Genomic DNA, 65742 nt, shown 5'->3' with positions numbered 1-65742 from the left:
CTTCTTTTTTCTTTACATATTTTCTGGGGAAAATGTGACCACAACTAGGAAATGATGAATATCAAATTCCAGGAAATATTCATTTGTAAATAATCATGAACTAACAAACTACGGCAGTTCATAATGTACATTATGTAACATTATTTAGAAGAAAACAATTACATTCCAACAGCGGATGTGGTTGACGGTACAACATGTGGAGTTTTCGAAAAAAGTGGATAGAGGAAGAAGTGAAATTGATAGGAGGAAGTAGACAATTGATAGTCGAGTAATTTTTTGTTCAAACGAGCGTAGTCTTGATAAAGACAGTAAACCAGAAAAGGTTGAAGAAGAGGCTTGATTAGTTGATAGAGGTACTCCTGCTCTGCACTCCATTCGCCGACTCAAGCTAGCATCTTCTCATTTATCCAATAAGCAACTACTCAATCCTCTATAACTCTTTAAACTATTCGGTTTTACAGCTATTTCCAGATTCCATATGTTGCTCGAGTAACTAGCGTTCACGCGCGTTGGTGATATCGGGTCCGGGAGCGTTTCGTGACTTGTAGGAAGTTTTATCCGACAAGTCATGTTTTATCCGACAGTTACTATGGTAACAATGCTTCTCAACCAATCAGAATACAGGAAACTTGTCAGATCTTACAACTTGTCGGACGAAAATATTGATGAAACACCACCCCGGTCTGAGCGTTTCTGGGCGACCGCGCGTTTGTTAGCCGACACAGCCAGCTTGCAAATTTATTATTATTATTATTGCAAATTTAGGCCCCCATTCCACAGAACAGAGACCATTGAAAGACCACTGAAAGACTTAAAATTGGTGAGGTCTTACAGCGGTTTTCAAGATCAATGAAATTTGTCATCTCTGTGGAATGGCTCAGAAAGACCCCTCAAAGAACTCTGAAAGACTGATGGATATTTCTTGTCGTACTGGTCTTAGACTTGTCCTCTCGAGATCTTTCAATGGTCTTTCAGAGATCTTTTATGCAATAAGTGATCTTTCTGAATTCTTTCCATGGACTTTGCCTGGTCTTTCAATGGTCTTTCAACGATCTTTCAATAATCTCTCATGAGTCTTACAGTGATATCCGCAAAAAATCTTGAGAGACTGCCAAAAGATCAATGAAAGACTATGAAGACCTTTGAAAGTTCATCGAAAGACCGCTGAAAGACTGCTGAAAGACCACTGAAAGACAATTTTCCTGTAAGACCGATGTAAGAGTGTTTTGAACCGTTTCAAAAAGTTTTGGAGCCCATGAAGACCACGAAGACCACTGAAAGATTGGTCAGGACTCGTGTAAGACCTCAAAGACCATTGTAGGTTCATTTAGAGACCTCTGAAAGATCAACCGAAATTCATGGTCTTTCAAAGGTCTTCCAGCGGCCTTGTTCTCTGTGGTATGGTTGTTTAAAAGGTTAAACGTTATCACACTGTAATAAGATGGAAAAGGGGTTTAACAAAGGTATGTTTCACAGAGGGACATGTTCGTCAAAAGACGCAAGACTTACTAAGATGTGTAATTGCCCCGTCAGGGGCGAAATTTTTTCATTTTTGACAAAAGAAATGACAATTCTTAGGCAGAAAAGTGCCTTCATCGTTTACATTTGTCCTTAAATAATATAATTTTTCTTCTTTTAGGGGGGGCACATTGGGGGGGGGGGCAAAATCTCGTTTTGCCCCCCAAAAATTTTCTTTGGGGGGGCAAGTGCCCCCCCTGCCCCCCCGCTTCCGGCGCCCTTGCTATGAAAAACGTAATGATTTATTTTTTGTCTTACGTCAGATTGTTCAACCAACAAATAATCAAATGTGACACTGTACGATCGATATATCATAATCCTCCGAGGGGGCACTGATTAAAGATATTGGTTAACATTTTCATTTTTTAATTGAACCCTCATTCTATAGCCTACCAGAAAATGATATAAGCATGTGGGTTGCATTGTGTGAACAAAATACTAAAATGAAAGCCTCACATAATCCACATTGGCAAATATTTTATATTTTGGTCCAGAAAAGGTCTTTCCAATATTCCTTGTTAGATAAGTAGAAAATCAGAAAATGTGTGTCCTTACAAACAGGGAGTCTCGAGAAATGATGTAATTTTACAGCACAAATCTTAATACAATTTCGGTTCATCTGCATTAATATGTATGTGATAGCTTTTTTCTTAAAGAAGAGAGAATGGTCTTAAAACGAGGCATTTCGAGTAAAATAAAAGAACAAATTTATGTTTAAAAACCAAGCATTTCGGTCTAGGATCTTTCGTAAAATAAAAAAACTAACAAAGATGGTCTGCGGCTAGAAGACTCTCAAGTAAGATTAACAGATTTGTCTGTAAAGAAAATCCGTTTTTTAGAGATTTATGGATTACTGTACGGAAATTGCACAAAAATTGTATAGGTCTGAAAGCATTGCGCTTTTTTCAGACACACCTCTTAAATTACATTTACAAAAAAATCCTGCATTTTTTAAACATTGAATATAGTGCAAGTAATTACAATTGTTTACAATGACCAGATTCAAATGCCGAAAGATTAACATATTCTTCGATTATAGTGAATCTGAACATATTGTTAAAAACGATATTTCACGTTCGATCCTTCCAAAGACAATTTTTTTAATTTCTCTCATATTGACATTTTCGGCATTTCTGTCTCCCATGCATCATTCATTTTAGTTGGTTATAATATGGTTTCTAAGTTAGTGTAAATTACACATTTCTCACATGATATTTTTCATTTTCACCATGTTCCCTTATTATGTCATGTATATTTTAAATAACATCATTGTCAAGATGTATCAGTATCCACTCCTTCACACACACACATACACACCCTAAACGTAAAGAAAAAAAAAACCCAATAAATTATGTGTTGCCAAAATGCCACTCTGTTGTTTCTAAAGGGTTCAAAATCCATTCTTTATCAAAAAATGTAATTTCGTCATCAGATAAAGGGGACTGTTGCACCATATACAACAGTGCTTTAGTAATGATCTTTGGTTTCAAAGTCCACGTTTTCCCTCTCGTTCAGGGGAGCACTCAACGAAGAATAGAGAAAAATAATTCACGTATTAACATGAACCCACCAGTCACGGGGATTGTTATATGTGTCATGAAGGCTGTAAGGAAAATTATTTTCCGAGTGGTTTGGGCGGCAAATAATTTTCGAAAATATAAGTAAGCAGAGGAGCTAGCCTACCAAACTTATCTCGAGGATTCTTTTTTTTTTCATTAGTTTTGAAAAAAAAGGATCTGCTGTACACTTGATATACAAATATTTGTGAAATTGTGCAATAAAGTAATGCCGCCCACTCCACCCCCGCTGATAGGTTTTGTTTGTTACTGGCCTATCAAACTTGCCGCTTCTCCTCTTCGAAAAAACAACAACAGGAGGTTGTAGATAATAATATTGTTATCGTATGTTTATTTTTGGAAATAAACTTAATCACTTGCCAATATTGTAATCTTATTTTGCATGATATTAAAATCATACCCTATTGTATTACTTTAATTTGTTTGTTGAAATTTCTAAACGGAAATTATGTATCCGCAATATAACGCTCTGCAATTACATAACTTGCCCCAATGCATTGTTTATTTCTGAGTTAGATTGTTTTTGTTTTGTTACTTCCATAGCTTGTTTATTTCTGATATCTGATATTAAAAAAATATTCTTAAAAGAAAATTGCACAATATACCATGTGTCGAAATAACTTTGGCAAAATAAAAGGTTTCACCAAGTTCCTCTCTTTATATTTTTTTGGAAAACCAAATGTAAAAAAATTGACTCGGGGGAAAAATAATGTCATTGTTTAATTTGAGTAAAAAAGGAAATCAGTATAAGAAAAAAAAAATGGAGTAGAGACGCGTGTCCTGTGGTAATTCAGTGAGGGCGGTCAACCAACATGACCCCGACATTTTTCATTTATTGTTAAAAGGATGGACGATGGTACAGTAAAAGTTAAACGTGATAGAACGGAGGACAGATGGAAAAGGCTATGTTAGATCGCGGTCCTGTACTACGATAATGTTACAGAAAGTGTCATGAATCTATAAAGTATAACCCAAAAAAAATATTCACGAGATTTCACCAATAGGAAATTATGGTAGACCTATACATTAGGGGATTTAACTGAAATTATTCTGCTCAATGATGAGACTATACAAATACAAAGCAATTGATATTGTATATTATATTTAAGGTGAAATCAGTATATGGGCTTATCCAAAATAACCAAATCGGCACACTTTTGTTATAAGCGAGAACTGTTGTCTTGCATTATTAGTTACATATTATATATACTGCCTAAAAATAATTTCTGTATTTTAGTGAACTTATTTACACTACTTACAGAAAAAATATCTTCATTATTCACAAAAATCTTTATAATAAAGATTTTTGTGAATAATGAAGATATTTTTTCTGTAAGTAGTGTAAATAAGTTCACTAAAATTTGCCGCAATTGTCTTTATCAGTATAGAATTAATACTGAATTTGATGTACAATATTGTGATTTAGTTAAAGTTATTGCTTAAACTATATGATAATGACATTATTTGGGGTTAAACTCGATTAGCATCCTGCCATTATGTTAGCTCCAATTACCAAAATGTTTTTGTTCATAAGTGATGTTATGTAATTGAACATGACAGTGATATTTGGTATTAAAAATTCAACTTAATTCAATTAAATAATTATTACTTCTGACTTATAGTCTAAATTATGTTAGATTGCATGTTATGCTGATGATGAGTGGTCAATGAGGAATAGAATAATCATTAAAGAAGTCTACATATCCGAAGTACAAAGTATGATAACCGATGTAGAATGTTATTTTGCCAAGTCGACTTGTAAACTAGTCTTGACGACGAGATTATTTTTCCAAATCGACTTATAATTCGCCATTGTGGTTGACATGCCTATTCATTTTGTATACAAGTAATCTCAGATGGGTTTAAACTAATTTGATACTATAACTTGGTCTAATTACCGTTTGATCTACAATACTAATGATTAGACTAAATTCTACTTCATCTATATTTTTTTACAAGAAAAGTGAAAATTTACTTCACAAACACTTTATCATAATCTACCCATGTACAATAGACTGATAAGTGATGTCATCCCTAGAAGGTATGTGACTAAATGCTTTAGCCTAAATGAAACTTAGACGAAATGGTAAATAGACTGTGAGACGATTAAAACAATGAGGCGATTACAACGAACTGGTTGTAGAGAAAATTCGATTAGACCACACTGGATAAGACCAAACTGGTAGTATAGAGGCAAAGTGGTTGTAGACCTACAATTTACCATCATGAGGCGAGTTACGTTGTCGTTATAGATAGGGGGGGGGGGGTGGAAGTTTGGGTTGATAGTCCATTCAGACAAGGGTTTTGTTTTGCTCCCTTCAGACGATTTGTGAGTGGACCAAGTTTTTTTTTCACTCTGATGGTGAGTCAAGTTTTTTTTTTGCTGTTGATTTTTGCTCATATAGCAGTCATTTTTGTTTAACTTCCAGCCCCCTAGATATCTACTGTTGCGTCCCTTAAAGGGGAATGAAACCTTTGGAACAATATAGCTTGTGTGAAAAGACAAAAATCAAAGAAATGAGATCAAAGAAAGTTTTAGAAATATTGGACAAATAATGAGAAAGTTATGAGCATTTGAATATTACAATCACTAATGCTATGGAGATCTTTCCTTTGGCAATGCGACAAGGATGTGTGATGTCACATGTGAACAACTTTCCCTTTGATAGACTATGAAATACCCTCAAAATGTCTCTGTTTGTTTTTTCTTATGGTGATAAAAACTCTATCCATACTGTATTCTTTAAAAAAATCAAGAACACTTGATCTACTGATAGATGTGATAAAAAGGCAATTTAAGTGAAATATATACTAAAGTAATGGGGAGAGTTGTTCACAAGTGACATCGCAAATCTTTGTCGCATTGCCAATTTGAGGATCTCCATAGCATTAGTGATCGCAATATTCGAATGCTGATAAGTTTCCCATTATTTGTCCGATTTTTCTAAGACTTTCGTTGATCTGTTTCTTTGATTTTTCTGTTTTCACATGCAAGCTATCTTGTTCCAAAGGTTTTATTCTCCTTTAAATAATTATGTATCCCGCCATGACGACATGTAATTTTCCATACGCCGACTTGGCGAGATAATGAATCTCGCCATGTTGACATTAATAATCAAGTCGACATGGCAAGATAATGATTATCTTTTTAATCTCGATGACACTTTAAAGCTTCCGTGAGATGTATCATCAGGTATCCGAGGAGTGAAGATATTAAACTTATACTTTTATATTTTGTTAATATCTGAGTCAGTCATGCTCGCCTTCAAAATAACAACAATACAATTCAAATCAATACAGACATGGACGCTGAAAAATTCATCAAAATCGTATGTAAAATAAGAAAATTGTGACATTTAAAAAGTTTTGCTTATTTTTCACAAAAAAGTGATAGGCAAAACTCAGTGACATGCAAATGAGACAGTCGATGTCCCTCTCTCTCTATTTCTTTTGTTTTTTATAGTTTGAATTAAACAATATTTCATTTTTTACAGATTTGACAATAAGTACCGACTTGACTGAACCATAATAGTATTAAACAATGCTAATATTCCACATGTTCAGGAAGGAATCAATCATTGTTTCACTTCACAATGAGGAGAAAACGAGAAATTTTATATTCAATACAAAGGAAATAGTGAGTAGATGACGTCATCAGTCTCCTCATTTGCATATACCGACCAAGATGTGCATAATGATTATTTTTTTTTTAATGAAGAGAAACTTTAAAATGTCATAACTTACTCATTTGACATCCGATTTCGATGAAATTTTCAGTGTTATGCTTTTTGGATTTTCTCTTTTTATTCAAATCAACTTCTTGTTGGGATGGATTTTTTCCTTTTAATTAGTGAAAAATCCAAATGTTTGAGCTCATGATTCGCGCTCGCAACATCTCGCAAGTATGCCCCTTTAAATAGTGCCATTTTTAAAAACAGAAATCGAGTTTCCACTGAACCGAAATCACAAGTTCAAAAAGGCTTTGTAATAAACTTACTACAAAAAGCCCCTACTACTTCACGCAGATGATGGTCGTTCCTCTTGTGTTATACTTCAATTAAAATATAAATATGAAAAAGGTCTCCCTGTATTATATACAAATTTCAGTCAACTTCTACATTTTTCACTTGAAAGGAGTATATCATGACCATCAGCTATGGAGTTAAATCGGACCCCCTATAGGCCTACATACGTAATGTTGGAGAAAAAAAATATACCATTATTAAAATATAAGCCTGTTTAGCATTTATACACTCTAAAATCAGACCCTATCACATAAGAATTTGCCACACGAAAAGTATACTTTTTTACCGTTTTTAAAAAGCATTTGTTAAACCTGACTTCACCATTCACCTTGTCTCATTTCACCCAGGCTGCCATTTTTTCTGATTTAAAAAATCATACGAAATAACATAATGTTGGGGTACCACGTAAATTTGAATATGGAACAGGGTTACAAAGATCGAATTTTCTAATGCGAACATATCCCATTTCATCCCGCTCTTTAGGCCTTTGAGCTTTAGGACCTTACAATAATGACAATTACAAGGGCCGGATGTGCCCCCCCTGAATCCTTTAGTGAATACATGTACATGCCTGCATAAACAGGGGTGGATCCAGCCTTTGCCAACATGGGGGGGGGGGGGGTTCAGCCACATTTCCCCGATCGGCCGCTCGAAGTTGACTCTTTGTTTAAAGGGGTAGTCCTATAATAATCACTTCTAAGCTTTATTCTTATAGATAAAAATAGATATAAAGTAATCTCTTAAGCCTTTATTAAATAGTACGAGTGCAAGGCGCGAGCCCTTTTATTCTTTGTCCTATAATCAAATTTAAAAATTTTGGGCAATGTTTGAGATCCTAAACGAGATGTGTATCTAACTGAATAATTACAGAACTAATTACTGCGAAGCGCGAGCAGAAATTTCACGGTTTTGATCTGATTAAAAAAGAAGGATCGAGTGCTTGCAGTTAGCCATGAAGACGATACATATTTGTACAATGCGAGCGAGAAGCGCGAGCAGAAAATTATGAAATTTTTACTTGAAGAATGGAAATTTTATGCACTTTTTGTAATCGTGAAAAAGTATAAACAATTGATGCGAGCTCGAAGCGCAAGCTGAAAAATTTGAGATAATTATATACACCTAAAAATTGGACACTTGATAAACTGTCATGAAGTGAGGATTTTAAGTAGTTTGTTATATCATTAGTATTGAGATATAAATTGGGTGATTTCAAGTACAGTGTTGTGGCTGGTGTTGGTGTTGTCACAACACCAGATTTCAACACCGTACTTGAAATCACCCATTACGCACCAATAAAAATGCGAGCGTTCAGCGCTAGCTGGTATGTTGTGACAATCTGACCTGAATAGGGATATTTTGAGAACTTTATGGAATACAGGAAAATAATAAGTACCTGACAAATCAAATTTTGCAAGCGCGCAGAGCGAGCAGAAAATTTTAATATTTAGACCATACGAAAACAGAAATTTTTACAGAGCACTTTGAACTTGAAAATCAATTTCTAAATCAAACAAAATAATGAAAGTTTGATTTCCGAGCTGAAATGTATTTTATATATTGCCTTCAAAATTTGATATAAAGCTCCATATATTGAGCAAGACATGTAAATATTACCTAATGCGAGCGCGAACGAAAAATTTAAGATTTTTGAAATTATCATTTCCAGATCTCCTCGCATCTATTTTCGTCTTCCTCTTAATTTGTTTCCCCTTCTTTTTCTCCTCTCTTCCTTTCTTTTTTTTTTCTTTTCAAATTTTCCCCTTTTTTTGCTCCGCCAATATGAGGGGGGGGGCTCGGCCCCCTGGATCCGCCCGGGGATCCGCATATGCTTCAACGTTAGAGGTGTATTGAACTATTCAAAGCCATAATGATCATGGAATTCCCAATCGAGAGCAAACAATACTATTTCTGTTTGATTGTGAAATGGCCCTGGCATTGTCACATAATATAACCGCCGCAGAGTAAAGCGCGGTGCATACAGTACAGTACACGTACGTACGCAGGAGATACATGTAGACGGAGGAAGACGTGAATGCTGAAAATCTAGCGTAATTCCTCGCTTGTCAAGTTAATAATGAGTTGCAAGTAAAAGAGAACGTCTGATCGAATTTCAAAGATGAAAAAGGACAAACACAAGGCCAAAAGAAGTGCAAATTACAAGAAGCAACATGGCATTTCTTCTGCAAAGAATGCGAACAGAACTGCAAAATCAACGATTGCTGCTGAAGCGGATGCGACACTGCGACATGTAAAGCCAAAGGGACATGGCCTCATCAAGTCACAGGCAGAATTGATTATCGAAAAACAGGAGGGACTGAAACAGGTAGATAGTATAATGTACATGTTGAGTCTAGTATGGGATACACTGGGCCTTACTATGTTATGCATATTATGGAATAAAATCAAAGAAAAAAGAGATTGTAAATTTGTAATTGTCCCGACGTTTTTTCCCCGACATCGCCCTCGCCGTACTGGTACGGTATACCGTAGGATGGGGGGTCGGGTGTCCGGACACTTTATCTTTTTGAAGCCTTCTTTTTTGTCTGTGGATTACACTAAAAATATGAATTCATGACTTGTAATAATTTTCTATTTTGTTCTTTATAATATTTCCTAACATTTCGTACTAATAATTGATGAAACTTCGCTTGTAAATTTTTCCAAATGACATTCTAAAATTGATCGTCCGGACACACAACCCGTCCGGATACACAACAACTGGGTATACATGATATCTTGAGTCTGGACGTGGGGGTTGGATGCCATTACCATACCGACGCACGCAATTCTGATTGCACACAAATCCAATGGATATATCACAGTTCTCTTTTCCAGTAATCAGAATTACACTGAAATGTTACTAAGACTGAGCTATTGATTGTATGATGCCAAAACTGGTGCTAGATTAAGTGCTTGTAGCTCGTGTCCCTAATGTTAAATCCCAGGGTGACTAGATTTCACAAAATGAAATAGGGCCTACAATACATGTACAGGACAATCGTCAAAAAGGATCAACAAAGTCAAAGAATTTTACAGTGTTAGACTCGTGAAAAAATACACTTGTTCACTGCAACCATCCACTTGTTTACTGCTACCATCCTGCCTGTGGTGAATCTACAGGTAGGACTATGGTATGCCAATGCTGTACATAGCATACACTTTAAGAAATCATTAAAATATCACTTATGTGACCAAAATTACTAAATTCCATACAGTTGCAATTTATTTTTTATTAATAACTTGGGAATAATTTTTGTATTCACCAGAGCGCTCAAAAACTTGAATTTGGGGATTTTTTTGTACGCCCTCTATTGGTGGAAAGTTATATGGCAAGAAAATTTTCATTTTTCAATCTCTTTTTTTAATTAATAAAGAATAATTCAAAGAATCAAATTAACATAAGAGTCAAGTTATATCATGAATAGCTATATTGGAAACTGACAGTGTAAGAAAATCAAGCATTTGTCCCATAGAAAAAGAGAAAATAATCCAAACATTGCCACCCTTATTTTGCCACACATGGTGATGTAACTGAGAACAAGGTTATATCATAACCTTGTTCATTGAATGAGTGCAACCATCCTGCCTGTGGGGAATCTACAGGTAGGACTATGGTATGCCAATGCTGTACATAGCACACACTTAAAAAAATCATTAAAATATCACTTTTGTGACCAAAATTACTGATTTCCATACAGTTGCAATTTATTTTTCATAAGTAACTTAAGAATAATTTTTGTTTTCACCAGAGCGCTCAAAAACTTGAATTTTGGGCATATTTTTGTGTATGCCCTCTATTGGTGGAAAGTAATATGGCAAGAAAATTTTCATTTTTCAATCTCTATATTTAATTAAGAAAAAAATAATTTCAAGAATTGAATTTACATAAGAGCCAAGTTACATGATGAATGCCTGTAATGAAAACTGACAGTGTAAGAAAATCAAGCATTTGTCCCATATAAAAAGAGAAATTAAGCCAAACATTGCCACCATTATTTTGCCACACATGGAGATATAACTGAGAACAAGGTTATATTATAACCTTGTTCATTGAATGAGTGACAAAATATAAAGATTTGGAAGGGATGGTGAATGAAAGAATGTAGGAGAGAAAGTTTTGAAAAGAGATGAATTGAGAAGAAAGAAAGAAAAATGAAGGAAAAGATAAGAGGAAGTTAGAATAAAAGAAAGATGAAATAAAGAAAGCGAGAAGAAAGCCCGGGAAAAAAGGTTTTCGTCATTCTTTGCAAAGGCAGATGATGAATACCTGTACCTGTAATATGAACTTAGTGCAAAATAAATTTTAAACATTCCATTGAATCATGAGATAAAATAAGCAAACTATTGTCCAAATTTTCAAATATTGCCAAACTTACATGGTGTGATTCAGTATATGTCTCACGTATGTTCATATGCGCTCATTTAACGCGTGCGTCCATTTTCCATAGTGATGTCATCGAAAATGGAGCAAACCGTCCGTTCTCAGAATAAATATTCAGATAGAATTTACCTCTTTTTCCCTTCCAACCAATCACATCAAAAGAAAGCAATCGCGAGAAAAATACCTACGCAAACCTTATGAATATTCATATATTATCCGATAAACCTATTTAGGCCGGCTTTTTCAGGAGAAAATATCTCAAATCATAGGGCAAATTTGAGACGTGTTTTTGCAATAAAATAGCGTATTTTGAGAAAAAAATACAGGGTTTGGGAAAATTATCACAACTTTCTAACCATAGATTTTGGTTGAAAACTGTATTTTGTAATACGAACAAGGATCCTCATTACCATACCATAACAAAAAAACCTCCACTACTTTTTCTCTGATAGCCAGTGATATTCTGATTTGGAGGAATTTAGGGCAAAATTCTCATTTCATCTCCAGAAAACGACGATAGAGTGAGAATGTGAAATTTACGTGACACATGCTGATCGACGGTAATCATAAGTTCACATTAAAATCAATATTTATTTGATTTGATACGTGTCTTCACTGTATTTTAACTTCAAAATTAATTTTGGAATTTATGCTCGTATCCAGTGTTCCCGAGCAGCGAAATTCAAATTCCAGCGGTACGCCATCCAATGCACTGTCGGTGTCGTCGGCAATGCGAACCCAGTCCCGCATCGAAGTACGTGGAATGGTGTTCGCTGCTTTTGCTGCATTTGACATTATCTTTAATGTGATTGCAATGTTTCATGGCTCTTTAAAACGTTTAGTAGTATTTGTTCCAAATGACTTTCATATGACTGGAGTTACTGAAGTCCACTTAATAGCCAGATCGATTTTTTATTTGGTGGTATGGTAATTCTGATTTCTATTTGTTATTTCGAGGGGGGGGTCCGGGGTGTCATTAATTTTTTGTCTCGCCCACCAGAGGTGAAGGCGAGACTTACGGATCCAAATGTCGTCCGTCCGTCACAAACCTTATGACACATAACTCCACAACCGTAAGTCGCTTTTCAACCAAACTTGGATGGTAGATGGACTTGGGGAACCTGCGTGTTATGCTGCAGTTGGAGGTCACAGGGTAAGGTCAAAGGCCATTTTCAGGTCAACGTTAAAGTTTACATGCAAGACTCTCTTATGACTCCTAACTCCGCAACCGTATGTCACTTTTCAATCAAACTTGCTTAGTAGATGGACTTGGGGGACCTGCATGTTAGGCTGCAGTCAGAGGTCACATGGTAAGGTCAAAGGTCATTTTCAGGTCAACGTTAAAGTTTACATGCAAGACTCTCTTATGACACACAACTCCACAACCATAAGTCACTTTTCAACCAAACTTGGATGGTAGATGGACTTGGGGGACCTGCGTGTTATGCTGCAGTCGGAGGTCACATGGTAAGGTCAAAGGTCATTTTCAGGTCAACGTTAAAGTTTACATGCAAGACTCTCTTATGACTCCTATTTCTGCAACCGTAAGTCACTTTTCACCCAAACTTGGATGGTAGATGGACTTGGGGGACCTGCGTGTTATGCTACAGTCGGAGGTCACATGGTAAGGTCAAAGGTCATTTTCAAGTCAACGTTAAAGTTTACATGCAAGACTCTCTTATGACTCCTAACTGCAACTGTAAGTCGCTTTTCAATCAAACATGGATGGTAGATGGACTTGGGTGACCTGCATGTTATGCTGCAGTCAAAGGTCACATGGTAAGGTCAAAGGTGATTTTTCAAGTCAACGTTTAAAGTTTACATGCAAGACTCTCTTATGACTCATAACTCTGCAACCGTAAGTCACTTTTCAACCAAACTTGGATGGTAGATGGACTTAGGGGACCTGCATGTTATGCTGTAGTCGGAGGTCACACAATAAGGTCAAAGGTCATTTTCAGGTCAACCTTACCTAACTCCGCAACCGTAAGGTGCTTTTCAACCAAACTTGGATGGTAGATGGACTTGGGGGACCTGCATGTTATGCTGCAGTCGGAGGTCACATGGTAAGGTCAAAGGTCATTTTCAAGTCAACGTTAAAGTTTACATGCAAGACTCTTATGACTCCTAACTCTGCAACCGTAAGTCACTTTTCACCCAAACTTGGATGGTAGATGGACTTGGGGGACTTGCGTGTTATGCTACAGTCGGAGGTCACATGGTAAGGTCAAAGGTCATTTTCAAGTCAACGTTAAAGTTTACATGCAAGACTCTTATGACTCCTAACTGCAACCGTAAGTCGCTTTTCAACCAAACATGGATGGTAGATGGACTTGGGGGACCTGCATGTTATGCTGCAGTCAAAGGTCACATGGTAAGGTCAAAGGTGATTTTCAAGTCAACGTTTAAAGTTTACATGCAAGACTCTCTTATGACTCATAACTCTGCAACCGTAAGTCACTTTTCACCCAAACTTGGATGGTAGATGGACTTGGGGGACTTGCGTGTTATGCTACAGTTGGAGGTCACATGGTAAGGTCAAAGGTCATTTTCAAGTCAACGTTAAAGTTTACATGCAAGACTCTTATGACTCCTAACTGCAACTGTAAGTCGCTTTTCAATCAAACATGGATGGTAGATGGACTTGGGTGACCTGCATGTTATGCTGCAGTCAAAGGTCACATGGTAAGGTCAAAGGTGATTTTTCAAGTCAACGTTTAAAGTTTACATGCAAGACTCTCTTATGACTCATAACTCTGCAACCGTAAGTCACTTTTCAACCAAACTTGGATGGTAGATGGACTTAGGGGACCTGCATGTTATGCTGTAGTCGGAGGTCACACAATAAGGTCAAAGGTAATTTTCAGGTCAACCTTACCTAACTCCGCAACTGTAAAGTGCTTTTCAACCAAACTTGGATGGTAGATTGACTTGGGGGACCTGCATGTTATGCTGCAGTCGGAGGTCACATGGTAAGGTCAAAGGTCATTTTCAGGTCAACGTTAAAGTTTACATGCAAGACTCTTATGACTCCTAACTCTGCAACCGTAAGTCACTTTTCACCCAAACTTGGATGGTAGATGGACTTGGGGGACCTGCGTGTTATGCTACAGTCGGAGGTCACATGGTAAGGTCAAAGGTCATTTTCAAGTCAACGTTAAAGTTTACATGCAAGACTCTTATGACTCCTAACTCTGCAACCGTAAGTCACTTTTCAACCAAACTTGGATGGTAGATGGACTTAGGGGACCTGCATGTTATGCTGTAGTCGGAGGTCACACAATAAGGTCAAAGGTCATTTTCAGGTCAACCTTACCTAACTCCGCAACCGTAAGGTGCTTTTCAACCAAACTTGGATGGTAGATTGACTTGGGGGACCTGCATGTTATGCTGCAGTCGGAGGTCACATGGTAAGGTCAAAGGTCATTTTCAAGTCAACGTTAAAGTTTACATGCAAGACTCTTATGACTCCTATTTCTGCAACCGTAAGTCACTTTTCACCCAAACTTGGATGGTAGATGGACTTGGGGGACTTGCGTGTTATGCTACAGTCGGAGGTCACATGGTAAGGTCAAAGGTCATTTTCAAGTCAACGTTAAAGTTTACATGCAAGACTCTTATGACTCCTAACTGCAACCGTAAGTCGCTTTTCAACCAAACATGGATGGTAGATGGACTTGGGGGACCTGCATGTTATGCTGCAGTCAAAGGTCACATGGTAAGGTCAAAGGTGATTTTCAAGTCAACGTTTAAAGTTTACATGCAAGACTCTCTTATGACTCATAACTCTGCAACCGTAAGTCACTTTTCACCCAAACTTGGATGGTAGATGGACTTGGGGGACTTGCATGTTATGCTGTAGTCGGAGGTCACACAATAAGGTCAAAGGTAATTTTCAGGTCAACGTTAAAGTTTACATGCAAGACTCTTATGACTCCTAACTGCAACTGTAAGTCGCTTTTCAACCAAACATGGATGGTAGATGGACTTGGGTGACCTGCATGTTATGCTGCAGTCAAAGGTCACATGGTAAGGTCAAAGGTGATTTTCAAGTCAACGTTAAAGTTTACATGCAAGACTCTCTTATGACTCCTAACTCTGCAACCGTAAGTCACTTTTCAACCAAACTTGGATGGTAGATGGACTTAGGGGACCTGCATGTTATGCTGTAGTCGGAGGTCACACAATAAGGTCAAAGGTCATTTTCAGGTCAACCTTACCTAACTCCGCAACTGTAAAGTGCTTTTCAACCAAACTTGGATGGTAGATTGACTTGGGGGACCTGCATGTTATGCTGCAGTCGGAGGTCACATGATAAGGTCAAAGGTCATTATTAAAATTTACGTGCAAGGCTCTTAAAGGGAAAGTTCACCCTGAAGAAAACTTTGTTGTAAAAATAGCAGAAAAAATAGTAAAAAATATTGGTGAAGGTTTGAAGAAAATCCGTTAAAGAGTAAGAAAGTTATTAGAGTTCAAAATTTTGGATTTGTGACGTCATAAGCCAGCAGCCGCCCCGTGTGTTATGTAATATAAAATGTATGAATTTCAAATTTTGTATGGTTCCTGATGACTTCATTTTGTTTTCTTTTCATGATCGGGTGTGAAATGATTTGTCTATTGATATACATAAGTTGCAGTGAAAACCATTTTCAATTATCTTAGCAAATGACATTTCATTAATTTTTTACCATTCACTATGTAGGAATGCTGCTCGCACATGACGTCACAAATCAAATCATTGAAATTCTAATAACTTTTTAATTATTTGATGAATTTTTCTCAAACCTTCGGCAATATTTTTTATTTTTTCTGCTATTTTTACAATAAACTTTTTGTCAGGGTGAACTTCCCCTTTAAGGCAAGTGTTATTCCATCCCAGTCATATTACAATGAAGTTTCGATACAATTCTGTTGCATGCCCTCGCGAATCACAATATTTCTGGTTATTTTCATACGTGGGGGAGACACAAGCTCGGTTTTGCCTTGTTTTAAAATCGTTCCTTGTAAAAATACAGACAAGTAGGCCCCTAATGTTTATTCGACTTGATTTAGGGTTCTTTTTAAACATGTATTTTAAAATCCTTGGCTTTAAAAATTAAGAGAATATTTTATTTATTTTTTTTAGTTCTATATCAGTAGGCCCAGGGGCATTCATTATTATGAAAAATTGAAAATAGGAACATTATCCTGATATAAGTCACCTTTCTTCTCTTGTGTGTGCTCGTTGTGTACAAAGTCAATGGGAGAGGAAAGAAGTCACTGCCGCTGACGAAATGCCCAGTGAATGGAGTGGTGAAACCAGGATAGTGCCCCTTATTTATTAATTTTCAAAAATATAATTATTTTACATTTTACTTCATTGATGTAGAAAGACTCTGTTTATCTATTCACATAGTGGTACAGAATTTTTACAATAATTAAAGATAAAAATAAATTGTTTTATCATGGCTGTACGCAACAGGGGTGCGGGGGGGGGGGGGTATTACCACAAAATTCACGAAACGTTCACAAAATCTTCAATGAAACAAAATGCAAAACTACCCTGGCAGTATCATCTCCCCTTAAGAGTTTCTTTGACAATTGCGTGTGTCCTGTATCCCCCGGCTCCAGAAAAATATTACTTCTGCTTAGAGTCATGGGTTTTAATCTTAAGATTTTTGCAATTCAAGAACTGGGTGAACAGTTCATTGAGACCATGTTGTGTAACTACTTACAGCTTTTTGCTCAAGATGATGATCTTGTCTTCTTTTTTAAATTTTTATGTGGGTGTAGCCTCTAGATTGAGCCAACGAAGCTTATGATACTGATATTTTATGAGGATCAGTTTGGTAAGAGTGTGTTGACAGTTCTATGAAGTTGGATTAAAATACGTTGGAAATATTTTTACGTGTGGCCCTTCACAGATGCAGACAATGAAATCTTGAGGATTTTTTTTTCATCAGCAAAATTTCAACCCTTGGCCTTGAGAGGGTATATCATGTACACCTTTATTTCTGACCATGAGCAAGATGATTTAAATTTCAAATTTTTATCAAATAAATATAAATTATTAACCTTAATCAATTACCTTAGTTATATATTTACATGTACATTACCCAAATATCTATTTTTATCCCCTTCATCCTATTATTTCCCCCCGTTCTTCTCCATCCCCCCGCCCCACTATTGGAAAGTCATAGCATGCGTTTGCCGCCTGCCTACTCCCTCGTAACGCCTCAGTTATTTCAATGTATAAGCCAAAAGATGATTTAATTAAGATCAGGTTAATTAATTGAATATTCAATGAATGAACAGAATAAAACTAACACATTTGTCATCAAATCATTAAGGGAAAGGTACGTAATAAATGAATGAATAAATTATTTGGTACAGATGAAGATAAAATTTATTCATTGTAATGAGACAAATTAAAGTGAATAAATAAATAGATTAGTAAGTAAAAAAATGACAAAGACATTGGTTCACATGTTATGAGGTGAGTGCAGTCAATGCGGTACGGTGGTACGTGGAGTAGACATTGACTGTTTTGGCTGGATTGAGAGGGATGAATGGTGGATATCTGATTAAATGTACAATATTACATCTTAATAAACCTTAAATCTAATGAAATTATTGATTCATGCAACGCTCTAAATATATCTTTTTATAGCTATTTTAATTCCATAACCATGCATACAGACTCAGATTCATTCTTCAACTTGAGCTCAGCCGCACAGCCCATTTACGCCCTTAAAACCATACACAGAAAATAACGTATTGGACGCCCTGAGCAGATGACGTGCTTCCATAGAGCCGTGTGTATTACGCCTTGCAACTGTGTGCAGCAAGGCCTTACAGGGTCACGCAAGAACACAAATTCCTTTTAAGAAAAAAGTGATGGATGGGATTTAAGATCTGATTTGTATCAGCTAATAATCTCTTATTTTGTTGATCTAATTTTTTAATGTGGAAAAACTATGGTTTTAAAAAGATAAACCATAACTTTCCGGGTAAATTTCGCTTACTTAAAAAAAGTCGCACGAAACCGGAAGTTTGGACGGCTGAGGTAAAATGCTTCCCAAGAGATAGTTTTGTGGAATTGAATTTGTTACTTCTAACGGTGGTAAAATATGTCTGTAATGAAAATATTATATTGCTATACGGTGTTGAAATCCATTTCAGGATTTTATATATGAATTAATCTTTGGGCAATCTCGGAAGTCTTGGTCGTAAAAATGAGCGTGAGTAATTTTTGATCTTCACTAGGATGCGCGCCCTCTTGTGCCCCATTGTAGATACATTACCCGAGCGCTTCTCCCATCTCGTGCACATGGTCTAACAAGTGTCATACACACACACACACAAACATTACCTTCATACCTACCCTACATGTGTATCTTGCCAAATACTGTCCTTTTATTTTCAAATAAGATAGCTTAGTTTGGTCTTTGTCTTTTGTATAAACATTCATTACAATCACTGTGATTTGGACTCTCCACTATACACCTCCAGATAGCAGTGTTATGCATTCCAATATTTGAATCATTGCCATTTGTCATATAACAATTTTTTTTTTTCCGTTTCAGTATTCAAGAAGAAAGGTCGAAAGCAACTGGGAAAAATATGAAGATTTTGTTGTTGATCCTGACACAGAGACAGAGAAAGTCCGTTCAGAACCAAGGGGGGAAGACTTTCAAAAGCTTTTATCCAAATCAGGTGAGATGAATTGTTATTGACCATTTGTTTATAAACCATACTGATAGATCTTTTTTGAGACTGTGAAATCAAGGTGGCATTAAATGAGAAAACGAATTTGTTCCTAAGGGGGAATGAATTTCCTGTGTCCCTGATCAAAATTTGACAAAATTTTATCAGGTTTGTATTTTATTTAGATGCTGTCAACAACAAGAATGTTAATGTATGAAAATTGGATGTCATATTGTCAACTTACTCAGACAAATAAAAATGATTGAGAGAACCTGTCGCCCAAGTATAGGTCATCATTCATCTGTGAAGTCCTGCTCGTGTTTTAATGAACATTTACCTACAAACGGCTTTGTGATACACCTTCAATGTCATTCTACAATCTACAATGTACATTTAAGCACCTTTTTCAGAAGTTGAATCGCTGTGTGTGTGTGTGCATGCCAATAGTCAGAATGATTTAGCTGTATATAAATAATGATTGATAAGAATGAATCAAAGAACACGATAGATTTATTTTGTTTACAACTTTACATAAGTTTGTAAGGTACATTTGAGGAAGACAAAAACAGTCTTTGGATACAAAGACAAGAATGGCATTTTTTTAGTTTTTGTCTCACCTGCATAGCAGAGTGAGACTATAGGCGCCGCTTTTCTGACGTTGGGGGCGGCTTCAACATCAAATCTTAAACTGAGGTTAAGTTTTTGAAATGACATCATAACTTAGAAAGTATATGGACCTAGTTCATGAAACTTGGCCATAAGGTTAATCAAGTATTACTGAACATCCTATTAGAGTTTCATGTCACATGACCAAGGTCAAAGGTCATTTAGGGTCAATGAACTTAGACCATGTTGGAGGAATCAACATCAAAATCTTAACCTGAGGTTAAGTTTTTGAAATGTCATCATAACTTAGAAAATATATGGACCTAGTTCATTAAACTTGGACATAAGGTTAATCAAGTATCACCAAACATCCTGCATGAGTTTCACGTCACATGACCAAGGTCAAAGGTCATTTAGGGTCAATGAACTTTGGCCGATTTGGGGGTATATGTTGAATTACAATCAAAACTTTAAAAGTTTTTGGATCTGATTCATGAAACTTGGACATAATAGTAATCAAGTATCACTGAACATCCTGTGCAAGTTTCAGGTCACATGATCAAGGTCAAAGGTCATTTAGGGTCAATGAACTTTGGCCAAATTGGGGGTATTTGTTGAATTACCATCATAACTTTAAAAGTATGTTGGTCTAGTTCATAAAACTTGGACATAAGAGTAATCAAGTATCACTGAACATCCTGTGCGCATTTTTGGTCACATGACCAAGGTCAAAGGTCAATGAACTTTGGCCATAATGGGGGTATCTGTTGAATTACCATCATAACTTTGCAAGTTTATTGATCTGACTTTTGAAACTTGGACATACATGTAAGCGTAATCAAGTATCACTGAATATCCTGTGCAAGTTTCAGGTCACATGATCAAGGTCATGTGAGGTCAATGAACTTTGGCCACATTGGGGGTATTTGTTGAATTACCATCCTATCTCTGTAAATTGTATTGGTCTAGTTCATAAAACGTGGAAATAAGAGTAACCAAGTATCACTGAACATCTTGTGCGAGTTATACATGTAGTAGTTTTCAAAGTCAGCACTGCTGCTATGTTGAATCGCGTGATGCAGGTGAGACGGCCAGAGGCATTCCACTTGTTTTTTTTTTGCTCCTTTTCTCCTGCAACTCTTACTCATAGAGTCATAGTACCAAAGAAACATTATCTCATATTCTGATACATGTAGTTTGCAATTTTGCTTTACTGTAAACAAATACTTCCACCACAACCCTAATCCTACTATAAATCCCTGTTCTGAAAAAATAAATAAACATGACCAGTCTAATTGTCATAGTGGTAATGTGTCATCCTAAATATTACAATACCATATACCTTTCACTCACATACTGGTAGATTTGTATCTAGATAGAACTGCATAGATGCTTTTAATTATGCATAGTTTGTTTTTAGACAAATGTTCTTGCTAATTCCAGAGGTTTGTTACGTGTAGGTATAAAGATAAATAATGTATGTGCAAACGGGATAACAATTATTGAAATTTATTAATTACTATTTACTAACATTTTATGAGTACCTTGTTATACGGGTCCCAGACTCCCAGGGAAGAAAAATAATTACAATTTAAAAAATAACCACTTTTTAATTGTTGACTCAATAATTCTAAAATATTCCATAACTATTTAAAGCCATACAGTACAAGTACCAACTCCTTCTTCAAATGGAAAATACTAAGGTTCCATCTGGGCACCTACAAATGTACATAATACTCCATATAATCAGTGGGAGTTTTGGACATATATCTTGCTTCATTAGTTTAGGTGCTGCTGAAAGTTGATGGCAACAATCCTGTCAGGTCCAGAGATGCAAGTTGATCAGGAATTCTTCAAGGAGCCACTTAATACCCCAGAAGTAAAACACCAAACCTGAAATTACTAGAAATTGAGCTGACAGCTGGACCATCCCCCAAACAAGTCGACGAAAGAACAAAAGGCTCGTTTTTGAAAATGATGTCATCTGAAGGCTTGTTTCCAAGAGAAGTCAGATACCCACGGAAAAAAAGGCCAGAAGATGGCACAAACGATAAATGACGATAACTCAGATCACATGTCAGAATGCTGGAGCTTCTTTACTCTGATTATTTGCCTAGATTATTCAACACAGGATCAGAATATTTTGCAATGTTTGCTGTAACTGATCAACTCCCAATGTGTGGAAACCATGATGTATTTTGCGGGTTGCCAGCAGCAATGCAAGCACTATGTCACCTCGCCTTTCCCACATTGTCTAAACACATGGCAGAGCTCTATCCAATTAGCCTTGGGAGGATACCTTGGTGACATCTGAAGCCAAATAGCCATGGTAATCAAGCATTAAATATCAAAAGAAGTACTCCTCGTGAAAGAGTTGAGTATGCACCTGCTAAAGGTCACAAGAATGATGGCAAGAAGTACCATGGGCGTCTCAATCACAACAAAAAATACAGATCATCTACTGGATATGATGGCCCGTTGGTGAGATCTGTGAGCTACATGTAATCAATAGACTTCCTGATGCCACACACTGCTTTGCAGTTTTGATGGCATCTATTGCTGAGAGCATGTTCAACAATTCATTCAGAAGAAACGGGATAGGTGTACTTCTCAACAACGAAGGTCGTGGAAGACATCGGAAGCTGATCATCAGGGTATGAAATAATAGTCTAAGCTGCATTTTCAAGGGATTATCACTTGATGGAAGGAAAAGTAACCACATGATAAAGGCAGCATACCTGTACCTGTTCTACTCATACTGTTCATTGGATAACTGATTTGTCTATAAGTTTATCAATTGAGATATTGAAGACAAGTAATTCAGCATCCCATGTTTCTTTTTTCTTTTGTCTTTGTGGTAAAAAAAAGCTCTTAAGCAAGGTTTCCACTTTGGCGAGTTGGAGTTGCGAGTCATACGCGAGCTGCGCGAGCTCTAACTCGCCTTAGCTCGCACAAGCTCGCGTAAAATTTACATTTTTTCCTGGAATTTGCTTCAGTGACAAAAGACTCAACATCGAGTTCACTACGCTCGCTGTACGAGTGAACCGAGCGCGAAACGAGTCAGGCCGAGCTTAGTATGAGTTGCGGTGACCTTTATACGACTTAAAGCGAGCTATGAACGAGTTATCAAGATTTTGTTACGAGTGATAAGAGTTTCATACGACCAAGGGACGAGATATGCACATTTTTGGCACTCAAAGATGGATGCCGGCGGCGGTGGCGTCAACACCAAATCTTAACCGAAGGCATCATATGGCATCATAACTTAGGAAGTATATGGACCTAGTTCATAAAACTTGACCATAAGGTTTATCAAGCATTACTGAACATCCTTCTTGAGTTTCAGGTCACAAGACCAAGGTCAGAGGTCATTTGTGGTCAATAAACTTAGACCATGTTTAGGGAATCAACATCAAAATCTTAACCTACGGTTCAGTTTTTGAAATGTCATCATAACTTAGAAAATATATGAACCTAGTTCATGAAACGTGGACATAAGGTTATCAAAGAATATAAACATCCTGCTTGAGTTTCAAGTCACATGACTAAGGTCAAAGGTCAATCAGGGTCAATGGACTTTGGCTAATTGGGGTATTTGTTAAATTAACATTATAAATTTGAAAGTTTATGAATCTGATTCATGAAACTTGAACATAAGAGTAATCAGGTATCACTAAACATCCTGTGCGAATTTCAGGTCACATGTCCAAGGTTAAAGGTCAATGAACTTTAGTGATGTTCGGGTGATCTGTTGAATTACCATCATAACTTAGAAAGATTATAGATCTGATTAATAAAACTTGGATATAAGAGTAATTAAGTATTACTGAACATCCTTTGAGAGTTTCAGGTCACACCACGAAGGTCAAAGGTCCTTTGAACTTTGGCCATGTTGGGGGTATTTGTGGAATTACCATCATAACTTTGAAAGCTTATGGATATGATTCATCAACTTGGATATTAGAGAAGTCAAGTATCACCGAACATCTCATGCCAGTTACAGGTCACATGACCAAAGTCAAAGGTCATTTAAGGTTATTGAACTTTGGCCATTTTGGAGATTAATACTATATTGCTGTCATAACTTTAAAAGTTTAGATACAGTTTATAAAATGTGGATATAGGGTAATCAAGTATCACTGACAACTGAAGTCTTAGGTCACATGATAAAGGTCAAATGTCATTTATTGTCAATGAACGTAGTATTGTATCATTGTATGAATGGTGTTTTTGTGAATAATTATTTTATAGTAGTTTTCAAAGTCAGCACTGCTACTATTTTGGATAGCGTGATGCAGGTTAGACTGCCAGAGGCGCTCCACTTGGACCTTGTCTTGTTTGATGTCTTGTTCTTTTACCTTGGCTCTGCTCGTCAATGAACTTTTCTTCCGTTTCAATTGTCTCTTCCTGCACTTCTTCTACCCTTGTTTGAATGTCATCTTCTTTCGCTCTTTCCCTACCTGAATGGCCACAACTCATGGATCTTTTTGATCGAGGCATTTTCTCTCCTTATTTGTTTAAAGTTGTAATAATGCAGTGGCAACAGCCTTTTTAAAAGTGTACATTGCGTGGGTCAGTTAAAATGTTCACTTTGAAATAAACTCCCTCCTCGGTTTTAATAACTATCAATTGTTATTAAAATCAATGATTAGATCATCTAATTTTCTTTAAAATGATACCCTACATGATATGTTTATGGTTCAAATGGAGGTGCAGTGCCTTGAAAGGTGGGACAAGGTCAAAATTCAAAATTAAGTTGCAAAGTGACACAATAATGAAAGTCACTGTTCCTTTTTCCGTGGTGATGAGTGAGTTTTTTAAGCGGTTTCTTTTGAGTTTGATCGGTAATCCCGCCTCAGTTTTAGTAAATATCAATGTTAAATTGATATCAATGAATAGTTCATTTAATTTTCTTTAAAATGATACTTTCCATGACGTGATTTTGGCTCACATGGAGGTGCAGTGCCTTGAAATGTGGGGCAAGGTCAAAATTCAAACTTTGCCAAATGACATAATATTGAAAGTCACTGTTCTTTTCATCCATGATGATGAGTGAGATTCTCAGCAATTGTTTTCATGCACCTTAACATCAACATTCAAATGGAATCAAACATACCTCTGCGCAAGCAAACACACAACAAACAAACATAAACCACAAGAAAACATTATGAAATGAAAAAGCAGGGCCAATGGATTTTCATCTGTATTGACACAGACAAAAGAATCATGTTCTGTATTGACCCTCCATGATTATTTCTGCTCGTTTTGCAGCTTTTCAATTCAAACTTCATCCAACACTTTTGAATCCTGCTCTTTTCGTGATGACATGATCATAACAAGCATGGTAACATTGTAAAGAAAATTGAATGACCTTTTAAATGATGTCAAATACGCAATGTGTAAATTTTGGAGTTGGGAGAAATTAATGGCCAAACTCAGATTTCCAAACTTTTTTTTGAGGGGTTTATATGTGGGGAAAATATAGATCACTGGACATTTATCATTCAGCCGGCATGCCTCTGAGCCCTTGCCACGCACTCGGAATAAACTCATACGAAACTCGCTGTAACTCGGGGTGCTCGATCTAAAGTCGCGCTAATCTCGTGGGCACCTCCACTTGACTCGTAAAACGATCGCAATGCTCGTATCTCGCTCTTGAAAACTCGGAACGCACTCGCGTATACTCAGATGTGGCGAGTTATTACGAGTTATTGTGAGTTTATCTCGAGCTTCTTACGAGTTATTACGAGTACTGCGAGTATACAACGAGTTTAGGTGAGTTCAGCACGAGTTACAGCGAGTTAGCAAAATTTTTGAACATGTTCAAAAATTTTGAAACTGCTCACGACTTCAAGGAGAGTTGTCCCGAGCTTGAACGAGCTCCGCCGAGTCATGCCGAGTTGTCGCGAGTTATCCCGAGTTTCATGGTGAGCTTTATGCGAGTTATCGCGAGTGCCTCATTTTGGCAACTCGCTATAACTCGCCATAACTCGCGATGTTAACTCGCCAAAGTGGAAACCTTGCTTTAAGACTTTGATTTTGTACTTAGTATATGGCCATGTGTTTTTATCTGGATGCTTTTGTTAACCCCCCCCCCAAGAAAGAAAAAAAAATCGTTGACCAAATGGAGAGGTACTGTAGTATTATGACATTGGTAACTTGGTATTATTTTAACATTTCATTCTCTAGCAAATATTGTATTATTTTAAACATCGATTTGGTGTAACACAGAAGAAGTGCAAGTTAAAAATGCGTGGCCATATATTTTGTAAATTGTGAATGTACCCATTTTGTAATAATAGAGCACTTTTTATGTTATTTAGTCGCATTGAATTAATTCTCACTTGTGTTGTCCATTAATTTTGTTTTTGACAGATGATGCTTCATCTCAGCTTCGAATGAAGGATGAAGTATGGTGGGATGGAGATGATCAAGATGATGAAACTGAGGTTTGTATTACCTAAATGATGCAATTATTGAACGTAACTCTTAAAGCCACATTTCTCTTCCTGATGTTTTTGCAATATTGTAATACGTTTACAGACTTTACGAGGATGACAATGTATCACGATAATGTAATATTGGTAGCCATAGAATACATGCAGGTGCAAGTTTGATGGAATTCTACACATACTGGACCATACAGTTTTACGAAGTCAGTAAAAATCTTACTTTTGGAAGGGTATTCCTGCTAGTGGCTAAAAATCAACGTAGGTTATATCGAACATCATATTTTGTATTTTACTTTGTGGTTAACATGGTTCCATCTTTCCTTAATAGAGATAATGAATTGAAATTGTATGTTATTTAATGCAGGAATGGACAAATCGATTCAGAGAGATGGAAAACTTTGCATCTATTCTATTTGATCCTTCTCCCATTGTTGACATGAAATGTATATGTTAACTTTTTATTTTACCAAAAACTAATTCTATGTTGATTTGTTTTTAATACAGACTGAAATTGGGAAGCTGTTCAAGATTGACTATGTGGATTTAGCACGGCGTCTTAAATGCATCCCTCTCCATGAGCGGCTTGGAATATCAACTAAATATTTTGATGTAAGTGCATTAATTAACTTTTTGCCCGCTTTTTTCGACTTAAGTCACATTCTATTCGCAATAAACACGGAGTGCATGAAGTCTATTGTTCATACAATGTACTCACATACACGTGATGTGAGCATTGCATTGTACACAAAGCTTTTCTTTACAATAAACTATCAAAAGCTATTGTGGCTGAATTAGCATAGTCCATGCAAAACCCCTCTTACATGTATGTTGCACATTGAAACTAATGTGGTGCAGGATTGATTCTGTATGTGGTGGGCAAAAAGTTAAAAATGAGAGACATGGATACAGTTTTGCATTATTAAAGTGTAACTATGATAGTGTTTTGAATGAGTGAAAAGATTGTTTTATATCAAATCTCCTCTGAAATGTCATGACATAGGCATCATGTTCGATTGCGTAACTTGAAAAAAAAAACAGTGTTGCATTGTCAGACTGTATTTCACTACTTTCAGGTTAGATGTAGGTCTCTTGACAAATTTTTGGGTGACTTTGCCTTAGTCAACAGAAATCTGTTGGACTTTAATAGAAAAGGTGCATGATATACTTTGTACAATCTGGTCTGAAGACTTACTTCATAATTGGATGATTTTTTTTTTTAAATAGAGAAGCTTGTCTTTATACGTGGATGCAGAACTAAGTGTAATTTTACTTTTTTTGCATCCTTTAGAGTTAAGAAAGAGACACCTATTGTGAGGCGACTGAGCAGGAAAATTTTTCATATAAAAATATTTTGAGGGAAATATATCTATAATCAAAACCTGAAAGGGATTGAAATCTGCATGGTAAAATTAGCTATTATGTCTCATGGTCAAGTTTCTTTAAATCTTTTCACTTCTGGGACATTTTGCCTTTATATAGTACAAATACACTACATGTTTGCTACAATGACATGATTTGTTTTAGCATTAAGATCCAGAAAGGCTATTCAATTAGAAGTGACCATAGATCAAGGAAACCTCTTCTCCCTGATGTGTGGGATTCCAAAAAGGAAGACTACATATGTACATACCTGAATTTATCCCATCTTCTTGATTTACTGATTTAATTTTCTGTTGTACATTTCCAGGAGGATTTACTCAATAAAATAAATGAGGATGCGGCAGAGCATACAAAGAGGTATCAAGAAATGTTGGATGCAGAGAAAGCTCAAGAACTGAACAACCCTCAAGAATCAGAAAATCCTACCCCATCAGATACTGTTTCTGATCTATCATCAAGAGAACTAATGACAGAGCCAACTGTTGGTGCATGTATTAATAGTTGTGAAGCAAACAAACTGCATGAAGTGACAGATGAACACTGTAATCAGCAATCAAGTGATGTTACTTTAAGAACTAATAATGAAACAGAACATTGTACTAAAGATGTAAAACAGACGGACTCACAAGCTGCTGATAGGTTGTCGCATTCTGCTGTAAGTCCGAGCTCTAGGAGTCATATTGATTCAGGATCCCCTGTGACCTCCAGCGATAGGTCAACAAAATCTGCTGATGATAAAGGCAAGGAGAAAAAGATTTTTTTTTTAAATTCCCCGACTAGTTTGTGATGTAGTGTATGTACAGTCACTTCATTATCAATTTTGAAAAGTAGCTTGTAAAACCTGAATTTGCAGGTTGCTATATTTTTTTCACCATTTGCCCTGACTAGTATTTCTAATGTATGCTTGAACAAAATATAATTCAAGTTATCAACAAAATTAATTTCAAAGTAATCATCTTTTTCTTGACTATGGTTTCCATGCTTTGCGATTGGTCTCCTTTGAGTTATATCTGGTCCCACATATAGGCATTTGTGTCCAGTTTTGAAAACTCTTCAGTAAATGGAAAAGTAAATAACTTTGATCTTATAGCAATAATAACAATAGGTGAAAAATATGCATTAACCAGCAAGTTAGCAGGAATGATTGTTATCTTTATAAGATATGCTGAAGGAAAAAGGGATAATCAGTTTGCCCCTAAAATCTATCAAGCTACCATATGAGCTACAATGTGTTGGTAAATATGAAATCATTCTAGAAATCACTTCCTGACTGGGTTTAACAATCACATGAGACATGTCCTTTGGGCACCCTGAGTAATGGATATGGATAGTTAATAAGTTTCATATCATTAAATTTAAATAAATTTCAATATTATTATTTAAGTTATTATAATTGTATTTATTTTGAAATATGTTTCTGTCTTGTTTTATTACAGAGCCAACTACAGAACCACATGCTAAACACAGTGAAGAAGAAAATCTTGAAAACTGGCTGGATGACTTCTTGGATGATTGAAGTGATTCTGGTTTGACACTTAGCCATTGGTATTTTGATTTTCCAGTTCTAGTTGTTTTATTTTTTCTTTTCTTGATTTTCATTTTTTTTGTGGGGGTGTGATGGAATGATTTATAAATATACATGTACAAGTATTGTACTTTACTTTTCTCGTGAGCAAAAGTGTGCTGCATTCTGCCGTACTTTAAATGAACTTTAGAAAAAAAAAACCTTTTCCCTTTGATTGCTAGAATTTCAGCAGATTTTATTCAACTCATGTAGCTATTGGTGTCTTGGTTATTTGGATTTTGCTCTCCTGTAAAGAAAAAAATTATTTACAAATTTTACTTCTAAATTTAGATGGTTTGAAAAAAAGAATGCAAACCAGTCCATGTTATGAGAAAAAAAGATGTATGAAGAATAAGGACATGTGTTTCATTTTTGTACCCTTAGTTTTTTTTTTTCATGTTTGAATTGTCTTGAGCTTAAAACGATTTTTCTTGAAATATGCTTAATTGTTATACTAGATGAAGAAGATGGATAACAATTGCTCTCATGACTTTCCATGATTTTTTTTCTTGTAAAAACAGATATGGTCCATAATTAATTTTATACTTGAGTAGGATATATCATTGTGTGAACAATCCATGATGATGATGATGATGATGTGTAATTATGATTGTGGTGTATTTATTTCATACTTTTTAGAGGTGGTTATGAAATGATATATTTCCCTTCATTCGTAAAGTACAAATTATAAATTGTTAATCAGTAACATGAAATGATATATCCCCTGTATTTTTATGACTGAAAGGATGTCATGTCATAACCACCCCCAGAGATGATCTAAACACACCTTGTGCAGAGGACATATTCTCTGTACTAGATGTGTTTTGATCATCTCTGGACTCTGGAGGTGGTTATGAAATGATAGCTCTGCAGTCGTAAAGTACAAATGACAAATAACATTTGTACAAACTTGATAGAAGGAATGTTTTTTTAAACCAGAAAGAGGATTTATTGAAAAATACACAAATATTAATTAATGGCTGTTGTATATATTTGAAAAGAAAACTAACTGTTGAACAGGAATGTCTGATAATTAGGCCAAGGTGTGTAATGGACCATATCTGTTAATGCAAAAATGGTTGTGGCATGTTAGCAACTTAGCATACTCCTATATACAAGACCATTTCCTAATCTTTATCATGTTGACAATTTTGTACATTTTATGAACAATCCACACCATTAGAATTGGGGCAATACATGTTTTGCATGCAAGGGTGGGGTATGTATTGGTATTCAGCTGTGATTACCATTTACCGGTAGTTTAAATAAGGTTTATATAGATGTGGTTTTGACAACAAAAATTTTAACTTCTCACCTTTTCTATTTTATTTCAGAGTTATGCTTTTCGTTTTCTTCAAATCAAGTTGTTGTTGGGGGTGAAAGTGACCTTAAACAGACATTGATACAGCAGTAGTTCCTAAAAATGCAAAATATCATGTGCTATCACTATCATGCAGGCTAAAGGGTGAATTTGTGAGACTAGTGAGTGAAATTACAAACACCAAACTAGCCTCTTCTGAAAATAATATGACAATATGCCATCTGGTTTATTGTTATAGAATATTTGGGAGGTCTGATATGGTGTATCTACATGTACAGTGCCATTTGAAAAGTTTCCCCAACATTACCTATTAACTGTCTCTTGATATACTTGTCATAAAATTCAGAAAATTGAACTTCTGGTACAGTAGCATGGAATATTATTCAACTCTGTAGTATAGTAGTCTGCTATGCAGACTCTGAATGGCTCGTGAAGTGGGATCTGCAGCTGGTTTAGCAAACCAGCCTAAGAGGGCGAGCGAAGCGAGTACATCTGCAGCTCCAGTAGACCTAGTCTGCTATGCAGACTCCTTTAATCAGCTGTGATACACACACTGCAGATGTGGGTCTACAGTTGTAGACTAGTGGTATAGTGAGTACGTGTACATATTTTTGCGCAATTTCAATCTTTGGTTATGGAAAGAAGTACCTGCATAACATCAACTGAATTATCAAATTCTCGACAAGACATAGCCTTTGATTTGATAAACATTAGGAATTGAGTTCTTTCTTGGATGAACAGAACTGGTTGATTAAGTAAATTAATGTCATTTCATACCTATCTATACTGAAGCATAACTTTGATGATCTTGGCTTGTTCATTCAGGTTTGCAAGGACATAACATGCCTTAAGTACATAAGATTCATAGTATGTCAAACAGCATTACTACTTTCGAATATGTGATTTAACAAATAGTGTTCAAGTAAAAATTTCCTTCAGTAAATTTGTACATGGGTTGTACATGAGATTCAATTTTCAATTCCTGTCAAAATTAATTAAAATTCTAGATAATGATCACATTATTATTGAATGTTTACAAACGATGCTCATCACAGGTTTGAAAATAAAGTAATTTGCTCAAGTATTCATGCATGTATCTTTTCATGCACGGAGGAACATAATTCCTTATGTTTATTCAGTCAAAGGCTATTTCCTTGTCTTCAATTTAATAGATAATATGGTTGATGTTAGATACAGTATGTGTTTCATTCCATAACCAAAACTTGCAAAAATATGTACTCATTACTATGAGGATGAATATTTCTGCATGCAACTGTTTATCATTTTACAGAATACGATATGGTAGACAGATGTACCAATTTCTGACATGCTGACTTGCTTCAGCCAAGGTCGCTGAGAAGGGGTAATCCACCCAGCTGCCCCACCCCTGTCTTTATTAGCTGTTTTTAATTGTACCAGAATCAGGATAGTTAGTTTTAAAGAAAATAGAAGAGGATGATAAAGTTAGAGGAAGTATATTTTCAGACAATTAACTGGATTTATTATGTAGATGGGTGGTTGGGATTTTGGAGGCAACTTGGAAAAAAATGATCATCACCCTGATAAGTGAGTTGAGGGGTATGACTGAAATCTTTGATCAACTTTGAGTTTGTTGTCCTTAGTAGTCTACTCTTGTTTTCACTTATCTCGGAAAACAATGGATAAGGGTTGACCTGGGGCCCGTTGCAGAAAGAGTTGCAATCAAACGCAACTCTAAAATTCACGCACAACTTGATTTTAAACCAATCAACAGCGTGCATTTTGGACTTGCGATTGATTTTTTGTCTTGCGTTTAAACGAAACTCTTTCTGCAACGGACCCCCTGACCCTGTAAGATCTGCCTGCCATCTGCCACTTTTTCGTTTCAATGATTAAAATTTTGTTTCTTTAACAATTGCATTTTAGTACTCTAGATAGTCTAATATATTTAGTGTTGGTTTGTCTTGTCATTTCCCAGTTATGTGACAGCCACCCCCCCCCCCTTGTAAAGATAAGGGACAAAGAGGAAAGAAGAAAATGGATTATATGGATGAGAAGAAAAGGAAAAGGGAGAGTTGAGTAACTAAAGTAAGGTAGAGAGTTCAGTAGAGAGGGGGTGAACAAATGGGAGAAAGAGTTTGAATATATACTGTATATGGTTAGATCAGTGAGGGAAGGCTAAATATATGAAAGAGGAATAGAGAAACTAATGAAGAAAGTGGGGAAGAAAAAGGAGGCAAGAGAGATAGGAAGTAATGGAATATTGAACGGAGGGAAAGGGTGAAGAAGAAACGGAGAAAGTGAGAGGACAACTGATACCCAATTAGAGTTAATAAAATTAAGAGGGGGGAAATATTTTAAAATTGGTAGGTTAACACTGCAATTTTTGCAATTAAATAGTTCAATGAATATAATCGGCAGAGACTGTCAATCAACCTTCTATGGTCATGCTTGTGTTTGGTGATTCTTTCCCAAAACAAAGAAACTAGAAATTTCCATATTTTCAACCAGAATCCTTCACTCTTGCCTTTTTGGTAACAAAAAATATGAAGATATCTCCATTCACAACGATTACCCTCATTGCTGTCTTTACGACAAAGTATTAGGATGTCAATCCACCTTTCTGGATGGAATAGCACTCGTACCTAATAAAGAAAAAAGTAAAAACCCATATTTTCACCCTAAATCTTGAACTGAGTAAAAACCCATATTTTCACCCTAAATCTTGAACTAGCCACTATTGTTTATTAATGATAGTGGTGGAACAAAATTCTTTCTCGAGGAATAAAGATTGAAATATGAAAACCCATTTTCTCACGAAAAAGTGAACGTATTTTTTGTTTATTTATTATTAGTATTATTTATTTTTTAGGGGGGAAGCTGGGCCTAATCTAAACCATAAATCAAGGCCCTATATAGGGCCATGCCATAAATGAGGTTGTCTATTGATCTTGTGGGATAGGGAAGCGTTCTTTGAAATACAAAAGAGGAAAGAAAATCTTGTTTCTACAAAAATCTTGCCAGATAAAAAAATGAAACGGAAGAAAAGAATGAAGGAAGAACATGAATGGAAGTAAGAAAAAGATACAAGGAAAGAAAGAAGAAGTAAAGGAAAATCTAAATCCCCCTATTCTCTTATTCATTATTGCTCGTTTCTTCCAGACTACTGATGGTTATTCAGGGGCAGATCCAGCTTTCGCCAAGGGGGGGGAGTTGATTTTTGTTTGTTTCTTTGAAGGGGTAGTCATGACAGTCACTTCTTATAAAACAAATAAATATATAGTCATCTCATAAGACCTATAGTGCAAGCGTGAAGCGCGAGCTATTCTGTTTATTTTTTTTAATTCAATATTCTTGGCAATCTTTGTGATCCTGAACAAGATGTCTATTGTAACTCAATAATTACTGCGAGCGCGAGCAGACATTTTTAATATACGTTCTGGCCTGATCGAAACAGAACCTATTAAGGACTGTTTGCAATTAGCCATGAAGACGATACATACTTCAACAATCAAATAATGCAAGCGCGAGCTGGAAAATTTTGACATTCCATCCTAAAAAATGGACACAAAGCACTTTTTGTAATCATGAACAGGATGGGTAAATAGCTAAAGCGCGATCGAATAAAAAAATTTAAACCTAAAAGCGGGACACTATATTCATGTGAACCATGAAAAGTATTGGTAATCGGGTATCTTCCTTCATTAATAATGCAAGCGCAAAAATAAAAGAAAAAATATATATTCTGATCTCAGTCTCAAACTAAAGTAATTTTTATGAACGTTTTGATAAAGAACAATCTGCGTATCTCAATAAACATGCATGCGTGTGTTTTAGATTTAGACTTAGAATCTTGGCATTCTAAATACATTTTTTTTTCATCATGAAAATCTATAATGCGAGCGCGAAGTGCGAGCTGAAAATATTTGATATTCCGATCTGAAAAGGGTCAATTTTGTGGATATGGATCGCACACAATAAATGATGGGAGCGTGAAGGGCGAGCTGATATTATTATTATTATTTTGACCCAGGACCAGGACATTTTAAGGATATTTTGTCATCATATGACAATGATGACTACAGGCTTTTCCTCTTTCTAAGCGCGAGATGAAACTTGTCGATATTCCAATTTAATCATTAGGAATCCACGAAAATGTTATCTTATTTATTAATCTAATAAGCCTAATGAGAGCGCGAAATTTGTTGATATTAAGACCGGGAAACTAAACATTTTGAGCCCTTTTGTAATTATTGTCATTATAATTATGATCAAATTTGTAAATTTGCAATTATAAACAGGGCATGGGTTAATATAACATTTAATGCGAGCGCAAATCGCTATCCGAAAATTTTTGATAAACCGAAATGAAAAGAGGTGTAACTCGCCAATCAAGATGTTGATACTCGGACTAGTGAAACGAACATTTTACAGAGCACTAAAAAAAACTCTATTGAAAATCAAACAAAGGAAAGCTTGATGTTCGAGCTGATATATGTTTTGTATATTGACTTCAAAACTTGAGATTTTAAGCCCTATACTAGCCTACTGAATAAAATATGTATCTCATCCAACATGGGTCGAAGCGCGAGCGAAAAATGTATAGTGACATGAAATATATATATATTTATAATTTTCCAAGTCACCTTGTTTTATTCACTCGTCTTCCTCTTCTTTTTTTGCTCGTATATTTTCTCCTCTCTTTTCCCTTTTTCTTTCTTTCTTTCTTTCTCTCTTTCCTTCTTTCTTTCTTTCTTTCTTTCTTTCTTTTTTTTTGCTCCGTCAATGGGGGTGGGGCGGCCCCACGCCCCCTAGATCCGCCTATGTAATTCGATGTATCTCTATCATAACCATATATCTATAACCTACATACTCATCAAATTGGCAATTGACGATGTGTCTTTGACAGACCGGATATGCAATTCCGTCGCTAGCTTCATTCACACGACACACGCCGCGCCCACAAAAGGTAGCGAGGAATGATGTCTGCTGGTAAATAGAATATACCAAAGATGCGGCGGTTATTACGAAATAGAATGATATTCATGGCATATTTTGTAGTTTCCTCAGGAAGTATACTATGGTTGGCATCAACATGCGGTATGTATCATAATCATTGGCAATGTAGATCTAAGACATGTCGTTTGGACTTTGTGAAGGTTGTCCCATATACTGAAATCGATGTAAGTAATAGCATAGAGTGATAGACCACTCATGGTTTCAAATCGTCTCGTGTGTGAAGGATTCATATGCACCTGGGGCCCGTTTCTCAACACCTGGACAAGTTAGTCATATCTTTATCCACCAACCACGGAGTTAGTTCCAATCTTACTAAACCCGTTTCTCGAAAGGCTTCCTAACTAAAATACCTTGATATCGATATTATCGGTTTATCCACTCCTAGTACCAATGAGTAGCTATGTGCGAATATGGGGCATCGCGAGCGCTGGTTTTGGTGGCACGGTTTTCGCGCGGGTTTTGCTACGAGTGGCATCGCCTCTGTCTGGGCGGCTCATTGAAAATGGGGTTTAATGCGCATGCGCACATAGTAGGTGCAATCTCGTGCCTTTTAACAGACAGCTGAAGATGTGCTCTTTCTCTACATATAAGTTTCAATGTGGATACTCGCCTGTAAATTGTGGATATCGGAGCTTGAAAGTTCATCAAATTTTTTGACGCGTAAATTTCGAAAAATTTTTATGGTAAGTAAAACAAGAATCTGATTAGGTATACAATTTGACTGGAAATATATTTGAATTATCAAAAAATCCAAACTTACGCGATTCTGACGTTGCGCAGTCCAGATATAAGAGATGCCAGCTACCCTTGTCACAGCCGGTCTCTCGGCAGTCGAGCTGCCCGATGCGCCTGCGGTTGGCAGGGCGATGCTACCCTTGTCACAGCCGGTCTCTCGGCAGTCAAGCTGCCCGATGCGCCTGCGGTTGGCAGGGTGATGGGAGCGGTCGATAGTGAGTCGTTCATGCTGGATTGAACTAGATCGTAAATTGCTTACTTGATGATTATGTTGTGCCTTTTTTGGGAAATCTCTGTCATTATACCGTAGATAATTATTCTGATATTGATTTTAATACATGCATTTGTCACAGAAAGATTTTATCATCCCAAGGTTATGTGACTCAAGTCAAGAGTCTAGGTGGTTGATTATCGTTTCATTTGGAAACTGGATTTGCTTTTGACAGTGGAATATCAATGTTGACTTTTCTAAAATTAAATTCATGGGTGGAAATCCCAGGGGGACACGTCCCCCTACCCAAAATAATAGGGGGACATGTAACAATAATACATTTTTTTTCTATCTTTTTTTCTTTTTTGGTCAAACTTTTTGGGGTTAAAATGACCTTACAACAGTTTGGGGATAAACTTTTTTTTTAACTTGTCAGAGTTGCCAGCATCCATAGGCGGCGAAAGCTGGGGGAAGTGTACCCCCCCCGCCCTTAATTTGAGGTGGGGGACGATTCCCCCCCCCACCTCAATTTTTTTTTTTGATAACCTTTTTTTTTCTTTTCTTTTTTTTTTTGCTTGTCAAATTTAGTTTTCTGCGTCCCCCTATAATTTTTGGTTGATAACCTTTGGTGTATTTTTTTCATTATCAAAATAATTTGGTGGTCCCCCCTAAAATTGTTGGCTTTCGCCGCCGATGCCAGCGTCCCCCTACCTTTGGGGCCAATTTCCGCCCATGATTAAAATGCAAAAAATTTGTTGTTTAATTTTTCACTCTCAGAGGAAATATTTCACTTCCACATGGCTCTATTGTCTATTTTTTTTCTATGTTATTCATTTTTTTCTATTTTATTATAATTATTTTTTTTTTCAAGAAGGGTGCAGGGGGGGGAGGTTGTGTTCATAAGTTGAAATGGGGATGGGATTTGTATAAGTTTTTGTGTCACTTTTGTTCTCTTGTTTTGAGTGTTGGAGCTTTGATGCCTGTTTTTGTTGCTGTTCAGAGCTTTATTTATGTGCAGTGATTTCACGCTAGAATATGAACTTATTTTTCATTAAAAAAGGAGTGCTCGAACATGGCCTTTGTTGTAATCATACATATCTAAGAAATACATATCTAAGAAATGCATATATTAAAGCTTAATTTTTATGTTTCCTTCTTGATACTTGAATTACATGCAATGCTACGTCTTTACACCCTCAGACTCTGCTGCTCATCCTTCCTAAAAAAAATTGTAATCGAATGCCCACGGTCTCCAAAATGAAAGCTACATTATCCATCTATAAACAAATTGTTGAAACAATAAAATACATAAAGAATTGGTGAAACAATCAAATACATCAGAAAAGCACACTTGTATTTTTATACCATACAAAGTACATGTACAAAAGGAATGATATTTTTCATTTGTAAAAAAAACGACCCCATACATACATGTACACAATACTAAAGTTGAAAAAGAGCTAATTGTAATTTATATCAGAAAAACAAAGAAATACATTAGAAATTACAAAAACAATACTTTAAACAAATTCATTTAGGAAATTATCTACATGATGCTGTTTTGATGCCAACTAAATTATATACAAATTATCTCTCATTATCACCTTTATTTGGCAAAAAAAGAGGCGAGTAATTGTAATTTGCATAATTAATTAGAATTAATTAAAAGAAATTATTTTACACATAATAAATTAATAAGAAGAAAAATTACCAAGTGAAATGATTACACATCAATTGAGTTTTCTTTCACCTTTCTATTGATACCTAAATTACTTCAAAGGGCTCAAAAACAAAGAAGTTAGAGCCCGTTGAAGACTTGGGTTCAAAATGGTCACAAAATGGTCACAAAAATCGGTTATGCACTCCATTGACTTTACATTAAGACAATGACCACAAATTTGGATAAATATGCGCGACTTAAACTGGAATAACTTTATAATTTCTTGATGAAAATTTGAGTTCTTGGTATCATTTGAAAGGTCTTTTTAAGGGCTTTCAAATGATACCAAATTCATTGAGATTTGAGGATTTTCATTTTTTTTGTCACATACCTACATTGAGGTCCAAACATTACATGTATGGACCTCATAGGCGACAACAGTGCTATTTTTGGGTTATTTTTTTTGTGGACTTAAATTTATTGTAATTTTCACAAAAGTACTAGCTAAATTTGAGACTTTTAATTTAATATTGATTTATTGAGATATAAACTTTAATGGAAATAACAAAAAATTGAAAGAAATGAAGGGGAACTTACATTTTGACGACTTTTTCCTGATTTTCTTGGCAGTTGCCCTTCACTTCTGACTCGCGATCGGACCTGATATGCAGATCACGTGATACGCGTTCTCGTCAGGTGATCGGTCGGTTATTCTTTTCGCCAGATGTTGATAATTATATATTTCATAACGCAGCGTTCATCGCAAATTTAGCTGAAAGAGATTGAAGTTGAACAGCGCAAGCTTTAATTTATTTCAGAAATAACGTTTGATTGCAAAAGTTTCGCCTCGGACATGTAGGATCATTTGGTCCCATATTGGCGTAACTACGGGGGGGCTTTGGGGGGCGGGGGTGTCCCTACCACTACCGTCCACAAGCCAGCAATTATCTTTTTTCTCTCTTTTTTTAACCAAAATGCTTCCCCCCCCCCAGAAAAAAAAAGAACCAGGGTTAAAGAGAAAGATAATTATGATAGAGGAACACAAAATACTTTATTTTTTCAGCTTTTACTGCATCGACTTATAATCAAATATTAAATGGGGCTTATAACATTTTTTTTAAAAGTCAATTAATAAAAATATTCCTCCTCGGGATTTGAGCTTTCATGAAATATCAATCTTTTTCATGATTACCGAAAATACTTTAAATGTCCAAAAAAAATTATCGGTGTATTAGCCGATACCCACTCCTAGTACCAATGAGGTCCAAACATTACATGTATGGACCTCATAGGCGACATCAGTGCTAAAATTGGGTTAGAGATTTATGTGGATCTAAATTTATTATAATTTCAACAAAAGTACTAGCTAAATTTGAGGCTTTTGTTGAAATTTTGCTTTAATGAGACATTTATGCTTGAATAAGTAACAAAAAATTGAAAGAAATGAAGGGGAACTTACATTTTGACGACTTTTTCCTGATTTTCTTGGCAGTTGTCCTTCACTTCTGACTCGCGATCGGGCCTGATATGCAGATCACGTATACGCGTTCTCGTCAGGTGATCGGTCGGTTATTCTTTTCGCCAGATGTTGATAATTATATATTTCATAACGCAGCGTTCATCGCAAATTTAGCTGAAAGAGATTGAAGTTGAACAGCGCAAGCTTTAATTTATTCAGAAATAACGTTTGATTGCACAAGTTTCGCCTCGGACATTTAGGATCATTTGGTCCCATATTGGCGTAACTACGGGGGGGGGGGGGTGTCCCTACCACCGTCCACACCGGGCGTCCACAAGCCAGCAATTATCTTTTTTCTCTCTTTTTTTAACCAAAATGCTTCCCCCCAGAAAAAAAAGAACCAGGGTTAAAGAGAAAGACAATTATGATAGAGGAACACAAAATACTTTATTTTTTCAGCTTTTAATGCATCGACTTATAATCAAATATTAAATGGGGCTTAGAACATTTTTTTAAAAAGTCAATTAATAAAAATATTCCGCTCTTCGGGATTTGAGCTTTCATGAAATATCAATCTTTTTCATGATTACCGAAAATACTTCAAATGTCAAAAAAAAAATTATCGGTGTATTAGCTGATACCTTGCGCCCGCCTTAATTATTTTAATGTTGAGATACTTTGCTTTGATTTAATGAATTCCTAAAAGCATTAATTCTCAGATCATTTGTCGCAATCGAATGATTCGATTGGTAAGCTAGTTGTATAATTATTATGATTCATGAATTGTTTAAAATGTGTCTCTCTATCAGTTTTGAATATTTAAAAAAATGTCAGCTCGTGCTTTTTGCTCGCAATATTTTGATTAGTAAGAAATTCTTGTGTATGCGAGTTTGATACATAAATAACTAGAGAGAGAGAGGGGGGGTGTCCCTCAGCTACTTGTCCTTGCTTATTCCATATTTTTTTATTATGCTCGTGTTGTGAGTATTTCAAAGTCTTTTCTTTTTCTCACCCTTTTTATTGTCTCGGAGCTTCCCTCTATTTCTTTGCTACGATGTATAGCCCATCTTACTTGTTTCATTTTTTTATGTTCTCATTTCATTGAAAACATAATTATTAAACTGACGTAGAAGACTTTACAACAAAATTTTGATATTGTTTTTTCTTGTTTGTTTGGCTTTCTTTTTTCTTCTCCTCAGTCCTTTTTCTAATTAGTTTCCCTTTCCTTATTTTATATTATTTCATTTCATGAGGCATCCGCCAACTTATATACAACAACAAACGTTAGAGGCGGATATCCAGTAAGGGGGCGTGGTGGTGTGCCCTCTAAAAAGAGGAAAATAGGAAGGAAAAAAAGCAGGAAGGAGAAAAAATAAGAAAAAAAGACGATGATGGCAATGATGATAATGATGATGAAAATTATCTTGGTGAAGATGATAGTGGTGGTGATGGTGGCGGTGATGATGATGATGATGATGATAATAATGATGGTGGTAGTGGTGATAAAGATGAGAATGAAGTTGGTGACGATGATATGATGATGATGTAATTTTGTCTTTAAAAAAATAATAGTGCAAAGGCGAAATCATTTAAAGTTTATTATGAAAATAGCAGAAAAAAATAATTTGAAAAATTGTACGTATGCGTATGGAAAATCCATCCCCCACCAAAAAAGAAAAAAAGTGAGATTTTGTTTTGTTATTTGTGACGGCGTAGGCCTATGCGAGCAGCTGTTTGATATAATTATGGTAAAAAAAGTAAATGAAATGCCAAGAAATACATGATAATGACTTTTATTGTACATTCAGTATATCAGTAGATAAATTCATACTCGTTCCAAAAAAGAAGAAAGTGGGTATATTATGGACCATTAAAAATGGGCAGTTGCTCTATATATTATATTACATAGAATATATAGAGCAACTGCTCGTGTGTAGCGGTAAGTTATTCACCTGATCTACATAATTCATGCGGCGCACGGCGCATGCGCAATGTTTAATAATTATTTTGCTGTGAATACAATGAATGTCATCAAAAACATAATCTCACAGATCAAATAGTGCCAGCTCGACGCGCAAAATGAGAAAAAAATATATATTTTCTGCCCTGATAATTTGATAACCCTAACCTAACCCAATTTCTAAGTATTTTTATCATAAACAGGATAACTATATACAATGATTGAAATTAACTTTATATTCTTTTGCGAACAAAATGAATATGAAAGACAGCTTTTTGATAAAGAACACAGTTTTAGAGTGTTAGAGCGCGATTTATACCTACAACCGCTAACATAGGCGGATCCAGGGGGCCGAGGGGCCCGGGCCCCCCTTTTGGCGGAGCAAAAAAAGAAAAAAAAGAAAGGAAAAAAGAAAAGGAAGGGAAAAGAGAGGAAAAAAGAAGAAAGGCAAACATAAGAGGAGGAACATGATTAAATGAAATAACATTAGGGGAAGACTCTGAAAATAATTTTTTTTAAAATCTATTTGTTAGGATAAAAAATTTTCGCTTGCGCTTGGCCGCTTATTGTCTTTTAGGGTATTTGCATATCTTGCTCAATATGGAGCTTGAAAAATCAAACTTTGAAGTCATTATACAAAACATATTTCAGCTGGGAAATTGAACTTTCATTATTTTGTTTCATTTACAAATTGATTTTTAAAAAGTGCTCTGTAAAAATGTCTGTGTTATCGTCTGAACATTATCATTTTCTGCTTGCGCTGCGCGCTCGCAAAATTTGAATTTTCAGGTACGTATTATTTTCCTGTATTCCATAAAGTTCTCAAAAAGTTCCCTATTCAGGTCAGATTGTTAAAACGTATCAGCTAGCGCCGCACGCTATAGCATTTTGATTAGTCGGTTATGTATATCCCAATATTAATTCTAAATCAAACTAATTTGATGACAGTTTATCAAAAAATTCGACTCGCGATTTCTGCTCGCATTGATAGATATATAATGCCTCTTATGCATAATTACAAAGTGCTTTAAATGTCCAGTTTTCAGGCCATAATATTAACACATTTCGCGCTCCCATGCGAGAGAAATAGGAAGATGGTCATCATTTTCATATGATGACATGATGCCCTCATAGCATGTTCCGGTCCTATGTAAAAACTCAAAGTAATAAAAATAAAATACATCAGCTCTTTTTGAACTGTGATCCATCACAATTCACAATTTTCCCACAAAGTGTTTGCATTACAGAGCTTAAATTCACCCTTTGTTATATCATATATTTTTAGCTCGCGCTTTGCGCTCTCTTTATTGATTTTCATGATAAGAAAGTTACTTAGAATACCCAAATTCTAGGTCGAAATCTAAAACACACGTTAATTCAGATACGCAGATTGTTCTCTATTTAAATCATTATCCAGTTTCAGATCACAATATCAAAAAGTGTCTGCTCGCGGATAAATAACTTATCCTTTTCATGATAAAACATGAATAGTGCGTCCAGAATTTTTCCCCATAATTTTGTTTACCCATCACATTTCTCCCTATTTTCTCCTCCCTTTTATTTTCCATTAATTTTTCTTTCGTTCACTTTTTTTTCTGTCCTCTTTTCCCATAATTTATTTTACCCATCACATTTCTCCCTATTTTCTCTTCCCTTTTATTTTCCATTAATTTTTCTTTCGTTCACTTTTTTTCTGTCGCCTTTTCCCTTCTAAGTTCTATTTTTTTCTCGTCTCACCGCTTTTCCTCATCCCCAGCCCTCGATCGACGCCCGTGCAGATTCGCAAACAATATCAAGAGTATGTCTACTTGCAAGGGTGGAAATCTCTCCCCAAAGGTAGGGGGACCAGGGGCTGGAAAATTTGACAAGCAAAAAACAAACAAAAAAAAGAAGGTTTATCACCCTCTAAAGAAGGTCATCTTGACCAAAAGAAATTTGACAAGCAAACAAGCAAAAAAAAGGGGGCATGCCAAAAGTAAGATCGTCTCTTCCAAAATACATTTCGATTTTGAACGAAATGACCAAAAATAGTAGGGGGACATTTCATAATGTGCCCCCTACTATTTTGGGTGAGGGGACATGTCCCCCGGCCCTGGGGTTTGCGCCCATGTGGGTGGGGGTGTTGCGCCTCCCTATCGGGATCATATCACAGCGAGTATACACTCTTCCATATGGAAGAGTGTTTACTCGCTGAGATTTCGATCTCACACATATAAAAAAATAGAACAGCTACGCCTTGAACACAGGCCAAAATGCCTAACGATTTCTCTGCGGCATTAACAACTCTCGTAAAGGGCGCTCCATTTATAAATAAAGTTGCATGAACAGCTCTCTATGGCGACAAAATTTAACGCGGAATTGTAGCCAGCAGCGTGGGAAATTGGCAGAAAATTCAAGAAGAGAACCGGTGAGTACCGATTTAACAGTATTCATGTATTAATTAATATTTATTTAATCATAAGAATAATTTTTTTTTACGGAAAGAAAGCTTAGTTCTAAGCTAGGGCGGCCCAAATGCGCGTGAGTGGAGTCCCAGTTTCTTAACACGGGTAAGTATTGCGGTGTCGCCTAGAGTGGCCGATACCTTGCGCCCGCCTTAATTATTTTAATGTTGAGATACTTTGCTTTAATTTAATGAATTCCTAAAAACATTAATTCTCAGATCATTTGTCGCAATCGAATGATTCGATTGGTAAGCTAATTGTATAATTATTATGATTCATGAATTGTTTAAAATGTGTCTATCAGTTTTGAATATTTAAAAAAATGTTAGCTCGTGCTTTTTGCTCGCAATATTTTGATTAGTAAGAAATTCTTGTGTATGCGAGTTTGATACATAAATAACTAGAGAGAGAGGGGGGGTCCCTCAGCTACTTGTCCTTGCTTATTCCATATTTTTTTATTATGCTCGTGTTGTGAGTATTTCAAAGTCTTTTCTTTTTCTCACCCTTTTTATTGTCTCGGAGCTTCCCTCTATTTCTTTGCTACGATGTATAGCCCATCTTACTTGTTTCAATTTTTTTATGTTCTCATTTCATTGAAAACATAATTAAACTGACGTAGAAGACTTTACAACAAAATTTTGATATTGTTTTTTCTTGTTTGTTTGGCTTTCTTTTTTCTTCTCCTCAGTCCTTTTTTTTCTTCTTAGTTTCCCTTTCCTTATTTTATCTTATTTCATTTCATGAGGCATCCGCCAACTTATATACAACAACAAACGTATTTAGAGGCGGATATCCAGAGAGGGGGCATGGTGGTGTGCCCCTCTAAAATAGAGGAAAATAGGAAGCAAAAAAAGCAGGAAGGAGAAAAAATAAGAAAAAAAAAGACGATGATGGCAATGATGATGATGATGATGAAAATTATCTTGGTGAAGATGATAGTGGTGGTGATGGTGGCGGTGATGATGATGATGATAATGATGGTGGTAGTGGTGATAAAGATGAGAATGAAGTTGGTGACGATGATATGATGATGATGACTAGATGTAATTTTGTTATTTTGTCTTAAAAAAAATAATAGTGCAAAGGCGAAATCATTTAAAGTTTATTATGAAAATAGCAGAAAAAAATAATTTGAAAAATTGTACGTATGCGTATGGAAAATCCATCCCCCACCAAAAAAGAAAAAAAAGTGAGATTTTGTTTTGTTATTTGTGACGGCGTAGGCCTATGCGAGCAGCTACTGTATGTGATATAATTATGGTAAAAAAAGTAAATGAAATGCCAAGAAATACATGATAATGACTTTTATTGTACATTCAGTATATCAGTAGATAAATTCATACTCGTTCCAAAAAAGAAAAAAGTGGGTATATTATGGACCATTAAAAATGGGCAGTTGCTCTATATATTATATTCCCGGGGGGGCCACTTCCATTCACGAGTGGATACCATGCGCGACCATGGGGTCTCGAAAAGCACCCTAAACACGTAATTTCCATATTCTGAAAATGCACCCCTTAACAAGTATTGGCGTGCGAAAACCTACCCTTAACAAGTATTGGAAACAAAACGATACTCTTGGCAAATATTCCCTGAAATGAACCCCTAAACAAGTAAAGGAATGTTTTATTGTTACAGGTCCTTCGGTCGTCGGCTTTACCTTATTTGGTTTAGTATGACCCCACCTTCTACACCTCGCGCAAATCAGACTCTAAACACGAAGTGTTGGCGCAAAAAGGACATCCTTTACAAAACATTTTAATTTTGTTTTATCATCCCGCAAATTTGACCCTAAACACGTAATTTTCCTAGCAAAATAGATACCCTTTTTTCATTATTTTTGTGTTTTTGACACCCTTATCACGTTACGTACGTTACGTGCCCTATCGTGAAAAAGACATCCTTTTTACGTGTTTTTTTGGTCGCGCATGGTATCCACTCCTCAATGTAAGTGGCCCCCCGGGATTATATTACATAGAATATATAGAGCAACTGCTCGTGTGTAGCGGTAAGTTATTCACCTGATCTACATAATTCATGCGGCGCACGGCGCGTGCGCAATGTTTAATAATTATTGATGTGAATACAATGAATGTCATCAAAAACATAATCTCACAGATCAAATAATGCCAGCTCGACGCGCAAAATCAGAAAAAAAATATATTTTCTGCCCTGATAATTTGATAACCCTAACCTAACCCAATTTCTAAGTATTTTTATCATAAACAGGATAACTATAGACAATGATTGAAATTAACTTTATATTCTTTTGCGAACAAAATGAATATGAAGGACAGCATTTTGATAAAGAACACAGTTTTAGAGCGTGATTTATACCTACAACCGCTAACATAGGCGGATCCAGGGGGGCCGAGGGGCCCGGGCCCCCCTATTGGCGGAGCAAAAAAAGAAAAAAAAGAAAGGAAAAAAGAAAAGGAAGGGAAAAGAGAGGAGAAAAGAAGAAAGGCAAACGTAAGAGGAGAAACATGATTTAATGAAATAACATTAGGGGAAGACTTTGAAAATATTTTTTTTTTTAATCTATTTGTTAGGATACAGAATTTTCGCTCGCGCTTCGCGCCTTTTTGTCTTTTAGGGTATTTGCATATATCTTGCTCAATATGGAGCTTGAAATATCAAACTTTGAAGTCAATATACAAAACATATTTCAGCTGGGAAATTGAACTTTCATTATTGTGTTTCATTTACAAATTGATTTTAAAAAGTGCTCTGTAAAAATGTCTGTGTTATGGTCTGAACATTATCATTTTCTGCTTGCGCTGCGCGCTCGCAAAATTTGAATTTCCAGGTACCTATTATTTTCCTGTATTCCATAAAGTTCTCAAAAAGTTCCCTATTCAGGTCAGATTGTTAAAACGTATCAGCTAGCGCCGCACGCTAGCATTTTGATTAGTCGGTTATGTATATCCCAATATTAATTCTAAATCAAACTAATTTGATGACAGTTTATCAAAAAATTCGACTCGCGATTTCTGCTCGCATTGATATGCTTATGCATAATTACAAAGTGCTTTAAATTTCCAGTTTTCAGGCCATAATATTAACACATTTCGCGCTCTCATGCTTAGGAAGAGAAATAGGAAGATGGTCATCATTTTCATATGATGACATAATGCCCTCATAGAATGTTCCGGTCCTATGTAAAAACTCAAAGTAATAATAATAAAATACATCAGCTCTTTTTGAACTGTGATCCATCACAATTCACAATTTTCCCACAAAGTGTTTGCATTACAGAGCTTAAATTCACCCTTTGTTATATCATATATTTTTAGCTCGCGCTTTGCGCTCTCTTTATTGATTTTCATGATAAGAAAGTTACTTAGAATACCCAAATTCTAGGTCGAAATCTAAAACACACGTTAATTCAGATACGCAGATTGTTCTCTATTTAAATCATTATCCAGTTTCAGATCACAATATCAAAAAAGTGTCTACTCGCGGATAAATAACTTATCCTTTTCATGATAAAACATGAATAGTGTGTCCAGAATTTTTCCGCTCGCGCTTCGCGCTCGCATCAATAAAATACTTAGAGTCATTCCAAGATTACAAAAAGTGCTTAGCATTTCATTATTCAGGTAAAAAAGGTCAAAATTTTTCAGCTCGCGCTTCGCGCTCGCAATATTTGAATGTTGAAATATGTAAAGTCTTCATGGCTAAATGCAAGCAGTCCATAACAGGTACAATTTTGAGCAGTTCAAAACGTATACACAAAATTTCTGCTCGCGCTCAGCGCTCGCATTATTAATGTAAGGAAGATCCCCACTTACTCATCCTTTTCATGATTTACAATACTAATTGAATAGAGTGTCTTGTTCAGCAGGTCTAAATCTCGAATTTTTTTGCTTACGCTTTGTGCTCGCATGTTTAATTATATACCTATTCAGTTAAGTTACAAAACGTCTAAGAATTTCCATTCCTTAGGTAAAAATGTCAAAAATTTTCGGCTCGCGCTTCGCGCTCGCATTATTTGATTTTTTAAAATGTGTAACGTCTTCATGGCTAACTGCAAGTAAGTATCTAACAATACTTTTTCCATCACTTCATTTCTGCTCACTCTTTACGTTCGTAGTAATTATTAACTTGCATACACATCTTTTTTTTCAGGAAAACAAACATTTCCCAGAATGTTCAAAATTTTAGGAAAAAGTACATAAAATTTCCAAAAAAATTTAGCTCTCGCTTTCCGCTCGCATTGCAAATAAGGGTTTTGGTATTATACATCTATGTTTCATAAGAATAAATCTAAAAAGTGACCATTTAGGACTACCCCTTCAAAGAAACAAAAAAAATCCCGGCAAAAATCATATTCGAGCGGCCGATCGGGGAAAATATGGCTGAAAAAATTTCCGCCCCCCCCCTATTGGCGAAGGCTGGATCCGCCCCTGGCTAAATCCTGTCACTGTCGGTATACATGAAGCAGTGATTCCATCAGCTTACGGTAATAATTTTTGCAACACGAGCGCCAGTCCGAGAAATAGACAGGCATTTGCCCAAACGGACAACATGTCAACCTCTGCTAATTTCTTTTTGCACATGAAATCTCGACGTAACCCATCACATTTCTCCCTATTTTCTCCTCCCTTTTATTTTCCATTAATTTTTTTTTCGTTCACTTTTTTTCTGTGCTCTTTTCCCATAAGTTTTTTTACCCATCACATTTCTCCCTATTTTCTCCTCTTATTTTCTATTAATTTTTCTTTCGTTCACTTTTTTTCTGTCCTCTTCCCATAATTTTTTTTACCCATCACATTTCTCCCCATTTTCTCTTCCCTTTTATTTTTCATTAATTTTTCTTTCGTTCACTTTTTTTCTGTCGCCTTTTCCCTTCTATTTTTTTTTCTCGTCTCACCGCTTTTCCTCATCCCCAGCCCTCGACGCCCGTGCAGATTCGAAAAACAATATCAAGAGTATGTCTACTTGCAAGGGCGGAAATCTCTCCCCAAAGGTAGGGGGACCAGGGGCTGGAAAATTTGACAAGCAAAAAACAAACAAAAAAAAGGAAGGTTTATCACCCTCTAAAGAAGGTCATCTTGACCAAAAGAAATTTGACAAGCAAACAAGTAAAAAAAAAGGAGGCATCCCAAAAGTAAGATCGTCTCTTCCAGTATTTCGATTTTGAACGAAATGACCAAAAATAGTAGGGGGACATTTCATAATGTGCCCCCTACTATTTTGGGTGAGGGGACATGTCCCCCGGCCCTGGGGTTTGCGCCCATGTGGGTGGGGGTGATGCGCCTCCCTATCGGGATCATATCACAGCGAGTATAGGCCTACACTCTTCCATATGGAAGAGTGTTTACTCGCTGTGATTTCGATCTCACACATATAAAAAAATAGAACAGCTACGCCTTGAACACAGGCCAAAATGCCTAACGATTTCTCCGCGGCATTAACAACTCTCGTAAAGGGCGCTCCATTTATAAATAAAGTTGCATGAACAGCTGCCTATGGCGACAAAATTTAACGCGGAATTGTAGCCAGAAGCGTGGGAAATTGGCAGAAAATTCAAGAAAAGAACCGGTGAGTACCGATTTAACAGTAATCATGTATTAAATAACATTTATTGAATCATAAGAATAATTTTTTTTTACGGAAAGAAAGCTTAGTTCTAAGCTAGGGCGGCCCAAATGCGCGTGAGTGGAGTCCCAGTTTCTTAACACGGGTAAGTATTGCGGTGTCGCCTAGAGTGATATTATCGGTAAAAAGAGCAGACGAGACGTAGCCTTAGTCACAAAATAGCATAATTTTCAAAAAGAAAAATTATAACAAAATTGCAAATATTGTGATGAAATGGGAATTTCATCTTTATAGAATAATAGCACAGGTATATTATACACCATACATGCTTAGACCATGAAGACTTGAGCATTCAATTGCTGAGAAAATGGAATTATGAATAATTGATCTCGTGACTAAAAAATCACATGTGGACGTTGAGATGGGGACCCCCGGGATATCCAGTTTCAATAGTTTACGAAAGTAAAACCATAACGGTTTTCATTGTAAAATGATGATAATTATACGGTATTTTACGATTCCAAACATCATCAAAATATAGTTTAACAATTTTCTTTTAAATCTTAGATACTGAAACTTACTATTTGACAAATTCTATGCATAAATTAGAGATAGAATTTATCAAAATGTTAATAGGGGTCTGAAAACAACAAATACGAGTCCATATATGGATGGCCTGACGTGGTAGAATCTTTATCAAATAAATTATTTTACTATTTCAAAATGAATGGTTGTGTGGAGTATTACCAACAGTTTTTGTAGATTCTTTGTATTACAATGATCATAGAATGCATTATCCAACTTGTTTTTTGATGTAATTTCAACATCTTTGATTGATTACGTAAGATTATAATTTTCTCATTTCTAGGCACTTTTGCATGTCATAGTCTACCCACGTGATGCCACTACGTCATTAAGAAAGAAGTTGTGACAGGTTCGGAGATGTCATAAATATTTAGTGAGGTTGTTGTACCCGATCTTGGTAAAGAGGGCTTCGTGAAACGGTTAGCGGACAAGTAGCTCACTATCTCCAATTTAGTCAAGAAGTTAGACTTATGACGGTGTTGAGAAACGGGCCCCTGGTGCACGCGAATCTTTCACACCCTTTTTACTAAAATAACTATGACTTTACATCATAGCTATGAATTTTAATTTTACTATAACACTTACCGAACCATGATATGGATCGTTTGTTGAATTCTCTTTGCTGTTTGTTATAATAAAATAAGAGCATTTTTCGTGATCTTCACGTAGATGCCTCTTGATCAGCGTTGATATCAACTTTTGCCTAAAGAGGGCGCGCGATATTATTTCAAAGTCGGTAGGCACTTAAGAACCAAGTTTGAAAGGATACTCGTAAAATTATGTCACTCTCGTCGATGAATATTCATTAGATCGTGGTCGTGCGTGTTCAATACACACCGAGTGCATGCATGCAGAGAGTTTGTATTGAACACGCACGACCAGGATCTAATGAATATTCATCGCGAGAGTGACATAATTTTACGAGTGTCCTTTCAAACTTGGTTCTTAAGTGCCTACCGTACCTTTGTTTACTTTGTTGCAAGCTAGCTGCATTCTAGGCGATCAGCATTATTTTCTTGCTCGTTCAATCCACTTTCATCATCATCTTGTCAAAAGATGGCGTACTTTACCAATAAGTATATACATGAGATGCAACCTGTTGATTTTTGGTACAATTTCCTATTACGCGCTGACGACTTGAATTGAGAATGTTCGATACGAAAAATTGCTTTTCGATTGTTGTTTGCGTACTTTCCACCGCAGTATTAAGGACGGATCGAACGGAGTATCCTGGTTGAGACTTGGAGGTAAGCGATAAAAACAGTTTTATAAATAATTTCCAATTCATTTTTAAAAAAAAACTAAAACTATTAAAAAGAAATCATTAGTGGAGAAATACTGAAACGTTTGGCGTTTTTTATTCCCTCACATTCGTGTGATGAATGAAAACGTCAAAGTCCACTATGAAACCACATGCGTTGTGCGAGGTTAGTATTACTAACCTCGCATGTTGTGTGAGTGAGCATAGACGACCACACATCACATGCAAATGCGAGAGTTTATATTATAGGTATAGGTATATATAGGTATGTGACAAAAAAAATGAAAATCATCAAATACGAATAAATTTGGTATCACTTGAAAGCTCTTAAAAAGACCTTTCAAATGATACCAAGATTAAAGAACTTTAATTTTCTTCAAGAAATTATAAAGTTATTCCAGTTTAAGTCGCGCATATTCATCCAAATATTTGTCATGTTTGTGGTCATTTTAATATATTCTATCAGTTGTCAATGTATTTCTTAGATTTGTATACATACATTGTATTACAAAGGCCCTGTTTGAGCTCTCTTTTTTAAAGAAAAATTGATAAATTCAAATTATTAGTTAAAGCCAAAAGAAAAGGAAAAGAGTGGCCTATTTCTTTTAAAACAAAACAACAAGGAAAAAATATAACAAAGCTCTAAACAACAACAAAACAGACATCAAAGCTCCAAAACAAACTCTAAAAACAAGAGAAACAAAAGTGACACAAAAACTTGTACCAAATATTTGTGGTCATTTTAATATCAGTTGTCAATGTATTTCTTAGATTTGTATACATACATTGTATTACAAAGGCCCTGTTTGAGCTCTCTTTTTTAAAGAAAAATTGATAAATTCAAATTATTAGTTAAAGCCAAAAGAAAAGGAAAAGAGTGGCCTATTTCTTTTAAAACAAAACAACAAGGAAAAAATATAACAAAGCTCTAAACAACAACAAAACAGACATCAAAGCTCCAAAACAAACTCTAAAAACAAGAGAAACAAAAGTGACACAAAACTTGTACCAATCCCATCCCCATTTTCCAATTCAAAACACAACCCCCAAATGCACCCCTAATAAAAAAAAAGAAAAGTATATAAAAAAAATAAATAGTAAAATTAATAATAAAAAACATAAATACAGGACTTAGACCCATCTTGAAATGAAATATTATTTCCTCTGAGTTTTCATGTATTTTCTTACAAAAGTGAAAAAATTAAAAAATTAAAAATACACAACATATAGTTCGTGCATTTTAATAGAAAAATCAACATTTAAGATAGTCTCCTTTCAAAAGCAAATCCAGTTTCCAAATAATGAAACATGACAAAAAAATTAAAAAATAAACAATACAAAAATTTAAAAAAGAAACTAGAAAATGTATATATAAAAAAATAAACTAAAAAGAAAAAATTAAAAAATAAACAAATTTTGCATTTTAATTAGAAAGTCAACATTTATGATATTCCCTTTTCAAAAGCAAATCCAGTCTTAAATAATGAAACATGATCAAAAAGTTTCAAAATGTATTTTTTTTCTACAAAATAAAAAAAAGAAACACTAGATTTTGCATTTTAGTTTAATAAGTCAACATTAATATTCCACTTCCAAAAGAATCCAGTTTCCAATTGATGAAACATGATTGAACAATCAAACATCTCGACCCTATAACCTTGGGAGGAAAGAATGTTTTTGTGACAAATATTTAAATCAATATCAGCATAATTACGGTATGGCACAATATTATCAAGTAAAAACAATACAGATCTTTTTGGCAATATAAATATATACTAAAACAGTTCATATACATAATTGGAACTTATTTCTACTTACCATAAAAAAATTTCGATCATTTACGCATCCAAAAATTTGATGAACTTTCAAGCTCTGATATCCACACTTTACAGGCGAGTATCCACATTAAAACTTATATGTACAGAAAGGGCACATCTTCAACTATCTGTAAAACTAAAGGCACGAGATTGCATCAACTATGAGCGCATGCGCATTAAACCCCATTTTCGATGAGCCGCCCAGACAGAGGCGATGCCACTTGCAGCAAAACCCGCGCGAAAACCGTGCAGCCAAAACCAGCACTCACGATGCCCCCTATGTGCACATACCTATATATTATAATATAAATTAGGCTCAGATTTATTTATTTATTTATTTATTTATTCATGTTTTCTTTATAAAAAGCAGGGTAGTCCCATTCAAGCCAGAGGCCTGCTTTACAAGGGAGCCCTGCTGTCAATCACAATTTGAACATTATACAATAACAAGTTATTGTATAAAAGCAGTTCTGAAACCAACAATGCTACCTTGTATAAATAAAACTACAAATCTTGGGCATTTCAGAGGTGAATTTGTCCCACACCAATTTAGATATCTTAAATTATATCTTGGTAAAAATTTTAATGAAGTATCTGTGTATTTTAGCACAATGGTGCTTGAAAGTCTGACTACTCTGGCAGCTTTTTTTCAACCTTGTTGAGATCCCTCCTAGAGTGACCCCAAATGCACCATGACTTATTTTAATGAGGCAAATAGAGGGTCTTACAAAATATGTCTAGATTATAAATTACAAATATTGATAACATCATCTCTGATAAAGCTACATGTAATTTAGTTGATTCTGAGTCAGATGAACAACAACAAAAAATTAATAAGAGCCAACTATATTCATCTTAATCATGATTCATGATTACATTGGATTCATGATAGTTTAAATAAATAAAGAGATATGATTTTTTTTTTGTTTTTTGTTACAGTGCTTAACCTAATGCATCATAGACTTGACACAGAGTTTCAGGTCAACTGAAAGCTTTGGTCTCTGTTTCATTCGTTATCTGTTGATCTGAAATGTCTTGCTTCACTACACCTCCTTACATAGATTGAAGATGTTATTGCACTCTGAGAGGGGACTAATGCCCCAAATAAATGATTGATTTTTGCTGTTGATGATATTTTCCATCAATATATACTGTAGGTTTTTTAATGATGAAAGTTTTGAAAATAATCAGAATGTAGCAGTCATCACCACCTTGGAGCAATTTCATAAAGAATCAATCCAATATAATAAAATACCTACCCTGATTCTTAGGGGAATAATACTTTGAAGAACTTATGAGGTATAGTCTCACACAGTGTGTGAGATGGCTTTCTTGCTTAGGACATCTACTCTATTAGTATTTTAATGTATAGTATATAAATAATTTCTGTATAGACTGGTTATGAAATTGCAATTATTTTCATTTCCATAGATCACTGAACATGTTTTTACTTTCTTTGCTGATTTACTATTATAGGACCTGGATGCATGTCAGAAGATATTGGAGAAGACTCTATGTTAGATTATTACAAACATGAGCTTGAAAGAACTAGAGCTTATATGAGGCAAACTGAAACTAAATTAAGAACAATCACTCAAACCTTGAACAAGCAATATGCCAAAGCTGCCAGTACTGTTAATGAGATTCTAGGAATTGAGAGCCCTCGGGTACCGACCATCTTTGCCGTCACACCAACGTACACCAGACCAGTGCAGAAGGCTGAACTAGTGCGGTTGAGCCAGACCTTCCTCCATATTAGAAATTTTCATTGGATAGTTGTGGAGGATTCTGAGAGAAAGACCCAGCTCGTATCTAAGTTCTTGGAAAACTCTGGCCTAGTGTACACCCACCTGAATGTAAAAACAACAGATGAGTACAAGTTAAAGGAGAATGAGGCTTCTTGGAGGAAACCTAGGGGAGTTGATCAAAGGAACCTTGCAATTGACTGGATTCTAGAGAATGTTCCTGAAGATAAAGAAGGGGTAGTCTACTTCGCAGATGATGACAACACATACAGCTTGCAGATTTTTGAAGAGGTAGGCCAGAGAAATGTTAGATCTGGGGCTGTTTCATGGAAACACATGTTGGTCGAGTTGCAATCAAGATAACTACATTGTACCATGGTAACAAGGCTCAAAATCAAATTCAAAGTTTCTGTACATGTAGTAGAAACCATGATGGCATAGTTAAAATTGTCTGTATGAAATGGGCCCCTGATAAAACAGATAGTACATTCTTATATTATGTTTTATCAAGTGGTGATTACTGTTATAAGAATAATCCTTACTTGAATTCTTTTTGATGAATAATTGATAAATGGACAGAATATAAACCCTAGATTTGTAGAAATTTCATGGCATTTTTTTTTAGCTAAAGGAGTATAAATGGCAGTTATTTTTAGAAAAGAATGTTTGGTAAGATAAACTATTAAATGATAAACAACAAGATATAGTGCTCTATTTTTCAATGAAGATGATACAGGTATAGCTGAAAGATGACATTCTTTTATTTATTTTTTCTTCATAAGTATGTCTCTGTTGCAAGAAACCTCTAATTTATGATACATATTTTTCATGTTCACTGCAGATGAGAACAACTCAGAGAGTCAGTGTGTGGCCTGTGGGACTTGTTGGTGCACTTCGCTTTGAGCGACCTATTTTAAACGACGCAGGAAAGGTTACCTCTTGGTACACCATGTGGGCACCTGACAGACCATTCGGAATGGACATGGCTGGATTTGCAGTGAGTCTCAAGCTCTTTAGGCAGCAACCACATGCGAGGTTTGACATCACCTCAATGAGGGGCTATGTGGAGTCTAGTCTTCTTGTACAGCTGGGAGTCAGAAAGGAAGACTTGGAACCTCTGGCAGAAATGTGTACAAAGGTAATCAAATAAAGAAATAAAAATCAGCTATATCAACACATTTGTTGATATTGCCGATTTATATTTCTTTATCTCCATTTCATAGTGTAATTGTAACATTGAAAATGGAATGATAGAAAATTGTTGGTCCGCAATACATCATCTCATTTGATATTGTAAAAAAAATGAGGGTTTTAAGTTGTTCAGACAAGAAACCTGTTATGATAATATTTATGAAAGTAAGGTCATTAATTCACAGTATTATCTGTATTCTAATCCAAATCAGCAGCTCAAAGGAAAAGGTCATAACAATTGTTTGAGTTATTCTTAACTGAGGGAATATATTGCTTGCTGCCATATCATGGTAATATAAGAGATGATAGTCCAAAACCAAAACAACAATACCATGCAGCTCTAGTTGAACATCTTTTATATGTCTCAACTCTCAAATGACTGAAGTGCCATCATGTCTCCCAAAACAATTCATGCAGTCCATGCAGTCAAAGTAATACAATCAAATTCTGTGATCAAATATACTGGTGCTATTGAATAAGCTTTGACTTCAATGCAGCTCTAGTTGAATATCTTTTATATGTCTCAAATGACTAAGTGCCATCATGTCTCCCAAAACAATTCATGCAGTCCATCCAGTCAAAATAATACAATCAAAATCTTTGATCAAATCAAATTAGCTTTGACTTAAATAGAATGTTATTCAAAAGACTTATAATCATAGATAGGGGAGACCGGGGTTAGTTGGAACATGGGGTAAGTTGAAACATTGTACTTTTCTTTAATGCCTGTAAAATAAATCTATGCAATACTGCCCTCAATTTTTTGCAATAATGATTCAACACTGTTGTATTATTAATAGCAATAAATTGTGGGCAGTATTGCATAAATTTATTTTACAGGCTTTAAATAAAATTACAATGTTTCAACTTACCCCATGTTCCAACTAACCCTGCTCTCCCCTACACTTAGCATGAGAGACACTGTGGATACATTTAATTCATACTTGCCATGATACAACCAGTAGAGTAGACTAGATTACCTGGTATTAATAAAAAACAAGTGGAATGCCTCTGGCCGTCTCACCTGCATCACGCGGTTCAATATAGCAGCAGTGCTCACTTTGAATACTACTCTAACTCGCACAAGATGTTCAGTGATACATGGTTACTCTTATTTCCCTTTTTTATGAACTAGACCAATAAACTTACAGAGATATGATGGTTATTCAGCAAAAAAACCCAACATGGCCAAAGTTCATTGACCTTACATGACCTTTGACCTTGATCATGTGACCTGGCTGAAACTCAAACAGGATGTTCAGTGATACTTGATTACTCTTATGTACAAGTTTCATGAATCAGATCCATAAACTTTCAAAGTTATGATGGTAATTCAACAGATACACCCAATTCGGCCAAAGTTCATTGACCTTTGACCTTGGTCATGTGACCTGAAACGCGCACAGGATGTTCAGTGATACTTGATTACTCTAATGTCCAAGTTTAATGAACTAGACCAATAAACTTTCAAAGTTATGATGGTAATTCAACAGATACCCCCGATTCGGCCAAAGTTCATTGACCCTAAATGACCTTTGACCTTGATCATGTGACATGAAACTCGAACAGGATGTTCAGTGATGAGCATGTCCTTGATTACTACACTACTCAAAAAAAGTTAAGGACCACTTTTTAAAACGTATATAATTTTTTTATACCAGGTGTTTTATTTCTGGAAATACCTCAGTACAACTGTCCTGAATGTCCTTAGACACGCTGTAATCAATTTCACGCATGGGTGGTTTCAGTTGTTGCACACTGTCGCTCTCATCACTGCACATCCTGAAAAGTGGGTTCACAGGGGTATCAACTATCGACATGAAGAGGAAAAAATGAATGTCTGAGTGTCTTTCAGGCAGCCTAGTATCGCGTATGACCTCCTCCTGCAGCAATAACGGCTTCACAGCGCTGTCTCATGGAGCTAATGAGGTGATTAATGTCTCTGACGACCAGTGCATCCCATGCAGCCTCCAGAGCCACACCCAGCTGCTGCAGTCCAAGTGGATGGTCTTCGAGCTGCTGGATACTTCTCCCCATCATCTCCATCATGTCCCAGACGTGCTCTGTCGGGTTCAAGTCCGGGAACCTCGCTGGCCATTCCATACGCTCAATTCCATGGCCCCCAAGGAACTCGGTCACCACCCTAGCTCGGTGGGGACGGGCATTGGTTTCAGTTGTTGCATGATGTCTCTCACATCATTGCATATCCTGAAAAGCGGGCCCATTGTGAAGTGGTACAAAAGTGGATTCAAAAGCATTTTCTGTCTTTAGTCTTTACAATCAACAAATTGCTGACAACAGTAATGCCAGGATACAGGTGTCCTGAATATCCTCAAACACAATGAAATCAATTTCAAACATGCAGTTCTTTCACGATGTTTCTCACATCATTGCAGTGGGCCCGTATAAAAGTGGCTTCCAAAGCAATTACTGTCTTTAGAATCAACAAATTGCCTACAACAGCAATGCCAAGACACCACCTAAGTGAAACAGATGTAGCCAGAGCCCTAGGGATGCTCGAAGCTGGCCTCAGTCAGCGAAGAGTAGCCAGAGTGATGGGCGTGTCACGCAGTGTCATTAGCAGAGCAAGTGAAAGACACCGAGAGACAGGGCCATACTCTGAGAGACCCCGTAGTGGCCGACCAGTTTCAACAACCCCTAGAGATGATCGCTACTTGACGAATCTCAGTCTCCGCAACCGCTTTCACAGTGCAAGCCGCCTCAATAATGACTTCACTGCAGCAACTGGAGTGATTGTTTACACTCAAACAATCCGTAACCGACTTCACAGAGCAAATTTGAATGCCAGACGGCCAGCTCAGTGTGTCCTACTCACCCCTGCTCACAGAAGAATTCATCTCAACTGGGCTCGGCAGCATGTCAGATGGACCAGACAGCAATGGCGTAGAGTTCTGTTCACAGATGAGAGCAGATTTTCCCTTGACCACAACAATGGACGTTTGAGAGTCTGGAGGCGACCAGGAGAGAGATTTGCTGACCCCTGTATTGCAGAACATGACCGTTATGGGGGAGGCATCACCTATGACAACCGTACTCGTCTCTACGTGGTCCCAGGGAGAGCAATGAGGTACAGGGATGAAGTCCTCGAACCTATTGTGGTGCCATTTGCTGAAAATGTGGGTGAAAACTTCATTTTGATGGATGACAATGCCCGTCCCCACCGAGCTAGGGTGGTGACCGAGTTCCTTGAGGGCCATGGAATTGAGCGTATGGAATGGCCAGCGAGGTTCCCGGACTTGAACCCGACAGAGCACGTCTGGGACATGATGGGGATGATGGGGAGAAGTATCCAGCAGCTCGAAGCCCATCCACTTGGACTGCAGCAGCTGGGTGTGGCTCTGGAGGCTGCATGGGATGCACTGGTCGTCAGAGACATTAATCACCTCATTAGCTCCATGAGACAGCGCTGTGAAGCCGTTATTGCTGCAGGAGGAGGTCATACGCGATACTAGGCTGCCTGAAAGACACTCAGACATTCGTTTTTTCCTCTTCATGTCGATAGTTGATACCCCTGTGAACCCACTTTTCAGGATGTGCAGTGATGAGAGCGACAGTGTGCAACAACTGAAACCACCCATGCGTGAAATTGATTACAGTGTGTTTAAGGACATTCAGGACAGTTGTACTGAGGTATTTCCAGAAATAAAACACCTTGTATAAAAAAAATATATACGTTTTAAAAAGTGGTCCTTAACTTTTTTTGAGTAGTGTATTATGTCCAAGTTTCATGAATCAGATCCATAAACTTTCAAAGTTATGATGGGAATTCAACAGATATCCCCAATTCGGCCAAAGTTCATTGACCCTAAATGACCTTTGACCTTGGTCATGTGACGTGAAACTCATGCAGGATGTTCAGTGATACTTGATTAACCTTATGTCCAAGTTTCATGAACTAGGTCCATATATTTTCTAAGTTATGATGACATTTCAAAAACTTAACCTCAGGTTAAGATTTCGATGTTTATTCCTCCAACATGGTCTAAGTTCATTGACCCTAAATGACCTTTGACCTTGGTCATGTGACATGAAACTCTAATAGGATGTTCAGTAATACTTGATTAACCTTATGGCCAAGTTTTATTAACTAGGTCTATATACTTTCTAAGTTATGACGTCATTTCAAAAACTTAACCTCAGGTTAAGATTTGATGTTGACGCCGCCGCCGTCGGAAAAGCGGCGCCTATAGTCTCACTTTGCTTCGCAGGTGAGACAAAAATGAAATATTAAGATATGAATTATGATTCAGGTGTTCTGTTCAGCATCTCCCCCACATCTCTCCCACTGTTTTTTTTTACTGTGCTGAAATGACGGGGCATGAATGAAAGAGATGATTAATGGGATTCCTTCTGAATTACTTATTTCCAAGTGCCAAAGTAGCAGCCTTTGCATCAGTTCAACCTGGTTGATATCATGCACAGAGCAAAATAAACATGGATATTGTAGCTTCATGAATAAGCTTACATAAAATAAAAACAAATAGATTCAAATGATATATGATATTATTTTTCACTTTAATTAATGATAATGAGAATTAAATTTGTGTTATCTTTTCTTCCAGGTACTGGTCTGGCACACAAGAACTGAAAAACCCAAGTGGAAACAAGAGGACAAATTGATTGCACTCGGTAAACCATCAGATCCCAGAATAGAAGTATAATCATGAGGACAAGTCATTCATAAGATAACTCCTCAAGCACAGGGATAAGGAAAATTAAACTAATGTGCAATTTTTTTACAGGATATTTTGTCTTTTATAAACCTATCATGTTACTATAGTATAGACCACATGCCTTAAAAGAGTCAATGTTAAAGGACTCAAATTAAAAGAAACAAACATTGCGTGTCAACACATAGAGCGATAGTGGCATATGAAAGGTTAAACACAACCCCTATTCATCTCATCTCTTCCATGGATTGAATAACTGACATCTATCCTTTGCCACATACCTCCAACAAATATTCCTTGTACATGTAGTGATGATATAGTGGATCCAAAGTAAGGAGGGGGGGATAGTTACATCTTCTCCTATCCCCCTCCTGTACTGTATGCTCAGGGTGAGGGGCTTGTTTGATCCACTTTGCATGGGAATATTCACAGGTTGTGACCCTCCATCCCTTTGATATAAGAAGGTTCATTTCATGAAGCCAATTGTAAGATAGTCATGACTTTTCAAACAACTGAAACATGTTTGGGTGCTGGATCAAATTTTCAATCATTTAGATTCCCAAAAGCTAAATATGAAATCCAACCTCTCTACATTAAAATATCCTGTCATTAACTCGTTAGCATGTGAATTCAATGTTTATTATTTTGTCAAAGTTTGATTTGGAATATAGATTCTAACTTTGTTGGAAAAGCATAGAAAATTTATGTATCTAATTTAGAAAAAAAAATTGAAGAAGAAAAGGGGAAAAGATAGTATAAACAAGATAGGTCTGAGTTGTTTGCTACATACCTGTCTTCCAATTGAAACACAAAAAATGACTGATTAAATGTATTTGGAATAGTGATAACTAATGTGATATATGGCATTATATCTTTTATGTGGTGAGCACATACAAACATGTGCATTTCACTGTGTAGCTGCTCTAAAGTGATATCACCAAGGGAGGAACTGGTGAGCTACGTGGAAGTAGGATTTTGACCTATCAATCAGGTTTTGAGCTTATATTTTGACTTTTATTTACTATGCAAACATATTTTCTTTTGTATTAGTCATGCATCATGCACTGCACTCAGTCAAGTTTACAATTGGATAAATGGCATATGACAAGGCTACATATCTTATTGTGGTATGAAATCAATGCATTGTCTGTAACCCTTATGAGCATGAAATATTTGTATATTTATTTTTGTATAACCAGTACTTCACTTATCTTATATCTTTTGTTTTCTATTTTTTTATAATTGATTGCCCATTATAAAAAAAAGAAAACAAAATATGTGAGCATGCCCATTAGCAGTTCATCAAATAATGAGTAAGTGCTAAACTTAAATGGTCTTGAAGACAATGAGAGGACTTAAAGTTTTGTATAAATTTAGGTCTTCTTCCAAGGTATGAATTTTATGTATTATCATCATATGTTGATATTAAACAATTTTTTTTAATTTGGGGGAAAAAACAAAATTTAAAAGTCTCCTTGATTTGTTGTCATAATATGGAACTCGATTTATTGATCCTAATGATTGTTCGGATAAATTTGATAGATCATTGAAGTTTGTTTCATTTATTTCAATTCTAGAAGCATGTTTTTGAATTAGTGAACCTAGCATTAATTAGTAGGTATAAGAAAATATTTGTTCAATCTTGCCAATTTCCTAGTCTCCAAATGGTATTGAGATAAATTAAATATGATGGCACTGTTCTCAATTTAATGCTTCAAGACATATATAGATCCCCTACTCTACCAATTGGGAAGTGATTGATAATATTTGTGTGCATTGGCGCCCTCTGTTGAACAGAGTTATAGCATGTCTTTGCTAGTGCCTGGTTGCCTGTAACATTCTAAAGTTATGTTTTTTTTAAAGTCTTCTTCTTATGTTGGTTTGAGTTGCGATTAGTCATATTTGACTACTGTTGCCATTGACTCTATAAAATCTCACTTCTCACTTAATGATATTACCATTGTGGTGTATGCATATATGAAATATTTTTCTTGTGCATCCTTCTCTTGTCAAAATGGCATATAAAAGATCTTCACCAAAAGGATTTTAAAAATGAAAGTAAGTTTAAGGTATCCTAAAAATTTCTGCATTGACATGTGAACCATCAGTCAGCAAGACTGTCGTTCTGCAATATTATGAAACCTAATCTATTTCAGGGATCATCACTACATGCTTACCCGGTATTGACAGTTGTACATGTATACTTATGGTGCTAAAATCAGTCAGAAACAAGATGAAAATTTGATTTGTAAAGAAGAAAAATATTCACTGATTAATTTTTTTTCAGTCTAATATTAAAAGACATTTTGGATTGTAGTTTTGGGCCAAGCAATATAGAGAGTGGCCTTTATCATAATGATTATGATAACTTGAAACAAAATCAATGGATTTACATTTGTCATTGAATTAAATAAATTAGAAAAGTTATCTCACTTTAATTATTTGATGAACTATTGTCATATGGCTATTACATATTTTATTCCTGTAATTCTCTTCATCACTACATGCAGTGCTGGCTGAAATGAAATCTTATGTTTCCAGTATTACTGTGTTAGAATGCCGAAATTGTAACTCAGCTCATCAATGTCTTTAAAAGTGCTTTAGAAATGTAACTATTAATATTATTATTGTTATTAACTTGCCAATTTTTTACATTCCACAAAACTCAATGTATGTGCAAATTTGCAGACTTCCCTCCCCCCATCTTTCCATTCATAAAATATTACTGTTGTCATTTTTCTCCCCTCCTCTTTATTTGAAAGCTATTACTGATGTTGTTGTTGTTGTTGATTGATTATTATCTTATTCTACCTCCTCTTCTTTTTTTTGGGGGGGGGTCTTCTCATTTGCCATCCTAGTTCTTCTCCCTCCCATGTTTCATTCTTTTAATTATGAACTGGTAGAATGCGTAAGACACTTTTGCCTCATGAACAGATCACCCATTTTTTATGTTGTACTGTGAATGGGTTAAATTTACCACAAAAATGTTACTCTTAAGTAGAGTGCGATATTCATGCCATGCATGTGATGTGTAATATATGATTGCAGTTACATTATACACTCGAAAATACTGGGTGAGACGGCTAAAAGTATACTGCAATTCATGTCCAACCAAGTTTTTTTATTTTCTATCCACAACTTATTTAAGTATAATCCCTTCTTCAATTTCCCGTTTATGTGCTTCAAATATAGTTTAGCTTCTGATTGCACATTTGTAGTTATGACAACTCACGAGGAGAGTTTTACCTGAAACTTTTGGACAAGATTTTATCGGACAAATGTTTATATATATATCATATGTTTTAACATGTTATTAGAATGCATGTCTGGTAGATAATGGGACTCAATTTTGAAGAGTTTATCTTTTGTATTTCAATTATTAAATGTTTATGCCATTATGATGCATATGATTATTTATATAAACTTTAATATGTGTTATCTAGCCATTTGTTTTCCATGTCTTATCAATCCTTGAGTGCATGGGGAGAGGGGGGGGGGGGATAAACGACTTAGAGGAAGGAATCCAGGAATTGACTTCATTCAAATGTAGCGTCGCGAGTATAGATGGGAGGTTTTGTATTAAAATATGAGGAGCTTTATAGGCATAAAATATCACAGAACGGGTGTAAATCCCGGGGGATGCGGAGATGTACCCCCCCCCCCCACTTGTCGGAGAGAGGGGGTGGCATGTATATTCATCCCTCCCCTCCGCCCACACACATCTACTTTTCAAGACAGAAATGATATTTTTTAATCACCAAATAATGCTAATGTTAATGAGTCAATTCATTTTCAATGCTGTCAGATTGCATAAATTGCCAAATTTTGCATTCTAAATATGCCAATTTTCTCACGCCGTCGGTACACTCCTGTATTCAATCTACTCTTACAAAATGTTGGCCATGACAAATAGCTACGTTTAGCTTTAATATCCCTGCATCATGAGAGTGGTTATAACACATCCATCTATGAATTGTATGTTACCAATGACTTTTAATATGGTTATAACTTTGATCAAAACCAATCAAAACATCCTTTGAATACGCTGGCGTGAATGGGGGGGGAGTCATATTTTCTTTATGGAAGCGGGGGATAACTAATTTTGTTCAAAAAATATAGGCATACCCTATACTTCAAGTTGGTGTACGATGAATTACTGATGACATTGTCCAAATCAATCCCGTCACATGAAACCCAGAGGCAAGTGAGGACATCACTATTCCCCCCACACACTTTACAATTTCATCCATTTATAGGAGACTTTAATTCCCATTAATTCCATGAACAATATAATAAATTTTTAAAATATAGATATTGTTCAAACTTTTGAATGTTGCATCATCTCCCAATAAAACATTCCTTTCTGCAATATTTTCCATTAATTTGCAACTTTATGCACTTTCTCCATTTTTTCGTTAAGTTGATATTGTGGCCCCTGATGAATGACAATCATTTTATAAAGCATCCTTAATCCCGAAAATCATTATCCCGTTATTAAATTCATTCTCATCTCACCTTGAACAAGTGAGCAAATGAGATTTCATTGAACACAATTTGGATTGTTTAATACTCATTTCCTGTTTATATTTTTTTTCCTTTTCTTCTAAAGTCAAACTTATTGATAATATTATATACACCATTTTAAACGACCGAAGCAACTTTTTCAAAGCTAGACCACTACTCTCACTCGCTGCAGTAAATTCTGCAATCGCACATCCATTGATAGAGAATTTTGGTCACCATTCTGTCTTCAAACTATTTAATATTTTATTGATATTTACTGTAATTCATTACTTTATATCCCAACAAATCCATATACACTATAGCCATCGAAAAAATGGTTATATTACATATTCCACAGTTTATTCTTTGAATATTTGTTATTTTTATTTTGCTACAAAATCGCATATAGTCACATAGAACATACA

At 35.9% G+C, this 65742-nt stretch overlaps 2 protein-coding genes across 2 annotated transcripts; both read left to right on the top strand.

Annotated features, from left to right (window-relative positions):
• The first annotated feature begins 9120 nt into the window (after positions 1–9120).
• LOC121419021 (cell death regulator Aven-like) lies at positions 9121–32044 on the top strand. The gene is made up of 6 exons (XM_041613280.1): positions 9121–9446; positions 19070–19199; positions 26172–26245; positions 26753–26857; positions 27936–28368; positions 29065–32044. The coding sequence occupies exons 1-6, from the start codon at positions 9240–9242 to the stop codon at positions 29142–29144; spliced, it is 1029 nt and encodes a 342-aa protein (XP_041469214.1). The 5' UTR covers positions 9121–9239; the 3' UTR covers positions 29145–32044.
• A 3411-nt stretch (positions 32045–35455) lies between these two features.
• Positions 35456–64151, top strand: LOC121419019 (galactosylgalactosylxylosylprotein 3-beta-glucuronosyltransferase 3-like). The gene is made up of 4 exons (XM_041613279.1): positions 35456–35592; positions 54664–55223; positions 55774–56070; positions 60707–64151. Exons 1-4 carry the CDS (start codon positions 35505–35507, stop codon positions 60803–60805), a joined length of 1044 nt encoding a protein of 347 aa, XP_041469213.1. The 5' UTR covers positions 35456–35504; the 3' UTR covers positions 60806–64151.
• The last annotated feature ends 1591 nt before the right edge of the window (positions 64152–65742 follow it).

This window comes from Lytechinus variegatus, chromosome 7 (assembly GCF_018143015.1).
Source record: "Lytechinus variegatus isolate NC3 chromosome 7, Lvar_3.0, whole genome shotgun sequence".
Lineage (NCBI taxonomy): Eukaryota > Metazoa > Echinodermata > Echinoidea > Temnopleuroida > Toxopneustidae > Lytechinus > Lytechinus variegatus.
Note: the sequence above shows the minus strand (reverse complement) of the source record. Positions and strands in the feature narration are given on the sequence as shown.

Excerpts from the sequence above, each read along its gene's own strand:
- LOC121419021 (XM_041613280.1), top strand. The coding sequence starts at position 9,240 with ATGAAAAAGGACAAACACAAGGCCAAAAGAAGTGCAAATTACAAGAAG. Across the intron at positions 19,200-26,171 it reads AAAGCTTTTATCCAAATCAG|ATGATGCTTCATCTCAGCTT; the intron begins GTGAGATGAATT and ends TGTTTTTGACAG. Across the intron at positions 26,858-27,935 it reads TATCAACTAAATATTTTGAT|GAGGATTTACTCAATAAAAT; the intron begins GTAAGTGCATTA and ends GTACATTTCCAG.
- LOC121419019 (XM_041613279.1), top strand. The coding sequence starts at position 35,505 with ATGCGGCGGTTATTACGAAATAGAATGATATTCATGGCATATTTTGTA. Across the intron at positions 35,593-54,663 it reads ATGGTTGGCATCAACATGCG|GACCTGGATGCATGTCAGAA; the intron begins GTATGTATCATA and ends TTACTATTATAG. Across the intron at positions 56,071-60,706 it reads TGGCAGAAATGTGTACAAAG|GTACTGGTCTGGCACACAAG; the intron begins GTAATCAAATAA and ends CTTTTCTTCCAG.